This window comes from Onychostoma macrolepis, chromosome 03, assembly GCF_012432095.1.
Source record: "Onychostoma macrolepis isolate SWU-2019 chromosome 03, ASM1243209v1, whole genome shotgun sequence".
NCBI lineage: Eukaryota > Metazoa > Chordata > Actinopteri > Cypriniformes > Cyprinidae > Onychostoma > Onychostoma macrolepis.
Genome location: NC_081157.1, coordinates 48,767,951 through 48,820,870, shown reverse-complemented (window position 1 = coordinate 48,820,870; position 52,920 = coordinate 48,767,951). Strand labels below are relative to the sequence as shown.

Genomic DNA, 52,920 nt, shown 5'->3' with positions numbered 1-52,920 from the left:
TTTGCCTCGTCAAGGTTGATTTTTCAAGTGCCCAGAAAAACCTTTGTTGAAAGACAAGATAATAGAATAATCCTTTTACACATAGTACGTGCCATAAATTATTTTTGGTAAGTCAGGTGCAAATGTTAACAGTGCATGTGTTAGATACCTTCTTGAATCTATAGGCATTTTGTGTCCAAGGCTTTATGTCCAAGGAAGAGGATGGTTGTAAAAGCAAGATCTAAAATCAGCAGAGTAAATCACTTTGAACAAACTCAAGGCAAAGTATCCTCACTTTCTCTCTCTCTTTATTATGACATCAATTAAAAATAACTTGGTCACACACAATAAATTAGGCTACAATTAGAAAAAAATCCATATGACGTTAAAACGGAAGGACTTTGCACTTCATGTCTTCTTTAGGTAACAGGTGAGGGAGCGAGTGTCCTGTGAGTGGAAGCTGGTGGAGCTACTCAGAGAGGACATCAAGCTCCAGAGAGAGACAGATAGGAGAGAAGAGCACAGGAGTTATTTATTATGTATTAACCCTTCTCTCAAGAAGAGAAAACAGTGGAAAAAAATGGGTACATTAAAATTTTTCAGTATCTTTTTTTGTCACGTTGTCAATGAAACAACCAATTTCTGTAGTTTATTTTTGTGATGTAAACGAAATGGTAAATTGTATACATTATTCATTTTTGTAATGTAATTTATTTGTAAATGAGCCTGAGTACTTTCTGTACATTTTGTATATTTTGTTATGCATATTCACGTGTAAATAAAAGGGAAGTAATTATGTACATTTTTCATTTTTAATGCCGCTTACAAAACATTCTTCTATACATTTATTTTTTTGTCCTGTAAATAAATGTTTTACACATTAAAACAAATTGTTCTATACATTACTGAAAGTACTTTTTACAACTATTTACAACATAGCCTAGGTTTAACATCAGAAAAACAACATCGATTTTAAGCCCAGCCCTGCCTCCAGGTGTTCTGGGGTCTTCAGGAGGTGAATCTCTTGGTGAATGGCCAGCACCTCATCAGCGACTCGGAGGACAATGCGGTGGACAGTTGAACGAGGCATGTCCAACACTCTGGAGACCACTCTGTATGATGCACCACTGGCCAGACAGAAGAGAAACACCAGGGTCTGGACTGTGGCACTTCTTAGAAGCTCCAGCAGCACTGTCAGAGCCTCCCTGATCAGCCCAAAACTATTAAAAACCTGTCCAGCGCTGACACATTCAGCTTTATCCTTGGTAGAAGAAATATTGAGATACTTTAGTAAACTACTTGTAGTGACTATTAATACCACACTGGGGAAAAACTACTAGTCATATTTAAAAGAAAACTTTAGTTAAAGGGATAGTTCAACCAAAAATGAAAATTCCAAACCTGGAAAAACTTCAGGGTGAGTAAATGATTACAGAATTTTCTTTTTTGGGTGAACTATCGTCTAATTAAAAGTATTATCTTGCATACTCTAATATACTTAAGGTATTGAGAGTAAAAGTAAAGGTATAGGCCTACAGTATTGGTCTGAAAAATAATTAGTCAGGATGGTTTTGCATTAATATTACTGCTGCACTAATGTGTGTTGCATTTTACTTCTGAACATGTTCAAGGTTGTTAAATTTAAAGTTGCCTACTTCATATACTGTTGGGTTTAATCTACAACAATGCATCATGTTGTAAAAGACCATATTTTTGTAGTGTTGCTGTCCTGTGAGAAAAAAAAAAAGAAGAAAACTTAGTACTTCATATTTGTACGAGAATACTTAACAAATGTACTTCCTTGCAGTCCACCACTGATTATTTTGAAAATGAAAGCAACAACATTTTGTCAGAATATTAACAAATTGATGCTAACTATATCAAAGGCTGCATCTGAAGGACTCAGACTGGTCATGCAGGGCACTGGTCAGCTGTCACAGCTGCCACTGAACATTGAGCTGTTCAATGCCCTATTTGTTTATTTATTTATTTTTCACCATTTTATTTTTATGTTTAACTGCCTAAAAAAAATCCGGGTTGTAAACCTGTCTACATATGCATGGTCAAGACAATGAACTATATAAAATCGCACCTTTGTAAGATATCAGTCAGCATTTGAACTGCTATGTGTGTGTATGTGTATGTGTGTATTTTGTAGTTTTGTAGTTTTTCCATTATTGTAATCCGGCAATTAAGGACGCAGCAAATCAGTGTAATTTACCTGGCCTCGGTCTTGGCAAAGCCTGAGGTACATCACCGTCTCCTCCATTATGACGTAAAACAGAAACAAAAATGATCAACTCTGGCTCCATCTGTCCTGTCAAGAGGGCAGCTCTCCTCTCGCACCGTTGCTATGCAACAGGAGCGGCAATCCGGAACACCTGGTGGCGCAATTAGAAAATCCTGCAAAGGCGAAGCGTCTCAAGCGCTTCCAAGGGTCCTTCGTGCACTTCGGAGGCGTGGCCTTCGAAGTCCATGCACTCCGAAGTGCTTACACTTAGCTTTGTAGCGCCACCTATTGGCCGATTGGGTCTTTGGATCTGAATCAAGTCAAATTTTTTCCACCATTTTGTGAAGGTTTTTTAAGTATTTGGGAACTATAATTGATTGCAAACTAAAAAAAAATATTTAATCTGCAAGAAAGCAAATCAGAGGCTATATTTGCTACACAAATTGAGAAAGTTTTACAAAGAGTTTATATTAGTTTAATTTAAAGTGTTTTAGGGTACAATATAACGGCTTGGTTTGGGCGAATAACATCAGTAAATAAAGTAAAATTAAATAGGATTATAAGGATGGCAAGCAAAATAATAAAGGTTACCCTTACGAAAATTAACCATGGTTTTACTATAGTAAAACTGTAGTTAACCATGACTGTAGTACCCGTGGTTTTTTGGTGCATACCATGGTTTTAAAAAACCATGGTTCTGATACCATGGTTTTACTAAAGTTATATTGTAGTAATACTATAGTACAACTGTAGTAAACTATGACTGTAGTAACCATGGTTTTTTGGTGCGAACCATGGTTCAAGTACCACAAGTTAACTATGGTTGTTTTACCATAGTTTAACCATGGTTTTACTAAAGTACCTCAAATTACATTTAAGCCTAGTTATTCAACAAACATCTACAAAATAAAAACAGAATGACAAGTTACTATTCTATGATACAGGCTTTATTATAGCAGTTACATCATCTGAAACAAAATATTGTTGTCACATGTCAAAATGATTCAGAACTATGAACTATAACTTTATTTAAAAAATAGTGATAAAGCACTGCAGTGGTAGAGATGGTTTTCTGCTAATTTACAAAATAAAAATAGCAAATTGTTTCACTGTAATAATGCATTATCTCTATAGAAATTAATTACATGTTGTACAAATAAACATGACTTCGTCTTCACACACAACATTATACCGCCGACCTCTTTAACAATATCTTTTGTAGGGCTGCATGCAACTAACAATTTTTTTGGATAACCAATTTATTTGTAGATTTTTTTAAATTAATACTAGTAATTGGATTACAAATAAATAAAAATAAAAAATATATAATTTTTAATTAAAATAATTTTAATCCATTACTTTAAAGAATGTCATTTCACCTCCTGCCTATGAAAACAAATAGAATGAATGTATCTATGTAGGCTCTGCTGTACATTATAAGCATTAAAGTCTTAAAATACAAACATTACATTCTAAACCTAAAAACAACAGATTGCTTGTTATTTTGAAACAGAATTTAAAACAATTTAAACAAAAAAACACAATGTTAACTTGTAAGAGGTACGAGGAACAAACACAATCATTCGTCTGAACAGAGCAATTATATTATATTAATGGACAGTTCCAACAATAGTGCCTTTACTGTTGCTGCTCTCATAAATATGATTATTTGTGTTACATGTAGGGTTTTAAACCTACACTTAATTTCTAACAAAAAAATATTTGAGCAAAATGTGTATTTTAGTCAGAATTATGAGTGGTCTGTTTGTTTTGATGCACTATTCAAATTCGTTGATGATTATTTTAATTATCGATTAGTTGTTGCAGCCAGGCCTAGTTTTATACAACCTGTAAACACAAGCCCAACACAAGCAGATGTGTGCAGTCCATAGCATTAACAACCTTGATTACAATATCAATGAAGGTAAAAAAGGTTCTTTCAGTGGAAAAGTTTTACACGTACAACAAAATACATTCACAAGAAATGAGAAGTACTTTAAAGAATGTTTAAAATGATATCAACTCACATGAGAAGATTTCAGTCATTTCAAGCCTAAAGCAAGCTGATTTATTCTACATCGAGTCACCTCATGGATGAAGGCCAGATGAATCCTCCACACTTTTACTTGGTGAAGGAAATGCCCCTCTTTTCAAAAACTTTTCATGCTGCATACATGGCAGTAGTGGTCAGTATGAAGTCTATCATATAGTCCAGTAGGTTACAGTCCACCTTTGGTTTGGTTGTCTTGATCTTCACCCCATATGGTCTCAGGACCTAAAAATGAGAATATATACACAATATTAATAAACAACTTGCTGGAATACTCAGTTGTTATTGGTCAGTTGCACACTCATCTACACTCTTAAAAAAAGGTGACAGAAAGAACCAAAAAGGGGGTTTCGCGGCGATGTCACAGAGGAACCTTTTTTGGCAGGTTAATGTCAGTACCTCATCATCCACTACTATGCCCTTTTTCATCCCATGGAAAGTGCCACTGGTGGTTCAAAGAGTTCCTGCTTTCACAGTCCTTCTGATGAATGGTTGAGGCTGGGTACATAGGATCCTGTAAAAAAAAACAAAAAAACAACCTTTCATTAGTTTCTTAATTTTGCCAACCCTCAGACAACACATTACCAAGTTAAGTCTATCATTACACGTATAATTACACGTTAAAAAGAACTGTTGTCTATTTTAATATATTGTAAATTGTAATTTATTCCTGTGATCAAAGCTGAATTTTCAGCATCATTACTCCAGTCTTCAGGGTCACATGATCCTTCTGAATTCATTCTAATATGCTGATTTGCTGCTCAAGAACATTTCTTATTAAAACAGTCGAAAATAGTTTTTGCTTCTTAACATTTTTGTGGAAACGGTAATACCTTTTTCAGGATTCTTTGATGAATAGAAAGTACAATTAACAACATTTATTAAATGTATTAAACAATTTAGTAAATAGAAATCTTTTCCAACATTATAAAGGTCTTCACTGTTACTTCTGATAAATGTAATACACCCTTGATTAATAAAAGTATTAATTTCTTTATTTTCTTACCACAAATGTTTGAATGATATTGTTTCCATAATAATGTTAAGCAGCAAAAACTGTTTTCAACAAAGGTAGTAATCAGAAATGTTTCTTGAGCAGCAAATCAGCATCTTGGAATGATTTCTGAAGGATCACGTGACTGTTGTGATGAGTCAGAAGCGTTTGGATCCATTTGCAGCTTTATTAGAGTAATCAGACAATACAGGGTCAAATACCGGCAAAGCAGAGCAGCAGGGGCTAGACAGAGACAGAATCAAGAACCGGGCAGAAGATCAGGGCAGGCGGCAAGCAGACACAGTCCAGGGAAAACAAGCCAAGGTCAGGGCAGGCAGAGAACAATCAGAAAACAGGATACAGTCCAAGGTCAAAAAAACACAGAAATCAAACACGGGTATACGCTCAGAAATGACAGCAAGGGCAAATCAAGACTTCGCAAGGAGTCTGTGTGAGTGAGTGGCTATATGTGTGAGTGTTAATGAGGTGCAGGTGTGGATGATCAATCAGTCCCAGGTATGAGGATGATGGGAAATGGAATGCTTAATATTCGGGGGATGGCTCCCTCTGGTGGTGCGAGGGAGGCGGTAAAGGAGCCTCCTCTGTAACAGAGCCCTCCCCCTGCGAGCGGCTCCTGACGTGAGGAGGCCAACGACGCCTGGGTCTCCCACGGGGTCGTGGGGCCGGTTTCTCCGGATGCGTTCTGTGAAATTCCTCAGTGAGTGTGGGGTCAAGGATATCCCCAGCGTTGACCCAAGATCGCTCCTCCGGACCGAACCCCTCCCAATCGACCAGATACTGGAGGGTACCGCCCCGGCGTCTGGAGTCTAGCAACTCGTGCACTCGATACGCCTCCTCGCCGTCAACCAGGAAAGGCAGGGGGGTCTGTGGTCTGGCCTCCTCCTCCGTCTCTCCTCTCAGACCACCAGCGGGTTTCAGAAGTGATACATGGAATGTGGGAGAAATACGATAATTAGAAGGCAGTTCCAAACGAAATGATACTGGGGATATTTGTCTAGAAATTTTGAAAGGACCAACATACCTGGGACTGAGTTTTTTACATGGAAGTCGAAGGCGTAAATCTTTAGTTGAGAGCCAGACCCACTGGCCTGGGGTGTATTCGGGATTGGGGCGTCGGTGTCGGTTGGCCTGTTGTTCTTGACGTCTTACGGCATGAAGTAGATGAGTATGAGCCCGGTCCCAGACCTCCTCGCTGTGTTGCAACCAATTGGTGACTGAGGGTAATTCGGTGGGTTCGCCAGACCAGGGAAACAGGGGAGGCTGGAAGCCCAGAATGCACTTGAAAGGGGTCATACCTGTGGCGGGTTTCATCAAGGAGTTTTGAGCATATTCTGCCCATAGTAAGTACCTGCTCCAGTCTGATTGTTGTTGTTGACAGTATGATCTGAGGAATCGTATCACCTCCTGATTCAGACGCTCAGTTTGCCCGTTGGATTGGGGATGATAGCCGGATGTGAGGCTGATGTTAACGTTGAGATGCTTGAAGAAGGCGGACCATACCCTAGAAGTAAACTGGGTACCGCGATCAGAGACTATGTCTTCGGGTAATCCGTAGAAACTGAACACATGATTGCAGAGTAATTCCGCGGTTTCGAAGGATGTGGGAAGTTTAGGCAGTGGAATCAGACGGCAGGCCTTGGAGAATCGGTCGACGATGGTAAGTATAGTGGTGTTACCCTGGGAATTGGGTAGGTCGGTGATGAAATCGATGGCAATGTGAGACCACGGTCGATGTGGTGTGGGCAGTGAATTGAGTAACCCAGCTGGAAGTTGTCGAGGGGACTTGGATGTGTTGCATGTGAGGCAGTTTTGGATATATTTGGTTGTGTCAGTCAGCAACGTGGACCACCAAAATCGGTTCCTGAGCAGATTCTCAGTGGCGGTGATTCCAGGATGACCTGAACTAAGCGCTTCATGTACTTGGGATAGTAGTCGTGGTCGAAGGGATTCAGGGACATAGGTGAGGTTAGCTGGGCATTCAGGAGGCGGTGGGTTTTGAAGATTCAGATGCTCGATCTCAGTCATAATATCCCATTGTACTGGGGCTAAGAGCAGTTTTTCGGGAATTATATTATCACTGGAGATGGATTGGACTGTATCCTCAGTTTGGCGAGAGAGAGCGTCAGCCTTGGTGTTCTTGGTGCCTGGTCGGTAGGTTACCGTGAACCGAAACCTTGTAAAAAACAATGCCCATCTGGCCTGTCGGGGATTTAGACGCTTAGCTGAGCGTAGATACTCCAGATTTTTATGATCCGTGAGAACGAGGAATGGGTGAGAAGCTCCCTCCAGCCAATGGCGCCATTCTTCAAGTGCTAATTTCATGGCGAGAAGTTCACGATTGCCCACGTCGTAATTTCGTTCCGCAGCTGTTAGTTTTCGGGAGAAAAAGGCACACGGATACAACTTCGCTGGTGACCCATGACGTTGAGACAGTATTGCCCCTACCCCCGTGTTCGAAGCGTCGACTTCCACAGTGAACTCACATTCAGGGTCCGGGTGTCGAAGGATGGGTGCGGACGTGAACCGAGTCTTGAGTTCCTCGAATGCTTGACGTGACTCTGGTGACCAAGTCAATCTAGAAGCGTGACGTTAGTCATGGTTGTCAGAGGCGGCGATCACACTGAAGTTTCTGATAAATCGCCTGTAGAAATTTGCAAATCCTAGAAAGCGTTGCAGCTCTTTCACTGTCTGGGGCTGTGGCCATTCCAGGACTGCTTTGACCTTTTTCTCGCCCATTGCTACCCCTTCCTGGCTGATAACGTAACCGAGGAACGAGGTGCTGGTCTGATGGAATTCACATTTTTCAGCTTTGACGTAGAGGTGGTATTGCATGAGGTGTTTCAGCACTGATCTGACGTGGCGAATGTGTTCCCCCAGAGTGTTTGAATAAATCAGGATGTCGTCTATATATATGATCACCCATCTGTCGAGCATGTCACGGAAGATGTCGTTCATGAATGACTGGAAGACTGACGGACTGTTGGCAAGGCCGAAGGGCATGACCAAGTACTCATAGTGCCCACTAGTTGTCGAGAAGGCCGTTTTCCATTCATCACCTTCGCAGATACGAATCAGGTTGTAGGCATTGCGGAGATCTAACTTGGTGTAATACTTGGCCTGGCGAAGCTGTTCTAGCGCGGCTGGAACTAGGGGCAAAGGATAGCGGAACTTAATGGTGATATCGTTGAGGCCACGGTAGTCAATGCACGGCCGCAAGCCTCAATCCTTTTTCTTTACAAAGAAGAATCCGGCTGAAGCGGGAGAAGTCGAGGGTCTGATGAAACCCTTGGCTAATTCCTCCTCAATGTAGAGCTTCATGGCTTCGGATTCTGGTTGTGATAACGGGAAAATTCTACCTTTGGGAGGAATGGCCCCGGGCATTAGGTCTATGGCACAATCGACAGAACGGTGATTAGGGAGTTGAGATGCCTTCTTACTGAATGCCTCGGCGAGATCAGAGTACTCTGAGGGCAGGTTTAGATTGTGTGTACTCTGAACAGGCGAGGCAGGTGCATGACTGGAAGATCGGGGAATCTTTGAGAGACAACGGTTGTGGCATGTAGTGCCCCATTGAAGAATTTGTCCCTCTCTCCAAGAGATGTGAGGATCATGTGTGCGTAGCCAGGGTAGTCCGAGAATTATGGAGTGATTGGGTGAATGAATGACGTAGAGTCGGATAAATTCATAGTGCAGGGTTCCTACTTGCAATCTGACTTCCTCGGTGATGTGTAGGACCCTTCCCTCACCGAGGGGGCAGCCGTCTAGCGCCTCCACTGCCAGGAAGAAGTCACAGGGAGTTAGTTTCAGTTTTTGTTGTAAGGCGAAATCATGTGATATGAAGTTACCGGCTGCACCAGAATCTACCAGAGCAGTTGTGGTAATTATCTTGTCTTGAACAAACAATTTGACCGGTAACTTAATGCTTGATGCAGAAGTGGTAATACGAGGATCGACACTCACCGATCGAGTATTGGAAGTCGGACGGACAGGGCAGGATACCTTCATGTGTCCGGCTTGTCCACAATAGAGACACAGTTGATTCTGCATGCGGCGTTCTCGTTCCTCAGGTGTGAGGTGAGTAAATCCTAGTTGCATAGGCTCAGCTGCGGTGGTGGTCTCTGGCATGTAGCGGGGCGTGGCTTGCGTCGAACGTCGAGAGCGGATCAGATTGTCTATGTGGATGGAGAGATCAATGAACTCATTCAAACTCCTTCCCTCCTCCCGGCAGGCCAGTTCTGACTGAAGCTCCAGGTTCAATCCCCTCCGAAACAAGAGCTTTAGAGTGTCCTCTACCCACGTAGTCTGAGCCGCGAGTGTTCGGAAGGATAGAGCGTACTCGGCGGCCGATTTCCTCCCTTGAGAGAGAGTTAACAGTTGGTCCCCCGCACTTTTCCCATCGGCTGGATGTTAGAAAACATTGCGGAAATGTTGGAGAAATATATCGAAGGTGGGAAATGACGAACCATCCATCCTCCAGACAGCAGTGACCCATTCCAACGCCCTCCCGGTGAGTAACGAGCAAACGAAAGCAATGCGGCAATGAGTCTGTGGGATACAGCGAGGGCTGTTGGCTAACAAAAAGTGAACATTGGAGTAGGAAGCCCTTACATCTGGCCGGTTCACCATCAAATTTTTCAGGAAAAGCGAGTCGTGGGCTAAGTGGGGTTGTCTGAGCTGGTGGGGAGCTACTGGGGTTTGGGACCTGCTGAGAGGCGGCTTCGGGAGATGACAGGTTGATTCCCTGTAGTGCTTTGACCAAATCCTCAGTTAATGTAGTAAGCCGCTGTAACTGGTGCTGGTGCATGGCGAGCTGTGAGGCCTGTGCCGTTAGCTCTGTGGATAGTTGCACGAGCGCTGCTGGATCGCTGTTTGGCAAAGTCTTCTGTTGTGACGAGTCAGAAGCGTTTGGATCCATTTGCAGCTTTATTAGAGTAATCAGACAATACAGGGTCAAATGCCAGCAAAGCAGAGCAGCAGGGGCTAGACAGAGACAGAATCAAGAACCGGGCAGAAGATCAGGGCAGGCGGCAAGCAGACACAGTCCAGGGAAAACAAGCCAAGGTCGGGGCAGGCAGAGAACAATCAGAAAACAGGATGCAGTCCAAGGTCAAAAAAACACAGAAATCAAACACGGGTATACGCTCAGAAATGACAGCAAGGGCAAATCAAGACTTCGCAAGGAGTCTGTGTGAGTGAGTGGCTATATGTGTGAGTGTTAATGAGGTGCAGGTGTGGATGATCAATCAGTCCCAGGTATGAGGATGATGGGAAATGGAGTCCAAATGGAATGCTTAATATTCGGGGGATGGCTCCCTCTGGTGGTGCGAGGGAGGCGGTAAAGGAGCCTCCTCTGTAACAGTGACACTGAAGACTGGAGTAATGATGCTAAAAATTCAGCTGCGCATCACAGCAAAAAAATTACATTTTAAAATATATTCACATAAAAAAGTGGTATTTTAAATGATAATACTTTACAATATTTCTGTTCTTACTGTATTTTTAATCAAATAAATACAGTAGTGGTGAGCAGAAGACTTACTTTAAAAACACATTCAAAAAACATTTAAAAGAATTATTGAACAGTAAACTTTTGAACAGTAGTATCCTGTCCCAGACAGCAGTTGACTCTGTGCCGGATCCGTTTTCAAACCGGCAAATCCGTATTACAGTCACATCTGTTTCAGTGCTGTAACACGGATCCAGCCCGGCCCGGTTTCAGTGGGCGGGAACTACTGTCGCAGAGCAGATCCGGGCCGCGTCCGAAACGAGCACGTTTTTTTCTGCAGTTCAGAACAGAAGACGTCAAATATATTTGCTTTGATCAAAGCAATAAATTGTATTTTGAAGTAAATTAAAATAGAAAACCATTATTTTAAATTGTAATACTTTTTTTCTGTATTTTTGATCAAATAAATGCTGGCTTGATTAGCATTTTGTGGAAAGAGTAAAAAAAAAAATGTGTTGTAATATACTGTTTGAATATCTTAGAGAAAACAATTTAAGTACAAGGATATATATATATATTATTTTTTTTAAACAATGCTTATACACAACATTCTGGTCCACACTCATACCAGATGGTGGCGGTAATGCACCAAAAAGTTGTTTGCCAACCGCCAATAAACCTTAATAGAAGAAGAAGACGTCAAGACGATCGTGGCACGGACTGTACGCTGTTATCCTCAAAAACTTCACCGAGGTATGTCACACCGTGTGATCACACTGTTCTACTAACAAATTAATTTCTTATTATGTTGTGTACACGATAACTGAAAGGTTTGGTGTTTTTATTGCTCCTTAGATCGGTGTTGGACCGGCGAACACTTTAGGCCTATTATCAGAGGACTTGCTAACATGAAGAAAACGTCCCAGAGGTCTGTAATTATACGTAATTAACGAATTTTAACTTAATTACTTAATTTAAACTTTAGTAATTTTGACTGATTCTATTAAAATGTAATGTTTAAGATTGCTGCCTGTCATGGTGGGCTAACAATGTTAATGTTTAAGTGCTAACCCTCAAGGCTGCATGCATTTATTTGATAAAAAAATAAAATTAAAAAAGTAATATTGTGAAATATCATTTGAATATATTTTAAAATGTAATTTGTTCCTGTGAATTTTCAGCATCATTACTGCAGTCTTCAGTGCATGATCGTTCAGAAATCATTCTAACATGCTGATTTAGTGCTGGATTTATATTGGTGCTCAGTTATCAATGATTCTTATTATTATTAGATGTAAAAAAAAAAATTAAAAAAAAAAAAGGTTTTTGCTGCTTAACATTTTCTGGAAACATTTTTATGATTCTTTGATGAATAGACTGCTATCATTTATTTGAAATATATTTTTTGCTTCATTATAAATGTTTTTACTTTTATCAATTTAATGCCTGCTTGCTAAATAAAAAATAGTCATTTCTATTAAATAACACACACCAAACATTTGAATGGTTGTATATCATGGTTTCTGCATATATTAAGGAGCATAACTGTTTTTCAACTGATAATAATCAGAAATGTTTCTTGAGCAGCAAATAATAATATTAGAATGATTTCTGAAGGATCGTGTGACACTGAAGACTGCAGTAATGATGCTGAAAATACAGCTTTGATCACAGGAATAAATTACATTTTACAATATATTCATAAAAACATTTGAACTGATAATTACTTTTATATTTTAATTACAATTTTTATTTATTTCTGTGATGGCAAAGCTGAATAAATAAATGCTTTTCTTTTAACTTTTATTCATCAATAAATCCTGAAAAAGTATCACAGATTCCCAAAAAATTAAGCAGCACAACTGTTTCCAACATCGATAACAACGGAGTATCAAATTAGTATATTATAATGATTTCTGAAGGATCATGTGACACTGAAGACGAGTAATGATGCTGAAGATTCAGCTTTGATCACAGAAATAAATTATATTTTGAAGTATATTAAAATAGAAAACCATTATTTTAATTCATTTCATTATTTTTAATACTTCACAATATTCTTTTTTAATATATATACATATTTTTTTTTTATCAAATAAATGCTGGCTTGATGAGCATAAGAGACTTATTTCAAGAAGATTAAAAACAGTAATGTGTCCAAACGTTTGACGAGCCCGGTCCCCTTGAATAAGCAGGCAGAACGCTTTCAGGCACATCCTGAACGATAGAAACAGAGGGGCACTGAGGAGACAGACATGTGTTACATTATATTGTTTGGTATGGTTTTTATTTATAAAAGCTTTGCCAAAATATGCTTTTATTTCTGTTAACGGTATGCTCCATGTTAATTGGGTAAATGAACTGAGAAATTGTCCAGCAACACTATATAACGATCTGTTTCAATTTCAGGTTCCACCTGAGAGCCGGGACTGTCGAATAGTAAGGTGAGTCCATTTTTTAGTTTTCAGTGGAGTTTGAGTTATTCAAGCTATTTGAATGCCACAATTTATAATTGAGTATTGATAATAATGAGTGCCTGATAATGTGAAGTGTGTATGACACTGATGTCACATGCACTAATTTCCACAGTGGAGCTTGTTAATAAACTGTGACTCTTATGTGTAAGGCTTAAACATTGCTTTGTAATACTAAATGAAACAAATACATTCATAACATATCTGTGTAATATGCAATTAGTTGTGTATTTTTTAATATATAAAACAGGTGGCACCGTTTCCCCTTGCTTTTCTTCTCTGTTATATCAGTTATTATACTTTACACCTATGGGCAGTAAGCAGAATGAACATTATCTTTGTTACACACAAAGCAGGACAAAATTACTCGATTACAGGAAAATTAAAAAATTCTAACCATGGATAACGTTTATAATGTGGAAAAGCATATACAGTGCGTGCATAATTATTAGGCGATTCAATATTCTGATCATATTTTTTTAAGCACTTTTACCAATTCCAAACTACATCAATCATAATAACTACTATTAATTTTGTGTACGATCATTTTATAATTGTATAATCAACAAGAACTGGAAGTGAAAAATGCTTACTGATGCTCCAGAAAGAAACACAATACATTAAGGGGGTGAAAACTTTTAAACAGAATGAAGGTGTACATTTTTCTTATTTTGCCTAAATATATTTTTCATTTAGTACTGCCCTTCAGAAGCTACAGAAGATACTTCCCAGACAGCAAGCAGTGTCGGCCCAGATCCGGCCCACATGTGGCCGCATCTGGCCCGCATTGATTTCATGCGGGCCAGATGTGGGCCGGATCTGGGCCAACACTATGTTGCTGTCTGGGTTACATGTTTCCCACAAGACAAAATAAGCTCAATTTACCCTGATCTTCAAATTCAAAAAGTTTTCACTCCCTTAATGCATTATTTTTTCTTCTGGAGCATCAGTGAGCGTTTAAACCTTCTGTAATAGTTGCATATGAGTCCCTCAGTTGTCCTCAGTGTGAAAAGATGGATCTCAAAATCATACAGTCACTGCTGGAAAGTGTTCAAATACACAAAAATGTTGGAAAAGCACAGCATTTGTGGGAGCTGAAGGATTTTTCTGAAGAACAGCAGACAGCTGTGGATCATTCAGGGAACAACACAGTATTAAGAATCAAGTGGATGTGACTTTTATAAATTTAACAATTATTTCTCTTGTGGACAATATGTAAATGTCTTATCCCTCTTATTTTGGTAAAATAATTAACTTTTTGCAGATTCTGCAAGGTGTATGAAAACGTTTGACCTTATGTGTGTGTTTGTGTATATATGTACTGTATGTGTGTGTGTGTATAATATATTTAATATATTAATATGTTAATATTAAAAGATATTTAATCTTTTTTTTAGAGACAGCGAAAAGGGGAACTGTCTTTAAGCTGTGGAGTCAGATGGAGGGCTCGCATTTACCTCAAAACGGCATTGCAGAAGACTCGAACAACTGAACCAACTCAAGCACACAACGGTGACACACATTTGTAAGACCTTTCCTGTGATATAAAATTTCCTGTGGTAATTATTCAGATTCTTCTCATTCTCATTGTGTAGCACTGTTTTAAGCTTAGTGAATATTATGTACAGTAAGCACTAGAAGTAGAGACTTATACTACTTGGGGTAGTTTTAAATTAACTTTAATTTTGCTTTTGATGCAAAAATTATCAAAAGAAATGATGTAGTGTAGTAAAAGATGTTTTGTGTAGTAATTCAATTGTTTTAATAGTGTTCAGGACAGTAATTGTCTGTACATCTAAATCATTTCTTTAAACTTTTTGTTGTCTAAGACCTTCGTATTATACCTTAAGAAAAAAATGATATTTTATGTATTATGTATACAGCAACATAGTTCTGGCCCAGATCCAGCCCACATCTGGCCCGTGTGAAATCCATGCGGCCAGTTGTGGGCGGATCTGGGCCGACACTCCTGCTGTCTGGGTAAGATGCTTGTAATCATTGCTTTAAAGGTATTTATCATTTCTACTTAAATAGTCATTATCTACTTGTATGATTTGTATTATCTGGGAACTGTACAAATACTGTGGCATATGAACATTACTCTTTTTATTTGTAACTTTTAAATGCAATTTTCTTTTTAAATGCATTTTCTGTAAAGCTGCACTGAAATATGTATTGTGAAAAGCACTGTACAAATAAACAAATTGTGTTTGAATTCTAGATATGTATACAAGTTATTTGTGTGTGTGTGTATGAAGACCTATATATATATATATATATGAATATGAGAAATACACAAAATGAGCTGGCCCAGATCCGGCATGGTACTGGACCAGATCCTGCCCACATTTGGGCCAAATCACCGTACAGGAATCCACATCTGGTCTGGAGCTGGCCCAGTTCTGGTCCAGATCCGGAAAAACCGGATCCATGCCGGTATTGGCCCGTTGTGCCAAAAGACACCGGCCCGAGTCCGTTACACGGATCTGGGCCAGAACGTCCGATGGGTCTGGACCAGATCTGGCCCAAATGATTTTTGCTATCTGGGGTATGTTTGAGGTTTTACTTACTAGTAACATGGTACATAGCGACTTAGAGATGTTGTCCGACAGGAGACTCTGCGCTCCTCTGCTGCACGGCCATCAGCATATAATCTAGAAACATAATATGCAATTTATCACAGAGCCAACGATATTTAGCTTTATTTAAAGGAAGCAAGCTAGAGCAGAAGTGAAACACAGAAAATAAAACGGTACATGCACACACACACACATACACAAACAATTTCTTAAAATAAAATTATTAACATTCATGTATTTAGGTTTGTGTCACTACCTGTCAAAACCTTCCTTTAATGAACTGTAATATAACGGATACATGGTGATACAAGAAAATATGTTGTGAAAAAAAAAATGCATATGAATGCATATTTCTTCTATGCTCACCTGTGTTTTCTGCATTTCTGTCAGCAGCTCCCTTCAGAAATTATGAAATCTTGGAGCTTCTCTTCCTTTGTAGAAAGATTATGTTATCACTCCTGAAACCACAGAACAATTTTTTTTTTAATCAATATTTGTTTACCATGAAAGATCAAAGCACTTTTGAACTAATGTTGGATTCAGTTCATTCGTGCTTCATGTAAGTGACGTCACCCATTAACAGTATACAGCACATATTTTAGGTGAAATAACTTAGACAACTTCCAATAAACCATTGACAAACTGACAGCAAACCCTTTACAAAGCTATCAAAACCTCTCATCTACACATAAAGATGTGATTAAAAACCCAAACTTTCATAAATAATTGCTCAAGCTTCATAGTTGGCCTAACATACCTCGTCTGAAAACAGATGCTAGCGGACTTTTTCGAAGACTGTAAAACATTTCTGTGAAGTAAATATTCAACAGAAACATGTCAGTTACATGTAAGAAAGTGTCTGGAACAGTTGTATGTGATATTTGTGTGATTTTAGGGACTATAGAGTTATAAAAAAATAAAAAAACACCAAAACCGCAACATAATTACGAAATGAAACTATTTTATTCGTGCGCTGTAATCCAGATCTTCAGAATCCATACGACTGCGAGGAACAGACCCAAATCCAAGCCTTCCCTTACAGAAAAAACACATAAATTTAACATGTTTTCCACATGTGGTCACATGTGTCCATATATTTTCCACATGTTATCACATGTCCATACATTTTTTTTCACATGTGATCACATGTGTCCATATATTTTCCACATGTGAGCACTTGTGTACATATATTTTTCACATGTGATCACATGAAGACAACATGTCACCACATGTTGCTACATAAGAGCACATGTGACACATGTGGATCACATGTGGAAAATGTTTCCTTGTGTTATAATAGGTTATCACATGTGGAAAATGTTTCCATGTGTTAAAATAGGTTTTCACATGTGGATCATATGTTAGCTACATGTAACAAATACTGTGCATTTTCAGCTTCACACTGTATGTTGACTTTTAATTTGTTCCTATTCCCTGCTTCCCATTGTAGTCCCTTGTAGCTTTCTTTATTTGTTGTAATGTAGGCTACTGTAGTTGCAAAGTTACTTTGGCTATATAAGCTAGTTAGTAAAATAAAAGTTAAATAAAATAAAGTTCATACTACTGATATATGATTTATCAATTATACGTTACATACCACTTATGATTAATATGTGCTCATTTGATACACCTTGTTATTAGCTTATACCTGTAATTGTTGATCATCAGGTAGCATAATAACTAATACATACACACACCCACACCCACACACACACAATATATTTATATATATTATAATATGTATTATATATGCTTCACCTAATTTTTTTTTATTGAGGAACAACATTACAAAACAATTTTAATAAAATTAATATTATTAACATTACAATAATATCATTAATAAATTCTTCTTCTTCTTAATATTATTAATAATAATAATAATAAATCACAAGACGCAAAACATAGATACATAATATTTTACAATAGATGTACCTTTAACATTTTTCACAACCCCTAAAAAAAATATAAATATTTATAAATATAAATAAATAAATAAAAAATAAATAAAATAAAAAAAGCTCATTACAGAAAGGATTTTGAATTTGCAAGCATGGTGATGACGTTATTTCCTCTCATCCAACGGCTGCTGCTGACAGCCACAATCATAGACATAATAAATACCTAGACGCCTCATTGGCCGCTCGACCGCACGTCAACGGCGCCGCCATATTGGTGCGGGCAACTCTCCATAAATCTCATACCGGGACAGAAGAAAACATACCTGACTCGTCGGCAGCTTGGGCATCTACAGACTGTCGCACATTAATAAAAACAGATCTCGGGGTATTATCTTTCACAGGAAAGACTGAACACTTGTTTCTGGATGTTTTTTTTTGGTCATTTTTAGCATTATGTTGACAGCTTAATTAGCCAGTGTCAGACTATTAATAGCTAGCGATATGGCTAGTAAGCAGTGAAAGCTGAGACTTTATAAGAAATCAAAGTTTAAATGAATTCTTATTAAGTTTTAACTTGTATTGTAGTTTATATCATACACTAAATTGTGTTATGAGCACAATATGCACAGTGAGCACTTTGACAAGACCGTGTCAGACTGTCAGTATCAGGGATGGAGCTAAAGCGTCTCTCTTTAATTTCACTATTCGTTTACAAAGAGTAAGTTTATCATAACTTGATTATAAGGATTTCATAGCTTATCATAAAACTGTGGACTGATTTTATATATATATATATATTTTGTAGCCAACTGCAAACAGGACAAAGCAAGCCTTAAGGAAAGCTGAGGAAAGCCTGTTCTCTACATTTCCAAGAGTCTATACTTCACAGCCTAATGTTGTATTTGTACTCGTTAAAACCCAGAACAGCCCTGAATGAATGGCCAGAATGACCCTGATCATATTCAAAGCACTCTCTCTCCCCGGAACAGACTTCCAGGAGCATTTTTTAACCTTTGTAAGGGTAACTTTTATAACAATATAATTACCTTATTAAATGTTTCTGTCGTTTTTGTCAAATATTTAAAAATAACCATTTTTTTCAGTCAATCACAATACTATAGACTGCATTTAAAATTATTTACACAGGCTGTTTAATGCTGATCATGTACTGCATGTGCATTTACACAAAAACTGCATAATGTAAATAGCCTAGAAATGAGAAACACAGGAACTCCTTAGTGAGTGAAGCTGCAATATCATGACAAAATCATTGTTTATTATTGCTCTTTATGTTGTAATGATTATTAATTTTGATTTATAGGAAGGGTTTCTTTGGGGTGGGGGGAGGTTATATTCTGGTCTGTGTTAAACATAACTATACTTTGACATTTTGTTGTACAACGTAAACTGCACACACTCATACCCCAAACACTCCTATGTAGTAACATATTGAAAAATAAAGGACTGTTTCAGAATGTGTGTTTTCCACATGGGTGTGTGTAATTTGCATTGTAGAGCAAAATTTCAAGCTTTGTCAAGTTGTTTACATTATTTTACTCATTCATTGAAAAACCTTATTAGAAAATATAGGAAAATCTTGAGGGAAGCAGTGGAGAATTAGTCTTTATTAGTCAGGTTTTTTCGTCACAACAAAATATATATAAAATACTCAAGGAGCTCATTAATTAAACACAATTTGGAATTCATGACCACAATTTTTTTTGCTTGTCATTAGTTGTGTCTTACTTTGTTTAATAATTATTACACAAATACCATTATAAAACTGTACTTTTCACGATTATTTAATTTACTTTATAATTTACTATTAATTTATTCTTCGTTATTGTCTATTCTGTATTATTCCACCCTTGATATTACATATTCTACTTGCTATTATTCATGTATTGTTATTCATTTATTTATTATTGTATTACACATATAACTTGTGCTATTATAAATCTATTATATCAGTTATTGTGCTGTTATACTCACTTTTTATATTATTCACTTTACTACCACTTGTTCTACGTATACATTTTAATATTACATATCACATTTACTATATTTTTGCTGTGCATCAGTGCATATTAGTTTACCACTATAAGTTTTACTGGATCCATAAAGGATTATCAGTTACATTTGTTATTGTTTGTTGTGGAGTTTTTAATCTGTATAGTGTGCTATGAAAATAAAAAGCAGACTACCAGTGTATCCCTTTTTGATTTGTATTTGCTGGTTTTATTCAATTTTCTCAATGATGGTAAATTATTAGTGCTTAAATATGTGTTATTTAGATTTTTTCCCCCTCAGTATTTCAAAGGGAACGAGCTGTGTTTTGACCTGAAGCACGAGTGTCACGGTGAATGAGACAAAAGGATTCAAGTGCGGTGAAATACAGTTTATTGACTGAAGACAAGAAGTAATTGGTCACAAGAGGTTCGCTGGCTGGGTAGCGCAGGGACCACAATGGGCAGCCTAGCCGGACGAAGAACATCAGCCGGAGAACGAGAGGTGAAACTGGTCGAACAGCGAGAGGAATCCAGGAACACGCGCCAGCCGATCCCAGGAACTAACACAGAGGAACTGACGAAGACAAGACAGGTTAGAGTGCCATAAATAGCCAGAGAGATACGAGCCGCACCTGACTCCAATCAACTCGTATCTCTGACACACCCACCACTTAAACACACACACACACACCACAAGCAAGAATGAGATACCGAGATACCCCTCCTCCTAGGAGCGCCTCTTGGCGCTCTCAGCCAACCTGCCCTGTTGATTGTAATCATCAATAAGGGAGTGATCCAATATGTCCCTGGCAGGTACCCAACTTCTCTCCTCTGGGCCGTAACCTTCCCAGTCCACCAAGTACTGGAATCCACGTCCCCTCCGTCTCGAGTCCAGGATACGGTTTACCGAATAAGTAGGTTCCCCGTCTATGAGACGCGGCGGTGGAGGAACCGGGGTAGGCGGATTAAGGCGAGAATGAAAAACGGGTTTGATTTTGGATACATGGAACACGGGATGAATTCTCCTGTACGCAGGAGGGAGTTGGAGGCGGACTGTCACTGGGCTAATGTTTTTAGTGACAGGAAACGGGCCAATGAATTTGGGAGCTAACTTATTACAAACGGATCGGAGAGGAATGTTCTTAGTAGAAAGCCACACCTTTTGACCCACGACGTATACGGGAGGCTTTGACCGGTGGCGATCAGCCTTAGCCTTGGTGCGCGCCCCCACCCGGAGGAGAGTCTCTCGGGCTCTCGTCCAGGTAAGGTGACACCTCTGGACGAAGGCGTGGGCAGAGGGGACCGTGACTTCAGATTCCATACTGGGAAAAGAGGTGGCTGGTAACCTAAACTACATTCAAACGGCGAGAGGCCCGTGAGCGACACTGGCAACGAGTTATGTGCGTACTCAACCCACGAGCTGCTGACACCAGGAAGTGGGATTCTGAACGACCAAACATCGCAACACCCTCTCGAGATCCTGGTTTGCCCGCTCAGTTTGACCGTTGGTCTGAGGGTGAAACCCCGAAGACAAACTCACAGTCGCCCCCAGTAAACGACAAAACTCTCTCCAAAATTTGGATACAAACTGGGGACCCCTGTCGGAAACCACGTCCATCGGGAGGCCATGAATGCGAAAGACGTGATTCACGACAGTAGCCGCTGTCTCCTTGGCTGAGGGTAATTTGGGCAAGGAATGAAATGGGCCGCCGAGAACCGGTCCACTACAGTTAAACAACCGTATTGCCCAGGGAGGGCGGGAGAGCAGTAACGAAATCTAGCGCTATGTGGGACCAGGGTCTCGAAGGGACCGACAGCGGCTGAAGTAACCCCTCTGGCGGTCGATTGGAAGTCTTACCTCGAGCACAGACTGAACAGGCCAAAACAAACTCTCGGATATCGCGAGCCATGGTGCGCCACCAGAATCGTTGTTTGACCAAAAGATGGTGCGACCAGTTCCTGGATGACAAGCCACGTTGAGCAATGACCCCACCGAATAACGCCTGACCGTAACCTCTCCGGCACAAACAATCTACTCGCTGGGCATTCAGGCGGCGGCGTTACCCCTTCTAAGGCCGTGCGGACCTTCGATTCGATCTCCCAAGTGACTGCAGAGACAATCAATCTCTCAGGTACGATGCACTCGGGAGACACCGGGCGGTCTGATCGATCAAAAATGCGTGACAGCGTCGGGTTTTATGTTCTTAGAACCCGGCCGATAGGAAATGGAAAAATCAAACGTCCGAAAAATAGTGCCCAACGAGCCTGCCTGGAGTTAAGGCGTTTAGCGGACTGAATATATTCAAGGTTCTTATGGTCGGTCCAGACAATAAAAGGAACCCCCGAACCCTCTAACCAGTGACGCCATTCCTCCAACGCTACTTTGACGGCCAGCAACTCTCTGTTACCAATGTCGTAATTCTGTTCGGCAGCGAATAAGCGATGAGAAAGAAACGCGCAGGGGTGCATCTTGTCGTCCGAGACGGAACGCTGGGATAACACTGCGCCTACCCCCACCTCTGACGCGTCGACCTCCACCACGAACTGACGTGTGGGATCAGGGGCTTGGAGAATGGGAGCCGAAACAAAGCGGCCTTTCAGTTTGGTGAATGCAGCCTCGGCTGCACTCGACCACCTGAACGTCGTCTTGGTGGAGGTCAAGGCAGTCAGAGGAGCGGCTAGTTGGCTGAAATTGCGAATGAAACGCTGGTAAAAATTTGCAAACCCAAGAAACCTCTGCAGGGCCTTGCGGGAATCAGGGGTTGGCCAATCTACCACAGCCTTAACCTTGTCAGGATCCATACGAACCCCCTCCGGCGACACGATGAACCCCAGAAAAGGAACCGTCTGTGCGTGAAACGCGCACTTCTCCGCCTTGACAAAAAGCCCATTCTCTAGCAGTCTCTGGAGTACTCGTCTGACGTGTTGAACATGCTGCTGGAGAGAAGAAGAAAAAATCAATATGTCGTCCAGGTAGACATATATAAACTGATCGACCATATCTCTCAACACGTCATTGACGAGTGCTTGGAAGACCGCGGGGGAGTTGGATAGCCCAAACGGCATAACCAGGTACTCAAAGTGCCCCCTGGGGGTATTAAATGCGGTCTTCCACTCATCCCCCCCTCTAATGCGGACCAAATGGTAAGCATTGCGTAAATCCAATTTGGTAAAAACAGAGGCTCCCTGCAACCGTTCGAAGGCTGAAGACATCAACGGCAAAGGATAGGTATTCTTAACCGTGATGCTGTTCAACCCCCGATAATCAATGCATGGTGGCAAGGAACCATCCTTCTTAGCGACAAAAAAAAACCCCGCCCCCGCTGGAGAAGAAGAGGGGCGAATGATCCCCGCTGCTAGAGAATCAGAAATATATTTCTCCATGGCCTCCCTTTCCGGAGCAGAAAGCGAATATAACCTACCCTTAGACGGAGAAGTACCTGGGACTAACTCTATGGCACAGTCGTAGGGACGGTGTGGAGGGAGAGAAGCAGCCCTGGACTTACTAAACACCTCCTTCAGGTCGTGGTACTCCCTGGGCACGTTAGACAGGTTCGCCACCTCATCCTGCAACGAAACACAAGAGACAGGGGAACACGCAGACACAAGACACGAGGCATAACATCCTTCACTCCACGCCGTCACACAGTTCTGTCTCCAATTGATCGTAGGGCCATGTTGGGTGAGCCAAGGATGACCCAACACTATAGGGGCCAGAGGAGAGTCAGTGATATAAAACTTGATACGTTCGGAGTGATTGCCGAGGTGACTAGAGTCAGTGTGGGCGTGGAGAAAGTGATGCGGGCAGCGCTACTCCACAAAGTGCCCTGACAGAAATCTGCCGACCCAGAGGAATTCTGGGGATGTGAAGGTGTTCGGCTAGAGCCGTGTCCATAAAATTACCTTCAGAACCAGAGTCGATGAGGGCGCTGCACTCGTAGTCCTTGGCTGCCCATTGCAATCTCACCGGGAGGAGAGTACTCGCTGAGGGTTTGTCCAACGAAGCTCCACCCGACAGTAACCTCAGTTCTGCTGTCGGGCTCGATCTTTTACTGGACACTCCATCAGAAAATGTCCTGTGACCCCGCAGTAAAGGCATAAACCCTGTCTTCTCGGCGATCTCTCTCCTCCCGAGAAAGCCGAGCTCTGCCAATCTGCATGGGCTCGGTGTCCGAGAATGGCTGATCGCATTCCTGGTCTCCAAGGAAACTCGGGAAAACTCACAAACGGCTGGCTGTGGGCACGTCGATTCAGCTGGTGCAAACGTGAATCCACACGTGGCGTTAATACTACGAGATCCTCAAAACTGTCTGGTAACTCCAGCAGACCAATCTCCTTCTGAACGCGATCAGCCAGCCCATGCAGAAAATGTCCCGCTGCGCCTCCTCGTTCCACTCACACTCCGCCGCCAGGGTTGAACTCGATGGAATAATCAGAAACCGATCCGTTCACCCTGGCGGAGATCGGCGAGTCTTCTGGCCGCCTCACGCCCAGTCACGCACGATCGAACACGGACCTCATTTCAGTAGACAGGCGGTGGAACGAGGAGCAGCACGGATGTCGGTTCTCCCACACCGCCCGTACCCCATAGTGCCGCTTTACCAGTTAGAGTGTTAAGACCAATGCCACCTTCGACGTCTCCGTGGAGAACGTAAATGGTTGGAGGGAAAAGAACATCGAACACTTGGTCAAGAATGCTCTGCACATGTTGGGTTCCCCATCATACCTCTCAGGAGTGGGTAAACGTGGTTCAAACTGTATAGAGTCAGACGCTGGTCTCGGGGGCATCGGCGGCGTGGGTGGCGCAGCGGGCAGTCTCAGCTGTTGTAATTGCGTGGAGAGCTCGGACACCTGCGCTACCAGCTCCTGGATCGCCCGTCCAGTTATCCTGATCTGATCATCCTGAACGTCCATACGAGAAGTGGTGTTACCCAGGAAGTGCTGAAGATCGGTTGCATCCGCTGAATCCTGCATGGTCAGTTCCTATTGTCACGGTGAATGAGACAAAAGGATTCAAGTGCGGTGAAATACAGTTTATTGACTGAAGACAAGAAGTAATTGGTCACAAGAGGTTCGCTGGCTGGGTAGCGCAGGGACCACAATGGGCAGCCTAGCCGGACGAAGAACATCAGCCGGAGAACGAGAGGTGAAACTGGTCGAACAGCGAGAGGAATCCAGGAACACGCGCCAGCCGATCCCAGGAACTAACACAGAGGAACTGACGAAGACAAGACAGGTTAGCGTGCCATAAATAGCCAGAGAGATACGAGCCGCACCTGACTCCAATCAACTCGTATCTCTGACACACCCACCACTTAAACACACACACACACCACAAGCAAGAATGAGATACCGAACCCATGAAACGTGACAACGAGAAAAGCTCAAATGTTGGGGTTGAAGACAGAGAAAGCAATGAAACAACTTAATTTCATTTAATGTACATTAAAATTAGATTACATGTATATGTCACAGTTATACTACATCAATATTAGAATTGTTAACCGAAAAAAATCAGCCAAATCAACACGAGTGTGAGTGTGAGCTTTTACAATTTCTTAAGAAAATTTTTAATTTTCCAAGCCTAACTGAATAACTGGAGGCAGAGTTATTTTTAACTCCATGTAGATCGCAAACCACTGAAATTGGTTGATAAATGTAAACGTTATCGTGTTTTTATCCCGAAAAAACCGCAGCTCCCCCGTTTACCTCCATTTGTTTTTAAGGCAGTCTTGCCCTAACAATCAAGGCGGACGTGTTGACGTATCGCAGCAACGGACCGAAGCGGCCAATGAGGCGTCTAGGTATTTAAATGTCTATGGCCACAATGATGCCGGGGAAGAAATGATCGGAAATAAAACATCCATTCGAGACGGTGTATTTAAAAATGGTAAATATTTGGTCGACATCATATTCATAATGCCAAATAGTCTTTAATAACGCTTATTCCATTTTGAAATTTTGACTGAAGAAGTGGAAGTTCTGCGCGTGCTCATCATTCGAACTATAACGGTCATCTACCACTGTATGCTGAGGAAAAGGTAAGCAAAAATGTCTTTAATTAGTAGTGTTTACACATTTAATGTTGAATTTCAGTTTTTATAGCTGAAATGGGTTATATTTTAAAACATTTCATAGTTTTCTGCATCAAACGTTTGAACTTAGCGTCCTGTTTGCCAATTGTATGTGCGGTCATTTCGACTGGAAATAAGCTGGTTAAGCGCGCGGTCACAGTCACCGTTGGTCGGCGACTTTTCACGCGAATGTCCCACTTTGACCGTGGGAGAAATCAGTTTGGGACAGAGAGTAAAACCTTTGCACTGCAAGAGGTAGCTGCCACTCCATCAGCCACCACTGTCCGTTACCGTTGAATGAATGAATTAATCAGCTGTTTGCTCGCCACATGCTGGCCGTTTTACTAACGTTGTATTTAAGACAATGTTTAAGTATTATGCAATTATAACTATGTGAGTAAACTCAGCAAGTATAGATCACCTGCATAAATTCATCAGGCCTCTGTAACTATTTTAACACTTTAAATGTCATATATATACATATTGTCAAATCTAACCTAGTCAATGCAATAATGCTACATTAATTTACCAGGTTATTCATTCGTTTAATTTACAGTTTTTCTTTTAGGCTCTTGCTCGCTCAAGTCGTAGAGACATGGCTACATAAATAATTAGCAACTAATTGTTTTGAAGCAATATTGACAAGATCGTTTAAAAGATGAAATGACCCACTGTGGAAATACAGTCAGTACTTTGTTCTTGATGTCTTTCTATTTACTTTTAGGGATAAGCATTTCAACACAACCACATCACCAAATGGTAAAGACTTTTTCAAAATTACACATTCTGTCACTGAAAGTAGTACACTTGGTTTTTGTTTTTGCTGTTTGATATTTTGTCTTTTGCTATTTTTCTATTCTGGTTGCATTAAAGGTGTGAACACGTTATTTGTGATTGGAATATTTCTGATTGGAATATTTAAAATCATGTTTGTTGAGGTAACTTCACTGTCAACAGTATACTCTTCAGTTTTTTTTTGTTTTATAGGCATTACACATTGTCCTTCCTGTGTGTTTGGCTTTTTCAGAGCCTGCTCGGTGAGTCTCCTTGATTAACTGGCAGGACAACTCTGTGTATTTCATCAAAATACCAAAGTGTTTTTACTCATACTGCTGTTTAGTCAGTTCATCAACATTTGATTGGTTTTTCTACATCTGTGTTACTATATCTGTGTTGTTTTGTTCAAACTAATTTGCCATTTATTTGAAAGGGACAGCTCACCCAAAACTTAAATTCAGTCACATGCGACTCATGGCTCCTAGAAGATTTTGCACATACTTTATGTTCTGAGGTGAATATATCTGTTGTTTTCTGCCCATCAGAACAACAAATCAAGTTATTGCATTATTTTGGTCTGGAGATCTTCACCTCATAAAAGACAATAGATGAGTAATACTTTTGAGTTTTCTGAGAGTCATGTTTTGCAGTGTTTTAAACCTTGAAATTTTTACAATGTTCATCTTTCCTTGGTGAGCTGAAGTGAAATGTTGAGCAAATATATTCTCACAAACGCAGTCCTCCACAACAGGCCAACAGAATTTTTCAAATAAAAATTTGTTTGATTTTTCACCATTTCTTAATTTCCCTTTTGTGGTATCAAAAGAAAGGCCATATGGCATAAGAGTAAATAATGACTGAATTTTCAATTTTGGGTGACCTTTAGCTTGGCATCAGTCTTTGTGAGATTATTTGTCAAAACCTTTTAAATAAAAAAAAAATAATAAAATAAATTATGGTTAAAAAAATAATTAAATTGAACACTACTATTTTTGGACACCATGGATTTGTTTGTGATTTGTATCTCTCTTTCATTCATTCATTTAGGACAAGTCTGATGAGTGGAGATGTTGCTGTGGCCCTCTTTACAGACGATACAAATTTCATTACCAACCTGTGAAAATCTCATGTCATTATGGAAATGTGACTCAAGTTGTTATAGCTCTAAATACAACACAGTTACAAAAGAGATGAATAAATATTGTGTTAATTGTACTTAATAGTGCCTCTCGGTGTACTTTCAGGTTCTATGAACTTCATGCCATGGGAACTGTGATTGAGTAACTTTTTATTTATTTATTTATGAACAAATCTGAAATGGCACATTCCCAGTTATTATAGAGATAGTTCACTCAAAATGAAAATTCTGTAATTAATTACTCACCCTCATGTCGTTCAAAACCCATAAGATCTTCATTCATCTTTGGAACACAAAATAAGATATTTTTGATGAAATCCGAGAGCTTTCTGACCATGCATAGATAGCAATGCAACTGAAATGTTTACAAATATCTCAAGAAGAACGAATATCTTACTAAGATCTATTTGGAACAACATGAGGGTGAGTAATTAATGACAGAATTTTCATTTTTGGACAAACTATCCCTTTAAGATTTATATAAATGCTTTAGACTGTAGTTATTCTTTTTAAATTTTTCATAATATGAATAGTGTATAAGGATTGCTTAATAAAACGTAATGGAATTTTACTATACAATTGAGGTCTTAAACAGAATAAAATATTTTTTGAGTGTATATTGTGCATGAGTTAAATATTGATTAGAGTTTTTAAAGTCATTTCACAATGACATTGCAACACAAGCAGGTTTATAATATACGCTTCACATGGGATTCACAAGTTTCACATGGGAATTTACATGTATTTCACATGTTATCTCATGGGTTTCACATAAGTACCATGGGTTTCACATGGGAATATATGTGTGTTTCACATGGGGATATACCATGGGTTTCACATGGGAATTTACATGTATTTTACATGTGATCCCATGGGTTTCACATAAGTACCATGGGTTTCACATGGGAATATATGTGTGTTTCACATGGGAATATACCATGGGTTTCACATGGGAATTTACATGTATTTTACATGTGATCTCATGGGTTTCACATGGGATTCACATGTGATCCCATGGGTTTCACATAGGAAAGTACCATGGGTTTCACATGGCAATATGCGTGTGTTCCACATGGGAATACACATGTGTTTCACATGTGATCTCATGGGTTTCACATGGGTTTCACATGGGATTCACATGGAAATTCACATGAAAGTGTTCCAAAAACACACATTTCCCATGTGCAAAGCACACACTTCACATGTGATTTTCACATGTTTTCACACGTGACATTTCACATGTGCAGAAAAACACACATTTCCCATGTACAAAGCACATGTTTTCCATGTGCAAAGCACATGCTTCACATGTGATTTTCACGTTTTCACAAGTGAAATTTCACATGTGCAGAATCACATGTATATGTGGCCACATGTGACCACATGTGCTTTTGCACATGTGAAATTCATGTGTTTTTTCTGTAAGGGTTTATTCGACGATCTTCATCTCCATCTCGAGCAGCGAGTCCAGCGACCGTAAACAGCAAAGCCCGCGCTGACTGACGCGTTCGTTACAAATTCAAATGTTGCCGTTTCAAACGACAGGTTTTACAGCAGGACAATTGAACGCTCATTGGCTCTCGCCTGCCTTCGTCACAGATTGCGACATGCCGTGTTTCTAGTGAGGTGTGTATTTGAATGATGCTAGCACACGCACGCTTTCACGAGTTCACTGAGAGGGAGAGGATCAGGAAAATAATCTGGATAATATTTTCAGCGATTAACAACATAAATTCTGCTCAAATGAAGATATCAATCTTTCATTTGAAAGCACCTTTCTAGCATCTGTAAAACTGCGTTTTTCCATCTAAATTGTGACCTATGCTCTCAACGTCAAATGCAGAAATACTAATTCATGCGTTTTTGACCTCAAGGTTAGACTATTGTAAATAAATTATTGTAATTGCATTTATCTGTCTGTCATGTTTTTCTTCTACTGTACAGAAATAGCTATGTTTAGGTGTAGATGTAGGAGTGGGATTAGCGATTATAAAAACTTTTTTAATGCTTATTGTTACTAAAATGGTTATTTTCTTGCATGTTTATAAAATGGGTAGGTTTAGGTTTGGAGGTAGGTTAAGAGGTCTAAATGTCTAAATCACTTATTGATAAAATGATAAAATGCATTGATAAGAATATCTTGATATAAAAGATACGTAAATATTTTAAGTTTTGTCATGACATGGGGCAAAATATTACTAACTCATCATTAACTTAACATTAATTCATGACTTGTTAATGTATCATAATGTCGTGACTTTACTTGGGGGGGCACAATATTATTAACTCATCATTAATTACTTATAACTTAACATGAATTCATGAGTTGTCAATGTATCATGTCATGACTTGTCTTGGAGGGCACATCTTTAAAATGTTATCAATTACACATGTTTTATACATATTCAGCTCATCTAAATCAGATATTTGGTGTTTTTTGGTGGTTTGTAAAAAAGTGGAAGAGGTCATGTGGCTGCATTTGGATGGAGAAGGAACTGAACGGTAGGAGGAAGGTTAACATTGTGAAGGGGCAATAGTGGCCCAAAAGAAGAGCAAGAACACAAGCCAAACGTCTGATTTCAGTGCATTATTATGATATAAAGACAGTAAACCAATCCATAACATAACCATCAACTCTGCTAACACTGATTTTAATTTGGAAAATTGCATCTGCTTAATGAATACATTATTGTAGGAGGGCAGCAGTGGAATCACTCAAAACAGGATGACATGAAGTTGTTTTTAATTATGAATGCATCATTGTGCGTTGGATGAGTTGGTTAAACGTAAATATTGCAAGAAATCCACTGTCATTCACTGATGTTTGTGACATAGCTGCAGGTGGAAAATTTATAAACAATTTTGCAGTGTGCCATTTTCATGAATCTTTCTTCTAGAGCATGTTTGATTTAGTTTACCCCAAAGTGTTAATTAATACATTAACTAACAAGCAGGAACTAACGTGTAATTAAGGTGGTGTTATTCATGCGGTAATTCATATGACTCATGTCGTAGTTAAGTTAGTTCTTCATTAGTTCTTGATTAATACATGTCTTAACTCTTCATTAGTTCATAGTCAAGTAATTATTAATTAAGGTATTAGTACATAATAATTAATGTACTGTTATTGTAAAGTGTTACCGTCTTTTGAATAAAGGGTAGGATTACAGTGTTTTTAGGAGGGATGAATGTATTAATTATTTATTTGATGTGTTTGTGCATTGTATTGAAATGTGAATTGTTCTGTTATTGTGTTTGTAAGCGAGACCAAAGACCAATTTTCAGCCAAGGCTGAACAATAAATTAAAGTGAATTGCAGTCAAGACTTCTATGATCTGACCAAGTTTCAGTTCTCTCGGCCTTACGGTTTGTTCTGCACGATCAGTTTTAGCGGATAAAAAAATTATAAAAATCCTAACAATTACAATAGTTCAGCACTACGTGCTTGAACTCCTAAATATATGAAATGATAAAAACGGTCTGATCTTCACAGAAAGACGTCACATGATTTCAGAAGACTACACAGAAATCACTGATTATTGAGATGCATTTATGAGACGTGGTGGTTCTTTTGTCATCCGTCACAAATCCCTGTATCAAAAGACCAGAAAGTACATTATTTACTTTTACTATTTGTTTCTGAAATGACATCAAGGAGAGAAAACGATGACAGAATACATCTTTTGGTGAACTGACCATAAACAGTTATAAAGATAAACATACAAACACTTGCAATTATTTGTAATTGTTTTATAGGCAGTGACCTTCTGTTTAGAGTCCAACACAGAGTCATAAAACAAACAAACAAACATTCTTACTCACAAAGCATCAAAAATTGAAGTATGGTCAAGCCTCAAGAAATCCTCATCATTGCATTTGGCCTTAAGTTCAGAATTTTAGGCTTAACGTGAACAGCATGAATGTGCTTTTCCTTCACTGAAAACAATGGAACATCTAAATGAATTGGTTATATTCAAGTCAATATTATTCAGTACAACTACTGAACCAACATATAGGCGATACACTATACAATGATCCATGGTAATAGTTGCAAATGATTAGATAATTAAAATACAAAATGGGTTTAATTTGAAAACTTTGCCATTTACTAAGGTGTTATTCAAAACAGTATGTTTTGGCGTCTCTACAATAAGGTATCATTTGTTGACATTAGTAAATGTTGAAATTAACTAAGGTTAATATATTAGCTACAGTTAACTAAGGAACTGTAATGTAAATAATGCTTACAAATGAAACCTTACTGTAAATTGTAAAGTGTTAGGCCTACCTGAGTTTGTATTGTTTATACTTAACTTTTAGAATCCAAGTATAAATAAATGCAAGGGTAATTTCACTAAAAGTTATGTTTTATATATACATTGATAACAACCCATATTAATAATTATGTTAATATCACTTTGAGCTAATTTGCTACAATATACTGCTGGATCTTTAATGTTGTGGGCCTGTTTTTTCTGCTGGAGGTCCTGGAGATGCATGGCATCATGGATTCAGTCAAATGCCAACAGATAAAAAATCTAAACCTGACTGCCTCTGTTAGAAATCTTATAATGGGCTGTGGTTTGATCTTCCATCAACACAATAATCCAAAACAAACATCAAAATCAACACAAAAATGGGTCACTGAGCACAAAATTGGTGTGGAAGTTGTGGCCTAATGGTTAGAGAGTTGGACTCGTAATCCAAAAGATTGCGAGTTTGAGTCTCGGGCCGGCAGGGATTGTAGGTGGGGGAGTGAATTTCCAGCGCTCTCTCCACCTCAATACCACAACTGAGGTGCCCTTGAGCAAGGCACCGAACCCCCAACTGCTCCCCGGGTGCTGCAGCATAAATGGCTGCCCACTGCTCCGGTTGTGTGTTCACTGCTGTGTGTGTGCATGTTGGATGGCATGTGCATGCAGAGCACAAATTCTGAGTATGGGTCATACTTGGCCGTATGTCACTTCACTAAAATGAAGCTTTTGCCATGGCCGTCCCAGTCCTCTGACCTGAATCCTGTAGAAAATTAGTAAGGTGTTCTCCAAACTCTTCAGGCATTACAGGAGAAAACTCAGAGCTGTTATCTTGGGAAAAAGACGTTGCAATAATTGTGGCCAACATGAACTAGAGAAAGCATTTATTTCACAATGAGATATTTGAGTGAAAGATCAAAAGGATAAACAATGCAGATTTATTTTCACAGCTGCCTTTGCTCATATTTACCAAGGGTGTCAATATTAGTGGAGGACACTGTAAGTGTGATTTCCTGAGTACAATGTCTCTCTTGTATTGTGTTTGCAGTAAACACTAGAGTTCAGACAGTCAAACACTGCCTGCTTGCTAATTATCTTCTCTTCTTAAGGATGAAGAGGAGAAGATCAGCTAATCATAATGCACTCGCTCTTTCTTTTGGTTGTTTTCATGTCTATCTCTTCCTTTCCATCTTCGCTGTGGATCATCTGGGCTCTTGTTATTAATAAATCATTGCTGTCCTCTACTGGAATGATGTTTATGCAGTTTACAAAGGAGACTGATTTTGTAATTTTCCAAAACACAGTTAATGCAACAGAAACCCATTGTTGATTATGATTGAAAGTGATGATAAAAATGAATGTGATTTACATTCTATTTGCTTGATTCATCTCTGGGACTCTGATGGGAAGATTCCTCAAAGATTTTTCCCTAATTATTCCCCACTTGTTATTTCACTTGTTTGCTGATTCCAGAGAATCAGAATCAGAAAGCGCTTTATTGCCAAGTGTGTTTACACACAAGGGATTTGTCTTGGTGTTAGGAGCTTCCAGTACAGAAGTACAAAATAGTGCAGACAACATATAATTAAGGTAATAAAAACACCAATAATGAATAGTAATAAAGATAAAAATATACAGATAATAAAAACCTCCATAGACAGAACTGTGAATGTACATATGTCCTATGTATGGATGAAGGTTTGATGAGTTACAGATGTACAGTACTGGGGTGTGTTATGTGTTGTTCAGGTGGGATATGGCCTGAGGGAAAAAACTGTTCTTGTGTCTGGCTGTTTTGGTGCTCAGTGATCTGTAGCGCCGGCCAGAGGGCAACAGTTCAAAGAGAGAGTGAGCTGGGTGTGAGGGGTCCAGAGTGACTTTCTTAGCCCTTTTCCTCACTCTGGAGATATAAAGATCTTGGAGGATGGGTAGAGGGGTACCGATGATCCTCTCAGCGGTCCTGACTGTACGTTGTAGTCTTCTGATGTCTGTTTTGGTAGCTGAGCCAAACCAAACAGTTATAGATGAACACAGGACAGACTCAATCTCATGAACACTTGACAATAAATGCGGAACACACAACATTACAATACATTATTTATTTAACACACATACTTATTTACATTTCAAATTTGCACATATCATAACTATACATACGTAATTGTCTGTATTATATATTGTGTTCTTTGCTATTTTGTACATTTGTCTATTTTGTATATTTGTATATTATTCTTTTATTATCTGTGTCTTGTCTTGTTGCTGTCATTCTGTTGCACTGTGGAGCTTCTGTCACTGAAACAAACTCCTCGTATGTGTAACCATACCTGGCAATAAAGCTCATACTGATTCTGATTCTGATGATGGCAGAGTAGAACTGTTTCAGCAGCTCCTGTGGCAGGTGGAACTTCCTCAGCTGGCGGAGGAAATAAAGCCTCCGCTGGGCCTTTTTCACAACAGAGTCAATGTAATCGTCCCACTTCAGGTCCTGAGAGATGGTGTGTCCCAGGAATCTGAATGATTCTACTGCAGCCACAGTGCTGTCCATGATGTCCATGAGTGGAGTGCAGGGGGGTTCCTCCTGAAGTCTACTATCATATCCACTGTTTTGAGCGCGTTGAGCTCCAGGTTGTTGTGACTGCACCAGACAGCCAGCTGCTCAACCTCCTGTCTGTAAGCAGACTCGTCTCCGTCTTTGATGAGGCCGATGACTGTAGAGAGTTTATCACCAGATCTCAAATCGTGTGTCATTGCTGAAGAACTCTTTGAATTCAATTCTGTTGTTGAAGAGCCTACAGAGATACAAACACACTGATATTAGCTACAACCCACTTCCTGTATTCCTCATTTGCATGTTGCTTTAGATAAAAATGTCTGCTAAATGAATACATGTAAATGAGAAACACACTTCTTTACATCATTTCCGGATTTTTAGTCTGTTAAACATGACAATATGAACTACCAGTCAAAAGTTTGGACACATGATCAAATGTGTTTTTCATGACTAAAACAGTTTTGATCTTAAAGCTTTTACTCAAATGCTTGAAATTAGTTTTGTAGATAAATATTAATTTCATCAAGGGATGATTATTATTCTTTTTTTAATGGACGACAGTGTGATCAACAAAGTGCTCTTTACTCAAACCTAAAGCAGATATTGCCATTTCAATAACAGTTCAAATAACTTTGGGCAACATTGAGACACTCAGACACACACCTTACTGTCTTTATGTTACTGTTGAGAGTGACGATATTGTAGATTTTCTCAGCCCCAGCGTCAGTGATGCTATTTCCACTAAAACTGAGATCAAAATTACGAATCAGAAATGTAAGAACTATTACATTATATTTGATAAATGTACACTCTTGAGTTTCTTCAGTCACTCACTCAATGTTTTGTGCTTTGTGGAGGTTTGGGAGCAGCAGATCCAGGCTGTGATCGATGAGCCGGCACTGACTCAGATCCAGTTCTGTCAGTCCTTCAGAATATTCCAGAATCAGCTCCAGACCTCTACAGACCTGCAGATCCAGCTGAGTCTGACTGAGATCCAGCTCTTCACCCAGAGCTCCAGAAAGAGACTGGGCTTCCTCAGGCCTCACATGAGCCAGAAACTGAAGCAGCAGAGGTTTATCACAGCTGAACGACAGAGAGCAAGAGATGCGTTATATATACTGAATGCTTTTATATTGGATCTGTGTATGAATGTGATCTGTTGGTGTTTCTCACGAGAGCTGAACTGAATGTAACACTGGGAACATCTGATCCATTCCAGCTGTATGAATCTCACAGTCCTGCAGAATCAGCTGTGTCTTTGTGTCTGAATGAGCTCTCTGAATGACTCTGGACGTCACACGGCAGTCATCAGCGGTCAGATGTAGAGGCTCTGAGTCTGTGTTTGTTGTCAGATCCAGAGCAGAGCGGCAGGAGAAGTCCAGCTTGTGCTGAAGGACAGAGAGTAGAACAGCTGCTGCCTCCTGCTGGACATCAGAGACACTGCAGAAGTGAAGCATCTTCAGCAACAGCAGCCTGTCAACACTGAACACAGACGAACACTAGATCAGGACAGATTCTGTAACATCAGTAACAGCAGCCCATCAACACTGAACACAGACACTGGATCAGGACAGATTCTGTAACATCAGTAACAGCAGCCCATCAACACTGAACACAAACACTAGATCAGGACAGATTCTGGAACATCAGTAACAGTTTAAACGCATGGATTCGGAATCTTACGGAATCGAAATAGTCTGCTTCCTCTTAATAGTTCCATTAATAATCCATTTTTGAATACTTTTGAGAAGAAATTTGTAGAAATGTTTGGAAACACAATTATATTGCCAAGTGACTGTTATAATTTAACTTAATTCAAAAGGTGTTTATGAACCTTTTTAAATGAAAATACTACTAACAAAATAATATACTTTGAACTAGTTAAGACGTAAATCAATGCTATTAGAAGGCTTTTACATGAAAGCTACTGAATGAAACACACAGGCAGACCCGAGACAGAGAAACAGAAGAATAGAGACAGAGAGAGAAGCAGTGAGACCTGAGGCGGGAGAGATGTGTGAAGAGAGGCAGAATGCTCTCCAGCTCTTCCTCTGGTATGGAGGTCCACTGTAGACTGAGTGAAGCTGCAGTGCAGTGCTGCAGTGTGAAGCGCAGGGCCGCACAGTGAACAGAGTCCAGATCTCTGCTCTGCAGGTTAATGTAGTTCTCCACTGAACTCAACAGACTGAACACAAACCCAGCAGAGCCGGACTCATAGATCTCTCTGATTACACACAGCATGAAGGCAGGGCTCATCCTGTACAGACACAGATCACACTTATTATTAAAACACTGCATATTTTCTATCATTTACTAGATATAAATGTTGTGAAAGAACTAATTGTTTACCGTTTAAACTGAATCCTGTTCAGGAATGGCAGTATTTCACTGATTCTGCATTGAATGTTGCTCTTTCTGAAGTCCACAGTGATTTGTTGAATTCTGTGCTGCAGGAAATAATGAAGCTCTTCCCAGTTTAAGGAACAGAAAGTCAGATCTCCATCCACTAGGGCTGCAACTAACGATTATTTTAATAATCGATTAATCTGTCGATTATTTTTTCGATTAATCGATTAATCGGATTTAAAAAAAAAAAAAAAGCATTCATTTCCAACCCTTTATTCAAAAACAGAACTAAAATCTTTAGAAAGTGCACAAACATGTTGCTCCTTGAACATCCCTGAGCTGTTATAATAATAATAAAATAAAATAAAATGGACTAACACAAAAACATACACATGTATGCTTTACATCTGCCAAATATATAGACTTTTTTGGGGTGCAAAAATTAAATAATTTAACAACACTGCGTCGTTAGCGTTGGTATTGTATCAGACACCTGCACTTAACATTATATGAAAATCAAGCTCAAATGGAGTTAATAATGTTTTGACCAGAGAATGACGGAGATGGAGTGTTTTGTCTGTCATTAGAACGGCTGTTATGCAGTGCATAAGTGCATTAAGTGCATTATGCTTTCATCAACTTTTACAGGTTATATAACTTTGATTGTAGCTATAAGGGCGCTTAGTTTTTTCTTGTTGTTTAATACACTTGGCCAAAATCTCAAATTAAGCGCTTATGCACATAATGCACAGGATATTTAAAACGTATATAGACAGCAAATAACTAATTCTTCTCCACTCTTCAAACACACAAAAACATTATCCTTTACTGACATAGTGTTTGAGTAAAGAAAACGCTGTACTATTCAAACACCAATTATTTATTCACCCTTGCATTGCGAAAAAGCAGAGATCTCATCTTCTCCAGGCTGTGCGCGGCGCGTCAATCTGAACGGAGGCGGGGTGAAGTTACGAGGTCTCGCTGAGAGCTCGATGATCCAATGGCGTTACGAAGTTTTACTGACAAGTTATTTTAATGCTTATCATTGGTTTACTATTTTTAAAACTCTCTGATTTAAAATAATAAAACGAATTATAAGCGACTCAAGTTTGGATAATTTTTCACAGCACCAGACTGGGCTAGAGTATGGCAACTGCCATACTCTGCCATACGCAAACGCCGCCCCTGCTCCCACACCTTGGATGACTTGGGTCGCACGGATTTCTCTGCCTCCGCCATGTATCTTTCCTCTACCTCCGCTCGTTTTTTTTTTTTTTTTTTTTTTACTTTTTGTTTTTTATTTATGAGGCGCCAAACTCTGCTAGCATCCGTGCGCGAGAGAGACCGAGTGTGTTCACTCCGCTCCGCGCTCAACTAAAGTTTTTTTTTTTTTAATAATCAAACGTCTCCGCGTCGCGCGACACAACGAATCGATTATGAAATTCGTTGCCAACGCTTTTAGTAATCGATTTTTATCGATTTAATCGATTCGTTGTTGCAGCCCTACCATCCACTTTCTGCAGGAAGCGTTCAGACAGTTCTTCTTCCTGAGCTCCATAGACACATTCGACCAGCTTCTGGAGAGTCTCTTTAGACAGTCTACACACAGACACACAAAGTTCATTATGCTTTATGCAAACACTGGACAGTCCAGAGTCTCAGAAGAACGGTTAAGCTGCTCAGGACTCTGGACAGATTCCTCTCTGACTGCTGTTTATCATTCAGATCAAGTGTGAGTTCATTAACAGTGATAGGAGCTCGAACCCTCATAGACCTCAATGCCTGCATGATAGAACCACTAAACCACCATAAAAAACAACACGGACTGTAAATATAAGCAAATCTCCATTCGTGAAAATTACACACTTTTGAAAACAGTTTGAATAGTCAGTTTATTTATATTCCAGTCTGCACCTGATTGTGTGTATGTTTGTGGTGTCTGAAGACAAACTTTGTTCCTTTAACAAGGATGGATTTAGGTTTTAGAGTTAATTTAACCCTGTCAGACTCTAAACAAAAAAGATTCTTGGCACAATTTTTTATTAAGTATTTGCATTTATTTGATTTTATCTAAATAATCGTTAGAAAAACTATTCGATTTAATCAGTTAACAATTATGAATAGGGTTTAAATACAGCTGGCTCTGAAACAAGTCCGATCCAATTAGTTAAATTGCATGAGATTGGTTTACATACAAATGTAATCGTTTACCATCCTCCAGTCATTACGTGGTGGTACTGCACACTGACGTGTATAAAGCGGCTTTGGTAATGCACGTGCGAATTTTTAAAAAAAAGCAGCACCAGAAGAAGCGTTCTCCTGAATCTCCTCACCATTTTGCATTGGAACAGCCTGGATCATAATCTATTTGCAAGGTAAAATATATCTTATCTGTACTCAGTGTATATTATTTGACAGATTTCATTGTATATACACATGTATTATTAGTGCGGTTGATATCGTGTCACACTAATATCAATGGACAGACTATCCTTTATTTCACTAGCTAGCTATGGTACTAATTAGGGCTGGGCTGAAATCTGTTTTCGATTTTAATAGTTTCTCACTGTGACAGTGATCTCATTGTAAATCCTACGAATCGATAGATGCTGTTTTCACTTGATGCATGAACAAAACTTAATGAAACACAATAAATCACAGTAAGTTTTGTTACTTGTGATATGAAACAGGGTCCGATTTCAGATTATTAAATAATATCATTAGAAATATTATTTAAAAAAATAATATTAATAATATAAAAACAGTTATACATGCAATTTAAATATTTCTTTACAAATCACTGTAATATACTATTGTACCAACTGACAGGGTTTATTGTATAGTTACAGCATTAGTTGAGTGAGATTTTTAACTCTTTTAGCTTTATGTCTGAGTAAATCAATGACTAATGTTGTGTTTTTGGGATCTTCTTGTTCTGCATGTTTGAGAATGAAGACTAAAATCAACTGCAATTACATCCCGAGGAGCCCAAGTATCTACCTCAATGAAGACACTCATTAAAGAATATGTGGTAAGTGTATGTCAACCTGTTATTTTTACATTACAAATGTCTTATGAATATATTTACATTGATAGTTATGTTAATTTTCTTATTGGCATCGCAGTCTTGCTTTGCCCATGTGTGTGTAGTATGCAGCAAATTAGCTCTTTTTTGATTTGATAAAACTCACTCTCTCTTAGTAGAGGTAACTAGAAGTTAGTATGAAAACTTGAGTATTGGTAACTGTTTTAGAAGTTCAGTCAACTTAAAGATTTAAGTTGAAGCCAAAACTATTTTCTTAAGCTTGTTCTCTACAGTTCATTTGAGAAATAATAGCACATTTGGATCTTGTATTGACAATGGGAGAGTCTAGCCACTCTGTAAAGTCGACTCCAGCACATCCTCAAGACATTCAGTAGAGTTAAGCTCAGAACTGGTCATCAATTCATACATGAAAATGATTCATCGTGCTCACTGAACCACTATTTCACTATTTCACTTTATTTTGATAGTCCCTTTAACACATTCTATTGACTAAGTAATGTTGCACCTACATTTCTACTTACTCTCATTAGAGTGTCAGTAGTGTATTAGTTGACTGGTAGGGTTAGGGTTAGATTAAGTTGACACGTTCTTGCAAAGTTACTTATAGTCAGTAGAATATCTGTTGGGAGACCAACACAATAAGGAGTTAGTAGATATGAAGCAGACAGTCTACAAATACTCTTATGAGAGTTTGTTGACATGTAGTTGCAACATTACTTAGGTGTCAACAGAATGTTCAAAAGGGACCATCAAAATAAAGTGTTACCGAATTTTGTTATTGTCATGCTGGAATGTGAACATCGCATCGGTACGTTGTTTAAAAATGAAAAGCTACACACTGCATCAGTTTGGGATAAAATAATTATTGCCAAAATACAACAAGCCGTAAACATAAAAATCACTGCAATAATCATCCAATTCTATACTCTTCAGTATTTGCTTATTTAAATCCAAATGGTGACTTTTTATTTATTTTTTGACCAGGGAGTGTACATTTGAGTCTACATATGCAAAATGTCAGTTTGTAAACAATGTGCCCTTAAATGTCTGAATATGACACTGTGGCTGGCATCAGAACACAACTCATTCTCTCTGTTTATCCTCAGGACTGTGAAAGTGCAGAGGCTGAGTCTGGAATTGCACAGACAACAGTGAGCATCCGTATATCTTTCGTTCAGAGGGTGCTGGTGGTGGTCCTGGAGACCAACCTACGGATGTTGGTGTGGAAGTTCTGCAGTGTCACTCTTGGGTGTTTGATGCTTTTTGGACTGACTTATGTGCTTAACTGAAGCTACGCAACAGAGCTCAAGTGCACGTTTGAAGGAAATCCTGGATACAATCAAGCTGTCACCAAAGAACACTTAAGTAATGATAATTGAGATGTCATTTTTGAGACATCAAATTTTTGTACTTGAGTCCATTTAAGTGTTAAAATTTTAAAATTTAGATGCAGAATGTTCCTTTCGTACTCATGTACTCCTAACATGTAATTAAATATGCATGGAAAGTGTTGTGCTGCAGAGCCTTATAGCATTTTTTCTGACCATTATCCTATTATTCTAAATTATTGCATGCCAGATTTTTTTTTTTTTTTTTTAAATGTTAGTGCAACATAAGCAGTACTGTTATCATTGATTTACCTCATGTATCCGTCTACCTCAAATTTGCACAGTTCTTGAGGAAACTAATTTTATTTCTGCAAATAGTTAAAATTTTTATTTTTGTTGTTGGTTTTTTTTGCATTTATTTCTGCAGTATGGTTGATTGTGGCAAACATGTTTGAAAATAGTGTTTAACCTTAATGTGCATGTGAATATGAAGGCACTTTTTGTTTCTTCCCATATGCAAGTATGCCCATTTAAGCAGAGAGGACTCTGTAAGGCTGGTGCGTCAAGGTTATGAAACCTAGCAAATGTGGACGGCGAGGCCATACAGATCTCTGTAATAGACACACCACTAGACCACGCCCACGATGAGGCGATGCCTCTTGTGGAATGGGCTCGTACTCCGATGGGGCATTGCAGGCCCAAGGAAGAGTACGCTAGCGTAACGGCATCCACTATCCATCTGGAGAGCCTCTGCTTCGTAACCGGAGGCCCTCTGGAGCAGTTACCCAAGCTAACAAAGAGTTGTTCCGACCTCCTAAAAGGGCAGAGCAAGGATAACTCCCGGTTCTCATCAGAGGGAGGAAGCGCAGAGAGTGTGATGACCTGAGCTCTGAATGGAGTGCAAAGCACTTTGGGCACATAACCCTGCCCTGGTTTCAGGACGACTTTGGAGTCGTTAGGCCCGAATTCCAGGCAGGCAGGTCTAGTGGAGAGCACCTGCAGGTCTCCCAATTGCTTGACCGACGTTAGTGCTAAGAGCAGAGCAGTCTTTACCCACAGTGACCGAAGGGTAGTGAACTGTAGCGGCTCAAAGGGAGGGCCCTTCAGGGCTCTCAAAACCATGGGCAAGTCCCATGTAGGGACTGTGAGGGGCAGAGGTGGATTCAGCCTCTTGGCACCTCTCAAGAAGCGGACAACAGAAGTGTTCCTGCCCAACGATTGACCTGCTATAGGTGCGTGTGAGGCCGCTATAGCTGCTACGTAAACCTTGAGTGTGGAAGGGGAACGTCCCTCATCCAGCAATTCTTGCAGGAAGGACAGAACCACCGAAAAGTCAGAGATAGATGGGTTTTCACCTCAGTCTAGGCACCACGTGGAGAACACGGACCATATAAGGGCATAGAGGAGTCTTGTAGACGGCGCTCTAGCCTCAGAAATGGTATTCAGCACGCTCTCTGAGAAGCTCGCGGGCTCCCGTCGAGCGGCCAAAGGTGCAGGGCCCAGAGATCAGGCCGAGGCTGCCAAATTGTCCCGGTCACTTGAGAAAGGAGGTCCCGTCTCAGAGGAAGGGGCCACAGGGCTGCTACGAGCAGCTGAGTCAGCTCTGACAACCAAGGTTGATTTTTTCCACAGGGGGGGGGGGCACCAAGAGGACCCTGTGTCCCCACTCCCTGATTCACCTGATAACCTGCGGAATCAGGGCGATCGGGGGGGAGGAACGCATAAAGGAGGAGGTTAGGCCATTCGAGAGCCAACGCATCCTCGACCTTCGAATAATAAGTCAGGCAGTGAGAGTTGTCTCCTGAGGCGAAGAGGTCTATCTCGGCCTCGCCAAAGATCTCCCAATTTCACTGAAACGTCTGCGGATGGAACGTCTACTCCTCTGAGGGGACATTGCTCTGAGATACCTTGTTCGCTCCCTGGTTCAGTTTGCTTGGTATGTGCGCTGCTCTCAGTGAGCACAGATGGGGTTGAGACCATTCCAGAAGGCTTTCTGCCAATAGGTGCTTCGAAGAGAGGGCTCCCTGGTGATTTATGTAGGACACCACAGACATGCTGTCTGTGCGGATTAGCACGTGGTGTCCCCTCAGGCCTGACAGGAAGAACTGGCAGGCTCAACATACTGCAAGCATTTCCAAGCAGTTGATGTGAAGCCTTTTCTCCACTTTCGACCAATGGCTGAAATTCGGTCTGCCCTCGCACAGCGCCCCCCAACCTGTGTTGGAGGCATCTGTCGTGACAACCTTTCTCCTGCAAACCATTCCCATGGCCACACCCCTTTCCATCCAGTGAGGGTCTTTCCAGGGGGCTAGGGCTGTTACACAGGCCTGGCTCACCCTGATACGCAGGCGTCAGTGACGCCCCGTGTGTGATGGAACTTGTGGTTTCAGCCATGAGGCCTAGCATCTTTTGAAACGCCTCGAGAGGGCGGGTGGCACTGATCTCGAAGGAGGTCGCGAGTTCTCGCATGGCCAGAGCATGATCTGGTGCGACTACGGCTCTCATTTGAGTCAAGTCGAGAGCTGTTCCCAGGAACGATATTCGCTGGCTGGAAAACAGTGTGCTCCTGGCGAAATTGACCCCGAGTCCCAGGCGCTCTATGTAGCTGAGGACGAGGGTTATGTGCAATAATAGCTCCACCTCTGACTGGGCCAGAACGAGCCAGTCGTTGAGGTAGGAATGCGGATTCCCATCTGTCTTAGAGGGGAAAGAGCCGCGTCCATGCACTACGTAAAAGTGTGGGGGGCCAGAAACAGTCCAAGGGAAGGACCGTATACTGATGAGCCACTCTCGCAAAGGCGAATCTCAATAATCGCCTGTGATGGGGGGCTATCTGGATGTGAAAGTATGTGTCTTTCAGGTCCAGAGAAAATAAACAGTACCCTTGGCAATTTTGCGAGAGGATTTGCTACAGCATGATCATCCTGAACGACCTCTTCATGAGGGCGTGATTCAGGTGTCTGAGATTGAGGATGGCCGAAGGCTGCCATCCTTTTGGGGACGAGGAAGTAACGGCTGTAGAAGCCTGACTCGCTCTGGGCTGGAGGGACCGTTTCTACGGCACCCTTTGCCAGTAAAGTCATCACCTCAGAGCACAGAACGTGTGCCTTTTTGCTCTGAACAGAGGTGGGAACCACGCCGCTGAAGCGCGGGGGTCTTTGAGCGAATTGCAGTGAGTAACCTCATTTTATTATCCCCATAACCCAGACTGACACTCCGGGGATGGCCTGCTCCGTCGCCATAGGCTCATGCAGCTCTGCTGCCGACCCATTGGTTTGTTTTTTACACACTGCACAAGCCAATAGTCCTGCAGTTTCACTGCATGATTGAATAAGGCTTCAGTTCAGGAGAAAAAAGGCTTTTCCCATATGCATCTTTATCAAGACGCAGTACGAGTGGAGTATCGACAGGGAACAAGAAACTTCAAACAGTAAAGTCACCAGTTCTGGTTTCTCTGAACCGGACCGCTTTATCTAGACCACTTTACCTCAGCTGTGAGATGTAGGGCAGACACTGAAGGAAACTCATCATTTCTCTCTCTTCCTATGACCATCTTCTCAGCTTTACTGGTTTCTTCTCTGTCTGGAGCTTCAGCACTTCCAGGAGGATGGAGCTCTTTCTCTCTGAGAGATCTATGATCCAGACATCAGGTGACTGGAAAACTGACTGTAATGCTGGAAGATAACTCCTGCCTGTTTGAGTCTCAGTTCTTCACATGACAGCAAAGATCCAGCAGGAAATCACTCTGATCATGACCATCTTCATCAAAAGGGAAGGTTTTGTAGCTGCACACAGATGACAGCAGAGTCGAGAATCTTGTTCCTGTATCTTCAGTCAGATTGATTCAGCAGCAATCTGACTGAAGACATCCTTGTCTCTTTATTAGAAATGCTCCAGATCCTGAGAATACACAATCAAGAACCAAACACTTCATTAATTTGAGTAATATACAGCTTCACATCAGACACAAATAGATAATTCAACAAGAAGACCCAGGGCTCCAATTTGATAGTTTTGGCTGAAATGCAGAGCAATGGCATGTTATTTGTGCAAAGTCTGTTTTTGCACAACTTTGGCCACAGAAGGCCACCAAATGGGAATTAAATATTCCATGGAGGGATTTATAAAATATTTAAAAATAAATACGGTGGGTAACTCGAAGGAGGGTTTATAGATCACAATGTAAGCGGGAGAAGTCTCATATTACGGTCGGTCATCACAATCGCGGATGACAACATGCAGGATCAACACTGTTCATGTATCGCAGGGTACGATTAAATGAATGTACATTTAACCAGTTTAATATGGAGAGGCACTGAAATGTAGACCTTCCTTTATGTGTTTTTGACCTACACTGTACAAGACGCGAGAACAGTCCGCTATTTAGGTTTGTACGTTAGCATGGACTCATTAACTTTAACGTTAGCTAGTTTTAGCCAGAGATACCTTGCTAAAGCACAAGATAACATTAACGTTCTGCTTGAGCAGATGAAAACTCTAACTTGTGTATGACAACCAGAAAATGAACGTTTTTGTCTTCATTTGTATTGGGGTGAATACTTAGGGACATTTTGCTCTGTTTTGTTTGGATTCAGGAAATTTAATAAAAAAAAATTATATTGACTATCCTCTCAGGATACCTGGAATCCGTGTTACAAGTACCCAAGGCACAGCGTTTTTCAATTTTTGATGCATAAACCCCATAAAACCGATGCGAGCTTCGGATCTTCCAATGTTTCTCTATGGTGCTGAAACCTAAAGATGTCCGAGATTTTCTCACCTCAGCTGTGAGATGTAGGGCAGACACTGAAGGAAACTCATCACTTCTCTCTCTTCCTCTGAACATCTTCTCAGCTTTACTGGTTTCTTCTCTGTCTGGAGCTTCAGCACTTCCAGGAGGACGGAGATCTTTCTCTCTGAGAGATCTATGCTCCAGACATCAGGTGACTGGAAAACTGACTGTAATGCTGGAAGATAACTCCTGCCTGTTTGAGTCTCATAGTTCTTCACATGAGAGCAAAGATCCAGCAGGAAATCACTCGGAACATGAAAATTATAATCCCCAAACTCTTCATCAAAAGGGAAGGTTTTGTAGCTGCACAATGATGTCAGCAGAGTCGAGAATCTTGTTCCTGTATCTTTGTCAGTTTCTACTGCAGCAACACAGAGATTCAGCAGCAATCTTACTGCAGACATCCATCTTTCTTCATAACTAATGAACCAGAACCTGATAATATACAATCAAGAACCAAACACTATTAATTTGAGTCAACTTACATCACATAATACACTACTTCACATCAGACACAAATAAATAATTCAACAAGACGACGCAGGGATCTAATTTGTAAGGATGTAACGAACTGCGAGCCGGTTGAAAATCGATTCATATATATGACGATTCAAATCGGTTGAGATGCCAAACAAATCGCAATACAATTGGAGTATGAGTTTATATGAATGCATCTCTGAGGGGAAATGATTATCTTTAGAAACATTATGTGGTATTTTTTTTATTGTCAACTTGGCTCTGAAGGATGCATATTAAAGTAGTGTTCATAAGCAGCTCTGCTTTGTTTACAGCAGTAACCCAGGAAACACTACATCATTGCTGTTCATAAGTGCCACCTGCTGGCAGAAAGTGAATTTGCGTCTCATTCAGAGGTGAAAAGAGGTAATTAAATAATACTTCATTTGAATCTAAAATGGGATAAACTGACACAATCAATAATCAATATAACCCTGTTCAATATATCCACGTAAATACTTTAAATTGTACTCAGTTTTAGTCACATTTCTTTTTATAAATTTATCCTCACTGGTTGTAATATAGCATTTTTCATATACATGCATGCGTTGAATTGTGTTGCGAATTAAAAAAATAATAATAATTAATTGCAAAGACAAATCACATCTACACGACACATACTGGCCATTAATAACAAATTCATCACAAAAGCAAATATTAGCACAACTGTATACAGATACAGTATGTATACCAAGAGGAATAAAACTAATCTTGTATTTTACATAAATATTGAGATTAAATAATAATATAATATAATATAATATAATATAATAAATGACTAAAACACTGCACACTGATGCATTTCAGCCTTCAGTCGTCAGTGAGCAGTGTTTTAGTCATTTTTAATGTTTCTATTGTGATGGTCATAATGGGAATAAAGGCTTTTTAACTTTTTTGGACCGCAGCGGCCCTGAGCTTATGCAGAAATCATATTTCACAATAACTGTGTGTCCAGAGATTTTCTCACCTCAGCTGTGAGATGTAGGGCAGACACTGAAGGAAACTCATCACTTCTCTCTCTTCCTCTGAACATCTTCTCAGCTCTACTGGTTTCTTCTCTGTTTGGAGCTTCAGCACTTCCAGGAGGACGGAGATCTTTCTCTCTGAGAGATCTATGATCCAGACATCAGGTGACTGGAAAATTAACTGTAATGCTGGAAGATAACTCCTGCCTGTTTGAGTCTCATAGTTCTTCACATGAGAGCAAAGATCCAGCAGGAAATCACTGTCATTAAATATGTGAGTCCATCCATAATCAGAAGAGCTGGTGCAGACTGATGCTAACAGTTTCAGCATCAGTTCTCCTGTCTGTGTCTCAATCTCTGCTGCTTTAATGAAGAGACTCAGAAGAAATCTGCTTACAACACTTTCACTCTGATTAAAGAATCTGTAACAAAATGGAAAAGAGAAATGTGAATAAACAGAGATATCACCGAACTTATTACAGCTATGATGTGATTAAATAATGCAAAATAACAAACTGTGTTTTGTTTCTGGTTTTCAGCTCACATTAAACACTTTTTAAATTAGACATTAAATGTCAATAATGGATTTACAGTTTTGATAACTGTACAAACCTTAAATAATGGCATCAGATATAACACAGACTTACACTGAACTCAAGTCTTATTGAAGGGACAGTAAAAGATGATGTTTCATGAGACCCAGCGAAGCAGAAGTGCTACATTTGAATGAAGTAATTAAATAATACTTCATTTTCATCTAAAATGGGCTAAACTGACACAATCAGTATTCAATATAACCCTGTTCAATATATCCACGTAAACCGTTTAAATTGTACTCAGTTTTAGTCACATTTATTTTTTATAAATTTATCCTCACTGGTTGTAATATAGCATTTTTCATATACGTGCATGCGTTGAATTGTGTTGCGAATTAAAATAAAAAAAGAATAATTGCAAAGACAAATCACATCTACACGACACATACTGGCCATTAATAACAAATTCATCACAAAAGCAAATATTAGCACAACTGTATACAGATACAGTATGTATACCAAGAGGAATAAAACTAATCTTGTATTTTACATAAATATTGTGATTAAATAATAATATATTATAATATAATATAATAAATGACTAAAACACTGCACAATGATGCATTTCAGCCTTCAGTCGTCCTCAGAGTGTCATCAGTGAGCAGTGTTTTAGTCATTTTTAATGTTTCTATTGTGATGGTCATAATGGGAATAAAGGCTTTTTAACTTGTTTTGGACCAGAAGAAGTGCCTTGGATTCCTTTCTTGTAATAGTTGCTTTAAACCCAACCAAAGAGCACCTTCTGGGATTACTTCAGGTCTTTTCAGTGAGTAGCACTTCAAGACGTCTCCTACGATCTGTGTTTCTTTATACTTGAGTCCAAGCTCAAAATAAAACTATGAACTGCTCCATTGTGAACAAACAGAGCTGTATGAACCACTGCAAGCTGTAAAATAAACAGTAATATTTGTCCAAACTCAACTAGTTTTGCGAGCGAATGCAGTTATCTTTACGAGAGAAAGCAAAAGTTATACGAGCAAATACAAAGTTTCTTGGGGGAACATAAAAGTTATAAAACTTATTTTGTGCAGTAACTGCATCCTTGAATAACAGGCATATCTCTATTACAAACTCCTTAAACACACCTGAAAAATGTGGTGCTCATCAGGACTAACTGGCTGTTGACTCAATTAAATGATAGAGAATGTAAGTATAATTAATCATATTGATCTACTGACGCACATCATCATGACTAGTGTTAACAGTTAACTGTTATTATCAGATACATCATTCAGCACATGTACTTTGGTATCATCTGATGGTTGAATCTACAAGGACGCCCCATAAATACACCCATAATTTGTGCTCAAACATCTACAGATATGATGAGAATTCACTCTCACAGTCAGCTGTATCTCACCCTGAACAAAAACTGAGCTTAGATTTAGCCGTCGACACAAAAATGAGATCAGATGTAGTGAATGGACAGAATGCATCACTCTATAGCTAACACTGAAACACAACAGAGCCTCTAATCTAAAGACACTCATTAAGACCAGAAAACATGCTCCAGCTTATGCAGAAATCATATTTCACAATAACTGTAAGTGTCCAGAGATTTTCTCACCTCAGCTGTGAGATGTAGGGCAGACACTGAAGGAAACTCATCACTTCTCTCTCTTCCTCTGACCATCTTCTCAGATCTACTGGTTTCTTCTCTGTCTGGAGCTTCAGCACTTCCAGGAGGACGGAGCTCTTTCTCTCTGAGAGATCTATGATCCAGACATCAGGTGACTGGAAAACTGACTGTAATGCTGGAAGATAACTCCTGCCTGTTTGAGTCTCATAGTTCTTCACATGAGAGCAAAGATCCAGCAGAGCATTACATTTTTCTGGGTCGTATCGTTCTCTCATGTCAATAAGTTTGCAGTCGCATCGAGATGATTTATGGAAGAATTCTACAAAGAAGGTGATTTGTTTCAGCGGATCTTTACAAGTCTTTAACCTGCAACAAAGAAATCAAACATAAGAGCATGTACTGATTGACTTGAGTGATTTTTTTAGGATTATGCCCACCAGACAATGCCAAGATATTTCTAGGTGATATGGATGCTAATTGCAGCCGTCTATTTAACAGGGTAACTCTCAAATGTAAGTCTTAAAATGCAGATTTTTCAAAGTTAATCAAATATGCCCCTTTCAACAATAATACTATGGTCAAACAAACAAAATGCATTTGAATAATTACAAAACCATATCAAATCACTCAAAAGACAGACAATTATTTTTGATACATATTGTTGCCATAATGTGTTACTTGCTATGCTTTGTGTCTTGCTTCAGCAAGAGTTTCCATTAGGTTTAGAACAAATAACTTTGCAAAATGTTAACCTATTCCTACATCGGGTACACAGCATATTAGTTACTAAGCTAAAAATGCAACAGAGACTCACAAAGCACCCCTGTAACCATAACTCACTGACCTGCCTGCATTCACACAGTGCAAGATGAGAGAGACGGCTGACCACTGAACACACTTGAGAGTAAATAGAGGCTTGTTTGAGATGAACAAAATGTGCAGAACCAATTACAGCGAGACACATGCATGCACTACACAGACACGTTTTTAGGACACATTAGACTTATATTACATCTTGTAAAAAGGGGCATAATAGATCCATTTTAAAACACTACAGCTAGATTAGTTAGCAGTTTGATTTCTAGTACCTGATGTTTGGAGAGCAGCCGAGCATCATGTTCATTCCTACATCAGTCACGTTACAGTCCTCCAGATTCAGATAAACCTCTTTATCTCTGGATTGACCGATCACGTAAGACAAAGCACAACACTGATGAGGATCAAGATCCACTTCTAGATCAAGCTGATGGTTCATCTTCTCCAGGAACATTAAACAGGCTTTAGGAGACTGGAGCTCATACAAGCACTGACACACATAGAGAAGATCAAACTCTTCACTCTCGCTCTGAGGATTGAAGAAACACGTCCAAAAGCTTCTCACTGAACCAGTCAGATGTTTTCTTTATCTGATCCTCTGGGAAGAGACACTTGATGAGTCTGGTGTTGTGTTCACTCAAAAGTCCACATAAGAAAGGAAGAACATGTCTCATGTGTTTATGCTCCTCAGTCTGACAGAGCTGTAGCACGTCCTCAGTTTCATCTGGATGCCCAAGAAGCCACAAAGCTGAGAAGAACTCCTGCATTGTGTTGTGGAGAAACGCACAGTATGTCGTTGCAGATGTTGGCGAGTCTGTTGTTGTGATCATTTTCAGAAAAGCATGACAAATGTCTGTCTCATCACTGTTAATATCTGAAAGGTTCAGGCACTTCTGCTTAGTTGCACTGAATGCATTTTTCATTAGAGGATGAATCTGATTTTCGATCTCTCTCAGGTATTCATCCATTTCCTTATTTTTTTTATTCCCATGTTTCTTCACAGTAAGACGGAAAATGTGGATGTACATCTCTGTGACTGTGTGTGGATGCTTGTTTTTTGTGCCATTTTTAAATGAAATGAAGGCGGTAACCATAAATGCATACATTGGCACATGGCTAAGACTGAACAGCTCTCGATTCTTTAAAATAACTTCTAGAAGAACAGGATCATGACCCAACATCTTCTGATAGTAAGTGTTGATAGACTCTTCACTGAATCCTTGGACATACACAGTCCGTGTCGGCCAGTCAGATAAAAGTGGATCATCTTCCTCCTCTGATCTGCATGTGATCACAATCTTGGCATCCGGCAGGAGATCGTGGTCCATGAGCTTCCATAAGACTGAACTTTCTTTCAAATCCGTCACACCATCAATCACAATCACAACATTCTCAGAGTTTCTCTCAATATCTTGAAACACTTCTTTTCTGTCTTCATCCATTGGTTTTGAATACACATCAAACAAAAGAGCTTCCAAACTGGCAACACTATTGTGGGCCAAAACACTTTCTTCAAAGTAAAACATGTAGTCTATCTGTCTGCCATCCTTCGCTGCCCAAAGACGCAGCATTTCCTGGACAACTGTAGTCTTTCCTACTCCAGGTTTGCCGGTGATGAGGATGTTCTTGTCCTGCCATCTCAGGAGATCCTCAGGTGACAGTGTTTGTCCCTCGTTAGGAATGTAAGCTCTCAGTTTTTTGGGACGTAGCTTTTTGCATTTTTTCTTTTTTGAATATATTTTGCATTGAGGAGTTTTTACAGAGTCGGTCTCTAAAACAAGAGGTATGAGACTGAAGTTTACTTGTGTCTTATCCAGATATTTACAGAAACATTTCCTTTGGTTCTTCAGGATACTTTTTGCTTTCATCTTGAGCCGTGTCTGGTAGATTTGACAGGGCTTTGTACCTAAAACAGCAACAAAAGCATTAAAAAAAAAGAAAATAAATATTTTAATTTCACCAAAATGTTCTTTCATTTCTCTACTCACCAAATAAACAGCTGGGCTCTGCATCATCATCTCTGAAGGAAAAGCAGCTGATCCAGGGGTGTAAACCAGGATCTAATGTCCTCTTTTTAGTGACATCCAGAATCTGGAGTAATTCATAACTGGCCATATCACCTTTGTTAATGACCCAATCCAATATACATCTGGCTTTATCAAACTCTGTCCTCTCGGCTTTGAGATCATCGACCTCATAGTCATTGAACACCTTCTTCTGATAAAGATTCTCAATGATCAGAGGAAAGTTTTTCAAGCCAGTCACCAGTTTTTTCCTGGCGTTTCTGAGGTACTCTTTAGCAGGTATCTGTGCACACGCCATGCTGCAGGCCTTTCAACCTGAAGTGAAACACACTTTAAGTTAATATTCACATCATACATTTAAATTATATTTATCATTTCACACTTTAATTTATGTTTAATATTTTTACACTATTTTCAGATCTGAACAAAAGACTCCTGA

General features: G+C 39.8%; 1 protein-coding gene and 1 long non-coding RNA gene across 2 annotated transcripts; one reads left to right on the top strand and one right to left on the bottom strand.

Annotated features, from left to right (window-relative positions):
• Positions 1–11,412: 11,412 nt before the first annotated feature.
• LOC131537131 (uncharacterized) lies at positions 11,413–14,607 on the top strand. The gene is made up of 4 exons (XR_009270175.1): positions 11,413–11,473; positions 11,576–11,648; positions 13,130–13,164; positions 14,592–14,607. It is a non-coding gene; the product is annotated as an uncharacterized LOC131537131 (long non-coding RNA).
• Positions 14,608–34,136: 19,529 nt separating this feature from the next.
• On the bottom strand, positions 34,137–37,041 carry LOC131537107 (uncharacterized). Its single transcript, XM_058770379.1, has 6 exons — positions 36,823–37,041; positions 36,473–36,730; positions 35,647–35,955; positions 35,308–35,556; positions 35,137–35,220; positions 34,137–34,711 (listed from the first exon to the last, which is right to left on the bottom strand). Exons 2-6 carry the CDS (start codon positions 36,727–36,729, stop codon positions 34,645–34,647), a joined length of 966 nt encoding a protein of 321 aa, XP_058626362.1. The 5' UTR covers position 36,730; positions 36,823–37,041; the 3' UTR covers positions 34,137–34,644.
• Positions 37,042–52,920: the final 15,879 nt, after the last annotated feature.

Excerpts from the sequence above, each read along its gene's own strand:
- LOC131537107 (XM_058770379.1), bottom strand. The coding sequence starts at position 36,729 with ATGAGCCCTGCCTTCATGCTGTGTGTAATCAGAGAGATCTATGAGTCC. Across the intron at positions 35,557-35,646 it reads TTACATTCAGTTCAGCTCTC|CTGTGATAAACCTCTGCTGC; the intron begins GTGAGAAACACC and ends TCTGTCGTTCAG. Across the intron at positions 35,221-35,307 it reads CACAAAGCACAAAACATTGA|TTTTAGTGGAAATAGCATCA; the intron begins GTGAGTGACTGA and ends TTTTGATCTCAG.